We start from the raw sequence: 70,309 nt of genomic DNA, 5'->3' as shown, positions 1-70,309 counted from the left end.
ATAATGCTAAATCAAACCAAATTAAGCCTCCTGAACTCGCAACACATTGTATCATAAAGCACGGAAACAGACCCTTCCATCCAACTCATCCATGTTGACCAGGTTTCCCAACCTAAACTAATCCTATTTGCCTGTGTTTGGCTCATATCCCTTTAACTTTTTCCCGTTCATGAAACTGTCCAAATGTTTTCTAAATATTGTAACTGTACCTGCATCTACCACCTCCTTGGGCAGTTCATGCCACATATAAAACACCCTTTGTGTGAAAAGGTTGCCCCTCAGATCCCTTTTAAATCTTACTCATCTCACCTTAAAAATATGCCCTCTAGCTTTGCTCCTCCACCCCCCACCCAATTAAAATTCTTTAAGGTCACCCCTCAACCTCCCAGGTTCCAGTGAAAAATGTCCCAGCCTTTCCTTATAACTCAAATCCCCCAGTCCTGGCAACACAAGAGTGTTCCAGGATGTGGGAGTTGCTGCCAGGGTAGTAGGCACACACTCCAGGGATCAGAGATCACTTGACCATTAACTGGATGGAACCCCTTCCTACTAATGAATTCTGCAGCTTTGTGATGCAGTCTTTTCAGTCCCAATTGTGGCTGCACCTACGGGAAGCTGGCTATGCTTCTGAATCAGACTGCCTGGGCTGTAGCACTAAATTCAATGAAATGAACCAATCTGGTCTTGCCCAGATGACACCGGTCACTGTCTTGAGGTGGCGCAGAGGTGGTGGCAAGCGAATGTCAGATGCTGAGAGGGGTGCATGTGGCTGCTGCCCATGGATCATGCCCTGAGATGGTGTCTGGCGCTGAGCAACATGGAGGCTGGTTGCAGCCAGCAGTGAGCTGAAGTTGCTAGGTACCCTGTCTGGCCTCCATCTTAGGAATTCTCAACAGCTAGCTTATTTGGCATGTTCAGTAAGCTGTGATATTAACGAGGTGAAATGTGCCATTAAAAAGCCATTTAACAAGCCAGAAGCCCTTTCAGTTACCAACTCTCCACTGTCTAGTGCAAAACTCAATTTGCTGCTTGACAAATGTGTAGAAGATGCAATGAGATGCTGTTGATGTCAAGATAGACCTCATTGGACTCCTCATCTGACTCTGACACAAACTCATAGTAGCCCATATCACTGAGACCCTTATTAGATTCTGTGCTTCCCACACTTCAAAAATAATCAATGTTTATTAACCAATTTGGGATATTCTGTGATTTTGAAAGGTTCCATGTAAATGCAAGTTTTTCTTTTTCTTATCACTACAAACAAAACTGTCTAATTTGACATTTCAGCACTTGGTCAATTTATCACTGGTTGAATAATCTCCCGTGAGTTAGCATTCAGAACATTCTTTGAATATGGTGAATTCACTCCAGTTTTAACTAAAGCAAAATAACAACAATGATTAATTGACAAGAGTCTTTTCAATAGACTGAATGTAAATTGTAGCTAGCTGATTAATCGATTGGTTATTGCAGCTTGAGTTTTTATGTGCTTGGGAATGAGACTATTCTTGGGCAGTATTGGGGAACATAGCACTGTCATCAATCACACAGTACTTGATAAAGGATTCCATTCTATTGTGCTAAGCCAGTCTTATTTCTAATTACATTCAGTGATCATTAATGATGATGCTGCTTAAACAGTATAAGTACTGAAATTAAACCTTTCAAGTGACAAAGGAAAAGGGTACAGCCACTGGAGGCATTTGAATTGTTGAAATGTAATTGCGGTTCAGTCTTGCTGCACAGCATCATAGTTTCAGATACATTTTCAAATATCTATCTTATTTGTTCATCAGATGTGGGTATTGCTAGTGAGGTCAACATTTATTGGCCGTCCCTGAATGAGTCACTTGTTCAGCCATTTCAAAAGGGAATTAGGCGTCAATCATATTGTTGTGGGTCTGGACACCCATGCAGACCAAACAAACACAATAAATTTCCTTCCCTAAAGACATTAGCGAACCAAATCAGTTTTTAATGACAGCCAATAGTAGTCACATGGTCACCATTGCAGATTTTTATTGAATTCAAATAACACCATCTGCCATGGTAGGATTTGAACATAGAATATTAGTTTAGGTTTCTGGATTATTAGTCCAATGACATTACTATTACACCATGACAATTTATGTGTAGTACATAGTGAAGGCATTTAATAGGAGTATTATTGCACAAAATCTGTCATATAGTTACATAAGGAGATAGTAGGATGGATTACCAAAATGCTATGGTCAAAGAGATAAGCTTTCGAAATATTTGAAAGGAGAACAAACAGACCGGGTTTGGAAATCCAAAATATTGGCGCCTTGGAGCAGTACAGATAGTGCAGCTGGATGAAGTAAATTCCTGAGATTGGGAGGGACTGTACTATGGAAGGGACTGGAAACAAGAATGACAATTTGAAAAAGAACATTCCTTTGTAAGTAAAAGTGTCTATAATACTGTAGTCTGCTCACCTTGACAATGTTTTTTAAAATTATGTTGCAAAAATGTGTAGTAATATCTATGTTCTGCCAATGGTACATGCATCAGTGAGTCACAAAATTTTGGGTTTGAGTTCCACTTAAGGATTGAGTACAAAAATTAAACAGATGCTTGAGTGCAGTCGTGCAATGCCGAGAGACCCATCCTTCAGCTGAGATGTTAAACCAAGGCTCTTTCTGCTTGCTCATGTCGATATAAAAGATCTCATGACACTATTTTGACCAAGGGAATGTACTGGCCAATACCTGTCCCTCAAACAAACATATCACATCACAAGACCTTATCAAAGACACAATGGCACTCCCTCAGTATTACAATGTCAGGTATTTAATTTCATGATCACAGCTTTGGCTCAAGCCTTGGAATGGGACTTAAGCCACTGAGCCAATTTCCAACTCTCTAACATAGGGAATGCCAAGATTAATTATAGGATCCTCACCCATTGCTCCAGGCTAAGATAAGGTAATACAGCACAGAATAGGGATGTAAGAATGTTTGGCTGGTAAGGATGGCTCAGTCTGCCTACATTTCCAATGCCCTCTACTGCCCAGGACAAGGGCAGCAGATGCATGGGAACACCCCTTCTGCAAGTTCGTGATTTCCTGAATTTCAGAACTGTCTGAAGCTGAATATTTAGAGTCATAGAGATGTACAGCACAGAAACAGACCCTTTGGTCCTATTCATCCACGCCAAACAGATATCCTAACCTAATCGTGTCCCATTTGTCAACACTTGGCCCATATCCCTCTAAACCCTTCCTGTTCATAAAGTCATAGAGATTTACAGCATGGAAACAGACCCTTTGGTCCAACCTGTCCACGCCGACCAGATATCCCAACCCAATCTATTCCCACCTGCCAGCGCCCAGCCCATATACCTCCAAACCCTTCCAATTCATATATCCATCCAAATGCCTCTTAAATGTTGTAATTGTACCAGCCCCCACCACATCCTCTGGCAGCTCATTCCATACACGTACCACCCTCTGCATGAAAAAGTCGCCCCTTAGGTCTCTTTTATATCTTTCCCCTCTCACCCTAAACCTATGCCATCTAGTTCTGGACTCCCCAGCCCCAGGGAAAAGACTTCGCCTATTTATCCTATCCATGCCCCTCATAATTTTGTAAACCTCTATAAGGTTACCCATCAGCCTCCAATGCTCCAGGGAAAACAGCCCCAGCCTGTTCAGCCTCTACCTGTAGCTCAGATCCTCCAACCCTGGCAACATCCTTGTAAATCTTTTCTGAACCCTTTCAAGTTTCACAACATCTTTCCGATAGGAAGGAGACCAGAATTAAATGCAATATTCCAACAGTGGCCTAACCAATGTCCTGTACAGTCGCAACATGACCTCCCAACTCCTCTACTCAATACTCTGACCAATAAAGGAAAGCATACCAAACGCTTTCTTCACTATCCTATCTACCTTCGACTCCACTTTCAAGGAGCTATGAACCTGCACTCCAAGGTCTCTTTGTTCAGCAACACTCCCTAGGACTTTACCATTCAGTGTATAAGTCCTGCTAAGGTTTGCTTTCCCAAAATGCATTTACCTTGCATTTATCTGAATTAAACGCCATCTGCCACTTCTCAGCCCATTGGCCCATCTGGTCCAGATCCTGTTGTAATCTGAGGTGACCCTCTTCGCTGTCGACTACACCTCCAATTTTGATGTCATCTGCAAACTTACTGACTGTACCTCTCTTATGCTCGCATCCAAATCTTTATGTAAATGACAGAAAGTAGAGGGCCCAGTGCCGATCCTTGTGGCACTCCACTGGTCACAGGCCTCCAGTCTGAAAAACAACCCTCCACCACCACCCTCTGTCTTCTACCTTTGAGCCAGTTCTGTATCCAAATGGCTAAGTTCTCCCTGTATTCCATGAGATCTAACCTTGCTAATCAGCTCCCATGGGGAACCTTGTCGAACACCTAACTGAAGTCCATACAGATCAAATCTACTGCTCTGCCCTCATCAATCTTCTTTGTTACTTCTTCAAAAAACTCAATCAAGTTTGTGAGACATGATTTCTCATGCACAAAGCCATGTTGACTATCCCTAATTAGTCCTTGCCTTTCCAAATACATGTACATCCTGTCCCTCAGGATTCCCTCCAACAACCTGCCCACCACTGATGTCAGGCTCACTGGTCTATAGTTCCCTGGCTTGTCTTTACCGCTCTTCTTAAACAGTGGCACCACATTTGCCAACCTCCAGTCTTCCGGCACCTCACCCGTAACTATCGATGATACAAATATCTCAGCAAGAGGCCCAGCAATCACTCCTCTAGCTTCCCACAGAGTTCTTGGGTACACCTGATCAGGTCCTGGGGATTTATCCACCTTTATGAGTTTCAAGATATCCAGCACTTCCTCCTCTAATCTGGACATTTTGCAAGATGTCACCATCTATTTCATGTACCCATCCAGATGCCTTTTAAATGTTGTAATTGTCTCAGCCTCCACTACTTCCTCTGGCAGCTCATTCCATATATGCAAGACCCTCTGTGTGAAAAAGTTGCCCCTTAGGTCCCTTTTAAATTTTCCCCTCTCGTCCTCAACCTATGCCCCGTAGTTCTGGACTCTCCCACTCCAGGGAAAATACCTTGTCTATTTACTCTAATCATGCCCCTCATGATTTTATAAACCTCTACAAGGTCACCCCTCAGCCTCTGATGCACCAGGGAAAACAGCTCCAGCCTATTAAGCTTCTCCCTGAGCTCAAACCCTCCAACCCTGGCAACATCCTTTTAAATCTTTTCGGAATCGTTTCAAGTTTCACAACATCCTTTTGATCGGACTTCCAAAGTCATGCGATATACTGCCATCACCTTACTAGCTTTTGTGTCCATTTTCAAAAGTATGGCTTCAAAATTTGTCATATCCTCCTGCCTACGCATTAGATACTCAGATCAAAGATCTCCCACCTGTCAGTGGATAGATGCATGTAGGGCGAATGCAGATGAGAAAGGCCAACACCATCTTTTCTGCATCATTTCTGGTCAGGGGCTGGTTTTTGGGTCTCGGTGCTCAAATGTTGTCAAAGGTGGCTGCAAGACATCAGGAAAAGAGGCGAGTGTCAGCCTTTGTAACATCAGAACAGGTTCTGCTCTCTTCAGTTTTAAGTTGATCTATAGCTGGCACTGTTTCTCTCCCAACCGAGCAAACAGGTTGTCAACATCCTCCAGGTCTTAACCTCTGGCTGAGATCAGAAACTCATGAAGGAGCAAAATACTACAGATCCTGGAATTCTGATACAAGCACGGAGTGTACTGGAGAAACTCAGCAGCATCTGTGAAGAGAGAAGCAGAGTTTCAAGTCCAGTATGACTTTTCTTCAGAAACTCACTGTCTGTTATGCCATTGAAAACAAGTTAACTGAGGAATTGGTTCTTGTGTGGAATGAACTTCCAGAGGAAGTGTGGATGCAGATCCTGCTGTAATGTTTAAAAGACATTTAGATAATACATGAATAGCAAATGTTTGAGCCAAGCGCAGGCAGGTGGGACTCGTTTAGTTTGGAATTCTGACCAGCATGGACTGGTTGGACCAATGGCTCTGTTTCTGTGCTGTATAACTGTGACTCTAAGAATAATATAATTAATCTGAACAAAAGCCATGTGTTATAATGAGCAATTGCTCACAGCGATCATAAACCTGTTACTTAATTCCCTGTTCCTTTGTGCACCTGGCATCACAGGTGCCTGGAAGACTGCAGCTGACAGAACTGTTGGCTCTGATGGCAGGGTGGGAATGTGAGTGTGGGAGGGGGCAATAGAGGCTTGTACCGTCAGGGGTCGGGGGGGGGGGAGAGGGGGGAGTGCTGTCCTTAAAAGTGGAACCGCAAATTAAAGGGGTGGTGACAACCAATGCATGATCAAATGCATCAAATGGTAGAAGCTGCTGTGGTCAATATAGACTTACAAAAGTGAACTGACAGATATCAACACTCCTATATGTTGATATGAGCTGAGGTGTGAGATAAACAGAGCCCAGTTGAATGAAGGCAACACTTGTGCTTTTCCCAACTTGTCTCCCAGTGGTGCCATTTTGTTTTGGTATACTTGTGGTGGACTTACCATGGCACCCCACTCAAGTGGCAATTATAACCATCATGAGAGGCTTGCTTTTCAAATCAAGCTTGAAACTATTTTATCCCATTTCCCCACACAGAAACAGCTTCCAGGGAATAGTCACTGGATGATAATCAGGATCCAAGCACTCTTTCCACACAACTCTCCCCCCTCCCCTGATACTATTCTAAAGGAGCTGAAGTCAGTTTTCCATGGACTGCTGCACAGAGGTCAGCATCAATCAAGGATGAAAACTAAGACCATCCTGAACTGAAGATAAAATAGAGAAGTTGTGTGGGCAGGAGAAGCATAAGCCACATCAATTGGCTCTCTTGTTACATCAACTATATATCCTTCAAAAAAATGCTCAGGAGAGATGCATTATCAGCTGCTGATTCCCTGTTACACCTTAACAATATTGCCAGATGTTAGAGCTCACAGTGAGCTCAGACACGTCTCAGTTACACCACTAGGTGGAGCATCTCACCATAGGATGCAAGGTATAGTTATGTTTTAACCAACTATTTAGAGATATTATTGCACACTTCTGGACCAGGTGGGACTTGAATCCTGGATCAGAGATAGGACACCACCACAGGAACAACTTAAGGACAAAAGATACTTGCAGTCCTGAAGAGAGGTTACATCTGATGAAGAGCATCTCCAAATTGTGATCTGAACCTTGACCGCTCCACCTCCTGATGTTACCTGGCTTGCTGTGTTCTTCCAGCCTCCTGCTTGTCTACCTTGGATTCTAGCATCTGCAGTTTTTTATTTGCCTCTTGCATCATATCAGCAGGCTGGAGGCTGGTTGTACGTTCTTCTGATGGGAGGTAATCTGTCATTTTAACTGGAAATCCTAAAAGTGATAAAGGAGAAGATAAAGGAAATGAGACTGGACTGTCTTCAATGTGGATCTATGTTAACTCTCCAGAATCTGCAATTGAACCCTGGAAGCTGTTAAATTATGCTGACTAGGTGGTTCCTAGGGTTAGTCCGAGTGAACTCATCACAGTTAGAGCAGAGATGTGACTCAGTTCATCCTCCTAAATCGTTAGCTATCAATTGGGGCCTCTGTCCCAACCCTGATCCTTAACAAGAGACTCTGAGCTGTGATGTGAACATACATTCAATTTTGTATCAAATAAGGGGTGACATTGCAAACTTTTCACTACACTCATTTGAGTGTAGGTGACAAAAAAAAGCTAATTCAAATTCAACATATGTCTGCCCATCCTGGATTTGAGATGGGTGCAGGTAACTAGATTGTTTGTTTGGCAAGCAGCCACATCCACAGCTCTGTGTAGCTCCTTGTCAGGGCAGGCCTGACCCGCCTATAGTTACTGATCAGCTCGGCTCCAGTGGGTTTCTCACGGGCCTGACACCAGACATTCCGAAGGCACTCACTCTCCACAGAATTCGGTTGTGACAGGAGACTCTCAGGAGGAATGTGCCAGGGAAGTCCTCTGTGAAGAGGTCAGCTATAGCTGCTGAGTCATGGGAGACCCAGAGCTTGTGACTGACCCAACTGGTGAAAGCTCATACTGGAAGGCACTGGACAGATGTTGGGCATGTTCCGAGGTGAAGTCAGACAGAGTGAGAAACCTCCAAACTAGCCACATGTCCAACTCTTCAAGCATCACCTGACCCACACACCTGCCAATCTCGCTTTGCAGCCATTTCAAACCCCACCAAACCACATGGGAAGCACCACTGTTCCAAGGAGGAGTCATATCAGACTTGAAACGTTAACTCTGCTTCTCTCTCCAAAGATGCTGCCAGACCTGCTGAGTTTCACCAGCACTTTCTTCTCTGGTTCCTGAATGCAAGTGGATAATCCTTGAACCTTAGGGATTGCAAGAAGATGAGTCAGGTTTGTGTTCATTGAACACAAATGAGGGAAATGTGGCCCCTACAATTACAACATTTAAAAGGCACCTGGGTAAGTATATGAATAGGAAGGGTTTAGAGGGATATGGGCCAAGGGCTGGCAAATGGGACTCCATTCATTTTGGATATCTGGCCAACATAGATCAGTTTAACTCAAGGGTCTGTTTCCATGCTATGACTTGATGATTTATGACTCCTCATTCGACTGAGGCATTCAATGTTCAATGGAAAGGGCCACAGAACATCAGTAAGGCCACTGCCTATGCTGCTACTGACAGTAAGTTCCCTGCTCAGGACAAAGAAACTGAGGGGTATTGTTGTCTCAATCACGATGCCTCAAAGCATCATGAAGTGTATCTTGACGATGTCCTTTGTGTGGCCGAGCTTGGTGAGTCCACCTTCAATATGATCAGCTAGGATTTCTGTGTATGGCCATCTCAATAGGTAAGTGAAAACACACCGTTCCCTCAAGATCGGTTGGACCAAATGTTGGTGCCTGAAAGCTGACCAATGACTTGAAGAGAGACCCAATGGAGAAAATTACCTGGGAACATACAACAATATCAACATGCTAATACTACAGTGGAAACAGAATAACTCACCAATGAGTAAATGCACCAATTTGTGTTTGCACCATCATTTCAAAAGCTTCAAAGCGTTTTCTCAATGTTTACCTTACTATCTGTGGGGATGTTTATCAGATAATGCAATGCCTTTGCAAACTGATGCTGACCTAAATAAATATTAATTTTCAGTGGTACAGAAATAGTAGATTACAAACTACCTACGTTTAAAACCACTTATTTACATGCTCGATAGAATATTTTCTGATGTCTGCAAAGCTTTCTAATTTTGCGTGGTGCAGTTCGGAAAATTCTCACCCTTGGGTTGGAAGGTTGATTTTTTTGTAGCTCCACCATGGCTCCGTCGGTCTAACCTGGCCGGATATTTCGGTGCGATACTCAGGAAGTACTGTGTAGTTGGAGATCCTGCCTTTTGAATGAGACATTAAACTGTAAATCTCCACAGCCTGTTCAAATGGGGGAAGACCTCCAATTATGCAGTTTGGCAAAGAGCTCCATCATGCTTTGGTTAGTTGAGGGAAGACCAGGATGGTCTGTCCTGGAGCTCTGACCAAAAATCTTATCCTCAACTAATCCTGGCAGGACCGATTATCTCTACAGTGTGGTGCTGGAAAAGCACAGCAGGTCAGGCAGCATTCGAGGGACAGGAAAATCGGTGTTTCGGGCAAAAGCCCTTCATCAGGAATTAATAAGCAGGACTGATTACCTCCTTTTAGTAACCCCTTTTAGAAACCTGTAGAAAAGGTACAGGGTTCCTAAGGACAGAAGTGCTTTATAAATAAACATGGTGTTGTGTTTCCTGTACAAAAGTAACCACACAATAAATAGACTGGTTACCCCGCTGAAGCAGGGCAGGTTCCTTCTGGGAGGGAGGGAAAGGTGCAGACTTTGTTAGCAATGCATCAAAATGTCCCGTTAGGAGGATACAGTTGGACCTTTTGTCTCCTCTTCTGCTGAGGTTTCCAACTCTCACGGGAAAATTATGCTCTTCATAGTTTGCTCATTGTTCACGGGCAAATCTAAACTTGGAATCAGCAAGCCCGTACGCCCATTCAAAGCTTTAGGCGAAAGCTGAGTCACCTTCCCCTACCAACCATGTAGACTCTAGGACGACAGAAAAGCAACCAGAAGCCAGTTTATTCGGCCTTAAACTAGTTCAACACTTGGAAATGGACGTACGGCTGGTACCGGAGCACTATTTTGAGGTATATAAATCAGACCAGTTTGTATAATTCGCAGGTTTTCCCGGTTTTTCCTTCAGCTCGGTTGAAATATCGCTGTGAGCAGTGCTTTAGCACATTCTGGTGTCATCAGGCGTCATGGAAATGCAAATGTTATTAGCTCGGTTAACACACGATAGTTTGAATGGACTAAATACCCTCCCACCTTACAGTTTGTGGCGCATTTGCCCAACTCTATCCCGTGCAAACCAATTTCAATTTCGCACCCACTCCTTCTGAACAGCAGGGGTCACTGCTGTCTCGCTCTAAGTATCGGTGTGATCCATACAACAGAGGAACTGTGTAACAAAGTGAAACGTGAGCAGTGTGAACATTTCCACAGACATTATTCCCCAACTTACTGGAAGTCATTCGTCTTCCTGCTTCGGAAAGAGAAGTAAATAGAACCATATTGAAAAGGGTGAACTGTACATTTCCAGTGCAATGCATTTGCTGCAGAGCGATAGGATTGTTGTCCATTAATAAAGTGGCTTACGTGGGTGTGGAGTCAGGGACAAGCGTGAGAGTCAGAGGCTGGCAGGCATGTATATTTGTACAGAACTACATAACCCAATGGTGCAGCATGCATTAGATTCCCAGATTTAAAAAAAACCCCAGTAATTTAGTGGGAATTCTACCAACTAGATAATCCTCAGCGTTTCACAGGAAATATGCCATGTTACTCACTTCGGGACAAAAACAGTTTGAATTTTTCGAGAACATGATTGGCACATTTTCAGCTCATAAATATGTATTTTCAATCATATACTTGACAACATTAAAAGAAAATGAAGCCTTGAATATTGGAAATGGACTGTCATATTTTGGCTGGACTATCCTTGAATTAATTGGAAGGGATAGATATTTGATCGAAACGCACAACTTAGTTCCGATAGCACTGACGCTTCTCCTTTGGCAGTCCAACTCTTGTGCTGAGTGTAAAGACGCTGCACTCCTATTTACATTGACCTATATTTCTATTTGCGCCGCTGGTTCCTCTCATCCCTCTCGTCACTTTGTTCACGCTGCACAGAGGAAAAGCAGAACTGGTTCGACCAGTTCTGAATGTGCCAGTGCAGTCAGAGCAGCGTATTGACATGGTCAGAGTCGAAAAAGGGGGAAAAAAAAACATAGATGCGTGAAACGTCGACTCTCCAGCTCCTCGGATGCTGCCCGACCTGCTGTGCTTTTCTAGCGCCACCCTTTTGGACTCTGACTCCCCAGCATCTGCAGTCCTCACTTTCTCCAACTGACATGGCCAGTCTCAGGCCTTGCCTCTATTTCTCTGTGTTAAAAGGCAGTGTTGTGGATTCACCCCAACCCAGCAGGTACCCCTAAACCACTACCCACAAGGAAAAAAAATAGTAAAACAGGTGACTGAAACATTATGGTCAGACTTACATACGTTAAAGAGGATGTTCATTTCCAATATTAATGTTTATTTAGTAAGTCTTTCCCTCTGGATGATACTGTATCGAAGCAAGCCATTTGGCCCTGCAGATCCTCTGAAGAGCATCCCACTCAAACCCTTACCCTATCACTCTGATTTCCCATGACTATTCCACGTAGCCTGCACATCCCTGGACATTCCTGATGAAGGGCTTTTTGCCCGAAATGTTGATTTTCCCACTCTTCAGATGCTGCCTGACCTGCTGTGCTTTTCCAGCACCACTCTGATCTTGACTCTAGTCTCCAGCATCTGGAGTACCACGTCTGCCTAACCCATCCGACCTGCACATCCTTGGATTCTGGGAGGGAACCCACGCAGACACGGGGGGAGTACATACAAACTCCATGCAGACAGTTACCCGAGATTGGTACTGTGAGGCAGCAGTGATAACCACTGAGCTACCGTGCCACTCAGTAAACAGTATATCGGTACACAAAATATCAGTAAACATTTAGAGGATACCTTTATGACTTCCAGTAGACTTTTAAAACTACTCCCATATTTTAAGTAGAAGCTGATGTGCTGCTCTGTTATGGATTTCAGCTGTAGGTCACCTGAAATGTGCCCAAATTATATTGTTTCCCTGTTAACCTACAGTCATCTTTCTGAAAACTGAGGGCCTCTCAGGTGACTGGAAGGAGCCTCTGATACCATTCAAAGACTTTCAGAGAATATGTGTCTCCTGGCTAACACTTACCCCTCAACCAGCATCATAGAAAGCAGCTTATCTGGTCAGTTATGTCACCTATTGTCCTTGAAACCAAAATTTATATTGGTGTTGAACTTTTGTTTTTTTTTGCCTCAACATAACATCTTAAAATGTCTCATGGATTGGTTGTTGGTGAGTTTTCACAGCAAGGGTGACTTTGCAATTGACTTTGATCACAGCTTCATGTGATGTCCACATGCATTCTGGTCCTAGCAGTGTCTCCCGGCAATGCCGAAGGGTGACTGTCTGCTAACCTTCCGCAGGCCAAAGCCAGCTCGAGAAAACTAATCCCTTACAGAGCGCTCTTGCAGAGCTACACGGATGGATCACATAGGGATCTGAGTGGTGTGGACTTTGGTAAAGTTTGTGGCAGAATTGGATGCAAAGTCCAGCAAGGCCTACCTTGATGCCAGCAGCATCTCTCTGCGTACTTGATGCTTTTCACAAGTGGTATGGTGAGTTTCTCACAATGCCGGGTGAGTTGCCAATGAAGGATGATTGTTGCTTTTAAAAATATTTTGCTAATGGCCCAACTCTCCTTATTAACCTTCATCTATCTTGCCAAATGTGCCAAATCAGTTGGACACTGAGAAACGTCAACACGGAGACCAGAGTGAGTAACCTAGCGGATTCAGCTCACTGGTTGCTCTGAAGGACCTCTGTGCTGTGTACAACCAAACAGCATCTCAGGGCATGATCCATTCGCACTACTTGCATGCACCCACCTTGTCCACAGACATTGGCAGCCAGCATTTGCCAAGCCCTCATCACCTCTGTGATACATTGTCAAGGTGCACTGGAAGGATAGACTTGCATTGCAGGGGACATCAGTTGCCAGTATTGAATGGACAGACAGGCACCCAGCTCACAGATTGGACCGGACGACACAGAACCTTAGAGTCATAGAAATGTACAGCACAGAAACAGACCCTTCAGTCCAACACATCCATGCTGACCAGATATCCTAACCTAATCTAGTCCCATTTGCCAGAACCCGGCCCATATCCCTCTAAACCCTTCCTATTCCTATACTCATGCAGATGCCTTTTAAATGCTGTAATTGTACCAGTCTCCACCAATTCCTCTGGCAGCTCATTCCTCGTGTGAAAAAGTTACCTCTTAGGTCCTTTTTAAATCTTTCCCCTCTCACCCTAAACCTGTGCCCTCTAGTTCGGGGCTCCCCAACCCAGGGAAAAGACCTTGTCTATTTATCCTACCTATGCCCCTTATGATTTTCTAAACCTCTATAATGTCACCCCTCAGCATCTGACGCCCGAGCCTATTCAGCCTCTTCCTATAGCTTAAACTCTCCAACCCTGACAACATTCTTGTAAATCTTTTCTGAACACTTTTATGTTTCACAACATCCTTCCTATAGGAGGGAGACCAGAATTGCACACAATATTCCAATGCTGCCCACTTGCTCTTTTCATGTTTGTTCATGTAGCATCTACCTGCTTCCGTGCTTGCCTCACCAAGTAGTGTAACCACACAACCAGCTTGTCTTGCTGGTCAGCAGTCCTCAGTGACTGGAAAATAAGCCTTGCTGTATGGCAGTGTTTTATGTCAATTCTACACAAGGTGCAGTAAAAAGGTAGTCATGTCTCATTGTTGTAGGGACTAATCCTCACTGAACACCATCCGGGCTCCCATCAGTCAGTGAATCCCAGTGCGGTAAGTCCAGGACAGCCTCTGATTCCAGATTCACAGATTTTAAGGGTTTAAAGAACATTAGACATAGAGCTATACACCATATAGAACACAGACCTTCAGGGTCCCTGGTCCCTGGCCATCCTATTGCACAGGCCCCCTGTTTGTTAAACCTTCTTCTTGACCCCCTGTAGACTGTGTGATGAACAGACTCACACAATACCGTTAGTTAGTGAATTCCAGGATTTTCAATGTGGGTAAGAATTAATTGCAGGCAAACAAAATATCTATTTGCAGCAATATTCAAGATGGCAGCACTTGCAATTGAACCTTTTGGAACCTTTCAAAGATTCCATTTATGAATTGTTTTGAAAAGTTCAATCTTTGCATTGCAACCTCTGTTTAAAGATCAGGTTGTTTAAATCAGTGCTTTGTTGGGGAGATCCCAATGGATGCACACAGCGAATACTAGCAGTGCTATTGCTATTGGTAACTGCTTAGGCCATTGTAAGCATTTAAAACAATCACTCTGGTTCCCCAGTGGGACTGCAGTGCCCTTTTAAAGAAATGAATACGTTAAACACAGCTACATTTTGCAGGTCTGGATGTTTAACCTGTTCTTGTCTGGGACAGACAATAAAAAGCTCCATCAAAAGTTGTTTCAGGATGTGTGTGCTTTAGTAGAGGGTTGGTTAGCTTTGTTGGCTGGACAGCTGGTTTTTAATGGAGAGTAACATCAACAACATGGATTTAATTCCTGCACTGGCTGTGGTTATCAGGAAGGGCACTGTTTCTCAACTTCCCCGCTCACTTGAGACATGGTGACCTTTGGGTTAAACCATGACCAATCATCTCTCTCTACTGAGAGAGTAGGATTATGGCAAGTTCGCTTCCTGTTGAACCTCCTCATCTTGCCCTTCTTTTGCGAAGGTGCAACTCTCGCTGGGAGAAAGGTGCCAACAGCCTTCCTGTACTGGCCCAGAAGGAAAAACCAGTAAAACTGGTGAATGAGACATGCCTGTCCAATTCAACTTATGTACTTCAAAATGGAGCTTTAGTATGGCTAGTAAATTAATTTCCTTCTATTACTGGTTCTTAATGTTTTTATCTCTTTGGGATTCCCTTCATGTATGAATCCAAAGCATCACCAGTTATTAGGCTGAATGTTTTTGGGCAGTATAGGATTTTGGAGACCATCATGCCTAGTGTTCACACATTGAGGAGAATGCTGATTTTATTTCCTTCTTCATTTGGAGACATCACAACACTTACCAAGTAGTATCACCAACTGAGAACCTTAAGTAGTCAATTAATAATAACTACTGATGAGCCTGTCACAAATCCTACATATCACAAACCAGGGACTAAGGTAGGAAAAGGATTCCTTATTCTTAGAGTCATAGTGTCATAGAGGTGTACAGCACGGAAACAGACCCTTCGGTCCAACTTGTCCATGCCGACCAGATATCCCAACCCAATCTAATCCCAACTGCCAGCACCTGGCCCATATCCCTCCAAACCCTTCCTATTCATATACCCATCCAGATACGTTTTAAATGTTGCAATTGTACCAGCCTCCACCACTTCCTCTGGCAGCCCATCTATACACGTACCAGCTCTGCGTGAAAAATTTACCCCTTAGGTCTCTTTTATATCTTTCCCCTCTCACCTCTAGTTCTGGTTTCCCCCACCCAGGGAAGAGACTTTGTCTATTTATTCTATCCATGTCCTTCACGATTTTATAAACCTCAATAAGGTCACCCCTCAGCCTCCGATACTCCAGGGAAAACAGCACTAGCCTATTCAACCTCTCGCTATAGATCAAATCCTCCAACCTTGGCAACATCCTTGTAAATCTTTTCTGAACCTTTCAAGTTTCACAACATCTTTCCAATAGGAAGGAGATCAGAATTGCACGCAATATTCCAACAGTGGCCTGACCAATGTCCTGTACAGCTGCACCATGACCTCCCAACTCCTGTACTCAATACTCTGACCAATAAAGGAAGGCATACCAAACAAAGGAACTCACTGCCTGATTGAGAAGTGCGTGCCCCGTAGCCAGTCGTGCCATCTGTCCTCACTGCCCCCATTCTGTCAAACCTTTCCTGCCATCGCACCACTGGCCTCTGCCCTTCCACGATTCCAGGCTCCTGAGGATGCCATTCTTAAATTAGTCACCATTCATCCATTGGCCCTGCTGGGCAAAATGGCTGCCGGCCTTTGATTGGGTGACAACTCTCAGTGGATGGGGCGCCTGGCTCCTGGGGCCTGAACTTGTGAATTTGGTGGCACTTACCCAAAGGATGTATGACAAGTCCCTCACTTGTTATCCAACTGGCACCATGACGTCTGTCATTTTCATAAACATTGCAACATCACCCCACTCTGTTAGCTCAGTCCAGACTGGCAATGGAAGCTAGCTGATACATCAGCTGATATATTTGCTCACTAGGTGTTTGGGGAGATGATCTATATCTCAAGGTCCTATTAAATACAGGACAGTAAGTCCCTGATGTTTTGCCTGCCGTTGCTCAGTGGCGGTTCATTGCCCTTGAAGCAAAAACTCACACTCCAGAATCTTGATGTCAAATCTAACACTGCAGGGTGGGGCTAAGGGAATACTGCACCATCATAAAGGGTGCATGACATCCACAAAATCAGCCTGTCTGGTAATTGTCACAGTGCTATTTGTGAAAGTTTGCTACATGCAAATTGGGTACCAAGATTGCCACTCTACAAAAGTGATTGCACTTCGTAAGTGTTGAACTGGCTGTAAACATATTTGGGACATCTAAGTTTGTTAAAAGTGTGACATAAATGCAAGATATTCTTTTTCATATTGAAATATATACCAGTGTCCCTTCATCATATTAGGTTTGATCCAGGAGACTGTGTGAAGTCATATTCAACCTCACATCAATCAGGGTAGCGAATAGGGGAGAGTAATCTATGTCGCACTCAATCTACTGTTGCTTAGATAGGTGCAGTTCCAATAACAGTTGAGAAGCTCAATACAATCTGGGACAAGGAAACCTCGTGACTGGCACCCATTCTCCACCTACAACATTCACCACCTCCACCACGGACATAAAATGGCAGCAGTGCGGACCATCCAGACGCTGCAGTGCAGCAACTCAACAAGGCTGCTTTGACAACACCTTCCAAAACTGCAATCTCGACCATCTGGAAGGAGAGGGGTCATGGATGCATTGGGACACCTACGTCTGCAAACTTCCCTCTCAAGCTGCACAACATCCTGACGAGGATCGCTATCTCCATTCCTTACTGTTGCTGAGTTAAGATCCTGGGACTCCCTCCCTAACAGCTGGTGTGTGTAACTGCAAGAAAGTTCTTCAAAACAGCAACTCACCACCAACTCCTCCATTGCCAATAGGGATGGCCAATAACTGCTGGCTCAGCGAGAAATTGATTTTAAAATGCAGAAGAATCCTTGGTAACAATTATTGCGTTAGCCATTTTAAATCAAAGAGAGTAAAAGCTGCTCCTCATTTCTGTCCTGAGGGTATTATGTGCAACATGCCACAATGAGGAATTTTGTCTCTGTTTAGAGTCATAGAAGTATAGAAATCCTTCATTCCCAATGAAGGGCACATGCCTGAAACGTCTATTCTCCTGCTCCTCGGATGCTGCCTGACCTGCTGTGCTTTCCCAGCAACACACTCTCAACTCTGATCTCCAGCATCTGCAATCCTCACTTTTTCCTCACAGAAATATACAGCATGGAAACAGACCCTTTGGTCTAATTCGATATCCAATATAAATCTAGTCCCATTTGACAGCATGTGTCCCATATCCCTCTAAGCCCGTCCTATTCATATACTCATCCAGATGCCTTTTAAATGTTGTAATTGTACCAGCCCCCACCACTTCCTCTGACAGCTCATTCCATCCACACACCACTCTCTGCATGAAAAGGTTGCCCCTTATGTCCCTTTTATATCTTTTCCCTCTCACCTTAAACCTCCGCCCTTTAGTTTTGAGACTCCCCCAACCCAACCTTGACGATTTACCCGTTTCCAAGCCTCTCATGATTTTATAAACCTCTATAAGGTCACCCCTCAGCTTCTGACGCTCCAGGGAAAACAGCTCCCAGTCTATTTAGCCTCTCCCTCTGGCTCCAACCCTGGCAACATCTTTGTTAATCATTTCTGAACCCTTTCAAGTTTCACAACATACTTCCTATGGCAGGGAGACCAGAATTATGCACAATACTCCAAAAGTGGCCTAATCAATGTCCTATACAGCCGCTACATGACCTCCCAACTTTTATACTCAATATACTGATCAATAAAGGCAAGCATACCAAATGCCTTCTTCACTATCCAGTTATCAGTGACTCCACTTTCAACGAACTATGAAGCTGCACTCCAAGGTCTCTTTTTCAGCAACACTACCCAGGACCTTACCATTAAGTGTATAAATCCTGCTCTGATTTGCCTTTCCAAAATGCAGCACCTCACATTTTTCTAAATTAAACTCCATCTGCTATTCCTTGGCCCATTGGCCCATCTGATCAAGATCCCATTGCACTCTGAGGTAACCTTCTTTGCTGTCCACTACACCTCCAATTTTGGTGTCATCTGCAAACTTACTAACCATACCTTCTATGTGCACATTCAAATCATTTATATAAATGATGAAAAGCAGTGGACCCAGTACTGATCCTTGTGGCACACTGTTGGTGACAGGGGCTAGTCTGAAAAATGACCTTCCACCACCACCCTCTATCTTCTACCTTTGAGCAAGTTCTATATCCAACTAGCTAGTTCTTCCTGTATTCCATGTGATCTAATGTTGACACATGAGGCCTTGCTGAACTCCAAATAGATCACATCCACTGCTCTGCCTTCATCAATCCTCTTCATTACTTCTTCAAAACACGGTCTGTTTCCATGCTGTACATCTCTATGACTCTATGACTCTAAGTTAGTGAGACATAATTTCCCACACAATGCCATGTTGACTATCCCTAATCGGTCATGGAATCATAGAGATGTACAGCATGGAAACAGATCCTTTGGTCCAACTAGTCCATGATGACCAGATATCCTAAATTAATCTAATCCTATTTGCCAGCACTTGGCCCATATCCATCTAAACCCTTCCTATTCATGTATCCATCCAGATGGCTTTTAAATATTGTAATTGTATCAGCCTCCACCACTTCCTCTGGCAGCTCATTCCATATATGCACTACCCTTTGCATGAAAATGTTACCCCTTATGTCCCTTTTATTTCTTTCCTCTCTCACCCTAAATGTATGCCCTCTAGTTCTGGACTCCCCTAACGCAGGAAAAAGACCTTGTCCATTTACCCTATCTATGCCCCACATAATTTTATACACTTCTATAAGGTCACCCCTCAGCCTCAGATGCTGTAGGGAAAATAGCCCCTTGCCTTTCCAAATTCATGTAAATCCATTCCCTCAGGATTCTCTCCAACAACTTGCCCAGCAACAATGTCAGGCTCACTGGTCTATAGTTCCCTAGCTATTCCTTACCATCTTTCTTAAATAGTGGCACCACGTTAGCCAGCCTCCAGTTTGCGAGCAGCTCACCTGATACAAATATCTCAGCAAGGGGCCTAGCAATCACTTCCCTAGCTTCCAACAGATTTTGAGGGTCAGATCAGATCAGATCCTGAGGATTTATCCACCTTTTTAAGACATCCAACACCATGTCTTCTGTAATAAGGACATTTTTCAAGATACTGCTATTTATTTCCCCATGTTCTCTAGTTTCCTTATCCTTCTCCACAGTAAGCTCTAATGCAACACACTCACTTAGTATCTCCCCCTTTCCTGCGGTTCCACCAAAGGCTGCCTTGCTGATCTTTGAGGGACCCTATTCTCTCCCTAGTTACCCTTCTGTCTTTAATGAATTTGTAGAATCCCTTTGGATTCTCCTTAATGCTATCTGTCAAAGCTATTTCATATCCCCTTTTTACCTTGCTGATTTCCCTCTTATGTATACTCAACCTGTCTTTTTACCTTCTAAAGATTCACTCCATCTCTGCTGTCTATATCTTACATATGATTCCTTCTTTTTCTTGACCAAAATCTCAATTTCTCTTGTCATCCAGCATTCCCCACACCTACTAGCCTTGCCCTTCACCCAAACAGGAATATCTGGACTCTCATCATCTTATTTTTGAAGGCTTCCCATTTTCCTGCCATCCCTTTACCTGCTAACATCTGCCCCCAATCAACTTTTGAAAGTTCTTGCCTAATATTGTCAAAATTGGTTTTCTTCCAATTTAGAACTTTAACTTTTAGATCCAGTCTATCCTTTTCCATCACTACATTAATACTAATAGAATTATGGTCACTGAACCCAAAGTGCTCCACCACTGACACTCAGTCACCTGCCCAAGTTTTGCACTTTCTCTAGTAAGTATATCCACGTACTGAATCTGAAAATTTTCTTGTGTACACTTAACAAATTCCTCTGCACTCAGGCCCTTAATACTATGGCAATCCCAGTCTATGTTTTGGAAAACTAAAATCCCCTACCATAGCCACCCTATTTTTCTCAAACGTTATTGAGATCTCCTTACAAATTTGTTTCTCAATTTCCTGCTGGCTCTTGGGAGGGTCTATCACACAATCCCAATAAGGTGATCATCCCTGTCTTATTTCTCAATTCCACCCAAATAACTTCCCTGGACATATTCCGAGGAATACCTCCCTAAGTACAGCTGTAACGTTGTCCCTAATCAAAAAGGCCACTCCCCTTCCTCACTTGCGCTCCCCCCCCCCCCCCCACCCTTCTCCACCCCGCTCCATCTTTCCTGTATCCTGGAACATTAAGCTGCCAGTCCTGTCTATCCCTGAGTCATGTTTCTGTAATTGCTATGATATCCCAGTCCCAGGTTCCTAACCATGTCCTGAGTTCATCTGCCTTCCCTGTTAGGCCTCTAGCATTGAAATAAGTGCAGTTTAATTTATCAGTCCTACTTGTTTTCTGCCTTGTTCCTGCCTGCCCTGACTGTTTGACTCACTCCTTTTCCCAACTGTACCAGTCTCAGATTGATCTCTTTCCTTACTAGCTCTTTGGCTCCCATGTCCCCACTCCCCTACTAGTTTAAATCGTCTCGAGCAGCTCTAGCAAATGTATCAGCCAGTATATGAGTCCCCTTCCAATTCAGGTGCAATCCTTTTTTTTATACAGGTTATCTCTACTCCAGAAGAGATTCCAATGATCCACATATGTGACTCCTTCTCCCCTGCACCAGCTCCTCAGCTCTATCCCCCAGCTCTATTCATCTGCTCTATCCCTCATTCCTACCCTCAAGAACGCATGGCACTAGGAATAATCCAGATATTATTACTCTTGAGGACCCCCTTTTTAAATTCCTGCCTAACTTCCTATATTCTCTCCTCAGAATCTCTTCCTTTTCTCTTCCTATGTCATTAGTTACAATCTGTACAACAACTTCCTGTTGGTTCCTCTCCCCCTTGAAATTGTATCTAAGTAAACATGTGGAGAATTTTTTGCCAACCAAACCTTCATGTCCGTACTTGTAGCATTTACACAAATTTAGCCTTCATGGAGAAACAATTTTTCATATATTTCTCTGGATTTCAGCTTGGTGTGGCATTCCATTCTTCTGGTAACCTGCTTGATGGAAAATTATATCATAATGGTATATCTCAGGCCCCTGGACATAGAACTTTGGATGATAGAACATCTGTGTCTTTTGGAATCTGCTAATAGGATTCTGAATTCTTTATATTGCAGAGTCAGGATCTATGTGTGATAAGTTCCCATCACATCCCATCACACATATGTGAACAAACAAAACTTTGGTTAGGCCATTGTGTGTAGTTCTGGTAGCCACACTACAGGAAGGACGTGATTACACTGGACGGGGTGCAGAGGAGATTTACAAGGAAGTTGCCCCTGTGATGGAGCATTTTAGCTAAGAAGAGAGGATGATAAGCTCAGGGTGTTTTCTTTATAGCAGAGAAGGCTGAGGGGAGACCTGATTAAGGTGTGTGATATTTTGAGCGACACAGACATGATGGATAGGCAGCACTTTAAGTGAAGTATTGAATAACGAGGAAGCATAATTTTAAGGTGAAGGCAGGAGGTTTAGGCAGAATTTGAGGAAAACATTTCTCATCCAGAAGGTCGTGGCAATATGGAATGCACTGCCTTGGAGAGCAGTAAGGCGGGAAACTTGACAACCTTTAAAAAGCATGTGGAGGAGCATTTGAGGCTATGAGCCAAGTGCTGGATATTAGTATAAATAGGTCAGTATTTACTCAATGGGCTGAAGAGACTCTTCTATGCTGTATGACTCAATGATGTATATTGGCCAAGATTTGGCAAAATGAACTAGAGGGCAAATGGAGGGCAAGCTTTTGATGAAGCAAACTGTTAAGATCTGAATGGAATCTGTAAGGAGGGTGCAATCAGATTGTACAGGAAATGTTGAAGGGGAATTGGACATCTTGTCAAAGAGAACTAAGTTGCAGAATAAAGAGGGAAGCAGCAGGTGTAAGATTAAATTGCCCAGAAAGATAGAACAGATGTGATGGACTGAATGGCCTTTATATGTGGCTGTATGAAATGTTTTTAAGGTTTTGAAATGATCGACACTTTTGACAAATCTGCATAAAGTAGGATAGACATAAATATATGCCTCTAATCGTCCCATGTGGGTGGTTTGTAAAATAAGTATTGGATTGAATTAACTGACTTCATCTGAGGCTGCAGTTAGGTCTCTCAAACATTTCTTGATTTGGACAGCCATGGGCCCAATCGCTGATCCAATAACATGGCTTGGAATTGGTTTTTTAAATTCTTACATGAGATCTGGGCATCACTGGCAAAGCCAGCATTTGTTACCCATTCCTAACAGCACTTGAAATGCTTAGTTTTCTAGACCATTTCAGAGGACAGTTAAGAGTCAACCATTAATTCTGTAGATCTGGAGTCACATGAAGGCTAGACCATGTAAGGATGCCAGAGGTAATACATTTATTTCCATTGGGACCTAATAGTAGACTGCTTCTTTCCCAAAAGGATATAAATGATACCAACCACTGGTGGCTTGTGTTTGGGATAGACTGTTGCCACAATCCTCCTCTCTCTGCCAAGTCTAAGGGTCTATCAAATTAGCAAGGGGTAGAAAACAAACCTCTAATAAATCTTAAAGAGTAGATGTACGTGGCTTACACAACCAGATGTAATTTATTGCACAATGGTAATTGGTCATAGCTACATGGGGTAGTTAGGAATCAATAAAGAGACTATGAGGAGCCAGAAATAACAGATGTGTTTCCATTAAGGCTTCATTTGAGGCTATCTTATCTCCACCCAATGACTGTGTTATGTTATTGGCTTCAATGTTAACTCTGTCAGAATGATTCAATATCTACATGCATTTTGGATGAGGACAGCCTCAAGCTCAACTCGACTCAAGCAGCCCCCAAGCTGACTCTCGCTATCGGGCTTACTCATAACTGAGGTCCTAGGCTGTAGGTTTACTGTGTGAATAGTTGATATTATGCCCTGCATTCAGGTCCTCCATGAGGTTAATGTTCATTTGTCGGACATTTGTTAATGTGCTTGTTTAAATTTAGTGTATGTTATTTCAGTGTAATTATTTGAAAACAATTTCATGACGAATCAAACTGTGTATATGATCACTTTACATTAGAATTCCTACTGTGAGGAAACAGGCCCTTTAGCCCAACAAGTCCACACTGACCCTCTGAAGAGTATCCCACCCAGACCCATTACCTTTATTTTCCCCTGACTAATGCACCTAACCTATACATTCCTGAACATTATGGGCAATTTAACTTGGCCAATTCACCTAACCTGCACATCTTTGGACTGTGGGAGGAAACCGGAGCAAACCCACACAGACACAGGGAGAATGTGCAAACTCCGCACGCTGGAATCAAACCCAGATCCCTGGCCCTGTGAGGCAGTAGTGCTAACCACTAAGCCACCATGCCACCCCTGATGAACATGTTAATCTATGTGCTGCCAGATGAAGTAAAACCACAATCTCAAATGTGTTTCTTTAAATCAGTGTTCATACCAGGGACCAGGCTGGATCCAAAACGTCCAGTCTTCAGCTATCAGTGTAGTGATGATGGGTGCCAAACTCTGAATAGAACCCAAAGCCAGACCAGGCACAATCTGGGATTAATGGTGAATTCAAGTTGATTTTAGACTTATTTGGTCAAATAAAATTATTGTAACTGGAAATTCAATGATCAACTTGTGGAGGTGTGAACTTTCACCTTTATCCCTTTATTTTGCTGAAATATTGCTTTGAAATTCTCCTGACAGCAGTTTGTATATGCCAACTCTGCAAAAGTCCTAAAAGGAATTAACATTCTGAGGCCAGGTTAACAGAGTGGAACTTATATCAACAGAAGCTTGTATTTTAAAGTAAGAAGAGGTTTAACACTAATTAGTTTCAATGTTTTACTGCTCCTTGAGTCCATGGTACTTTCTGTAAGAACTCGGCATTGATATCTTAGTCGATAGACCCATTCTCTCAAACTCTGTTAGAGCTTTTGTTTCGTCCCAGTCTCGATATATACAACAAACTTTTTATCAACCAGCACTCATGGGATGAGGAACTTGCTAGTTGATTAAATATTCCAGGTAATGAAGAGGTTTGCATAATCAATGTAAAAACACACACTAAGTAATAGAAATATAATGCAAGGGATATCTACATCATTGTTATACTTTATTTAGAGAATAACTCACCTAAATAATAATGCAACTCTGTCTTAAATAAAACTTGTGAGCAGAGAATCTTCTCATTCGCTCAACTGACTCCTCGAACAACATGGTAGATAGCAGTATTTGAGGAGAAATTGACTCAAAATTGAATCAACTGTTGATATTCCCTGTGGCCATTCGATTGAACAACAAATATGTACATTGAGGTAAATAAATTTAAAATTATAATAATTGAATAGAATAAACAGTAAATTTCATGATATTTGAAGTATATAATTGTTGTCAGTTTATTGGGAGTGCCAGTTCATAAGTGGCTGGTTAAAACAAAGTTTGCTGTAATGATGTGACATCAACATCACCATGATGTCGTTATATGTCATCATTTTGTGTACTCTGCTGATGTTTCATTATGCTACATATGGAAATTCAGAGAAATCTGTTAGGCCAATTTTACACCCACAGTTAGAAAGATTTAAGAAAAATGACTTGTATTGATATCACATTATTTAACTTGATATGAGAGAGCAAGGTGTTTCACATAGGCACTTTAATAGAAAGTATAAAACGGAGCCTTAGAAGATGATGTTCGGGCAAATGACCAAAGCCTTCATGAACAGAGTTTTTACGGAGTGCCTGAAAGGAACATAGTGAGATAGAGAAGTGGAAAGGTGGAGAGAAAGAATTAGTGCCTATGCAGTTGAAGGCACAACTACGCATATTGGAGCAATTGAAACTGGCAATGTTGAAGAAACTGCAATCAACTTCTTCAATTCACAAATTGGCATAAGAATTATCCTAAAGCATTAAGAGCAAACTGTATTTAACTTTAAAAATCATATCAGAATTATTTCAAGCCTCCAGACTCACTTATACTCTCCCTCATCTGAAAATGATCCTTGGTCCTAACTTATTGTGTGCAATTCCATGAAATATTGATTAATAATAATTGATAAAGCCTTTCTCTATCTCAGGATGTGTTAATATACTTTACAGTTAATAGAGTTATTTTTGTAGTAGAGTTTTCATTGTGGTTTAGGGAACTTATTTACACATAGCAAGGTCATATTAACAAGATAGATGAACAATCAGATAATTTAGTGATGGTGCTTGCTCTTCAATTAATGCTGAGTGTTTGATCATGTTCCCATGTGCGTTCATCAGATATTGATACAAGGTCAGGCCAGACTTCATTGTCTCTATCAATGTATTTTTATTGTTACACTGTGCATGATTTTCAGGTTTAGGGGCAGTAAGTTCCAAGCTGTACAAGATCGAACTTATTTAAGGGAGCTTTTAACACACAGCCACTGAGGGCCTTGTGACACCACAGAGGTCCATTTATGTAATCACCAAACCGTATTGCTTTATTTCCCTATAAGTACTTTTCCACTTTCCAATCAGAAGTATTTTCTTTAACATTTTCTTTAACATTTAACTAAAGACATTCTCATTAAGAGTAGACATGTTTTCAACTCCATCATCTCCATTCAAAGTCCATTTTTCACAGATTCAAATGCTGGGAAGATCTAACAATTGTCTCTGACATGGTCATTCAAAATGGTGCAGGAGGACAATGACAGGAAGGCTGAACTGTGACTGCACTTTGGGGAGCTGCAGCAAAAAGAATAAGATTAGTAACAATATCCCGCAGGGGACAGCGCTGAAAGGGTTGATAGTCAGTGGGCTGCTGCTTCAGGATGAAGACAGACAGATGCTCATCAGGAAGGTACCATTCTCACTTGACACCAGTTACTTTCAGGATATCATCTAGTGAAGAGACAATCTGATAATGAAAAACTATTGAAAGGTGAAAGTATATCAGTGAAGGGCAGATAAGATATTTCACCATTTGATTGTAATAGCTGGACAGGAGCACCTTGGGACTCATTCAAGGATGGCAAAGGATCAATGAAAATCTTGCCAGAGATTTCTGCTTTCCCTGGAAAACTAACAGTCAGTTCTGGCTGCACTGTATCTGGGGCCATCTCAAAGGAGTCTGGATGAAAAGACCAAGGAAGGAGAACTTAAGAATTGCAATATAATAGCTCCCCAGTCTGTTACCCATCCACCACCTCCAATATTTACCTCCTTCTCCAGCGACCCTCAGTGGCAGCGACACTCAGTACCATTTACATGACTGTATCAACTCACCCAGGCTTCTTCAACAGAAACTTCCAAACCCCCAGTCTCTACCAACTGGAATTGAGGATGAGGGCAGGAGGTGCATGAGGATATTGTCACTTCTACGCTCTTGTTTAAGCCTCGCAGCATCCTATTATGGATTGGATTCACTTTTCCTTCACTGTCACTGGGTCAAACTCCTAGAACTCCTTTCCCAACAGCAGTTTGCATTCCAATGTCACATGGACTATCACTGTCAATGATTGTGGCTCACCATCATTTTCTCAAGGGCAATTAGGAAAGTGCAACAAAAACTGGGCTAGTGACACCCACATCCTGTTAATGAATAAAAAGGAAAGGACAAAGCACTGTCATGTAAGCATCCATTTTGAATTTACTTCAAACAACTGTTTGTGTACTTTTGCAGAGTGTGTGTGAACCTACATGAGGTTGCAATTATTGCTAAGGTGGAATGCGCAAGTTGGAAATGCAGGGTGTTGCATCATTTGGAGAATGGACTCTCCCTGCACTCAATATCAATCAGGGAAAGAACAACTGCACCAATCAAGATGTATAAGTGGAGGTCAGATTCTTTGTACATTCAGTTGAAAGCATTGGCTTTCTAGTTGAAAGCTGGTATGCTTGCAAAGAGTCAACTGTTCAGGAGTGGAAACTTTTTTCCGCCCACCTGCTGACTGTAGCACCAAGGGTGAATTCCTGTGGTTTACATGCCTCAAACATTCAGCTGTTCAATTATAATGTAAAGAAAGGAGACCTAGCCTTCACAACTGTAAGTAAAGGTAATTTCATTCAACAGATTCATCTCACTATTGCCTACTTCTGACAATAATGGCTAGGGGTAAATAAAGGTATTATTGCATGGCTTTCAGGTTGCATACCTATAAACGCGACTGAAAGGGGGCAGCCTGGCTCCTGCAGAGAGGAGGAGAATTGAAACATCCTTTCAGATATGTAAGCCATCAGCTGTGGTGAAAGTCTGCTCAAAGCTGTGTTCTGGCAGAGAGAGCTTCTCACCACAAAACAGATGTCTTGCTGATAATGGATGTTGTATGTGCACGATGAGGGCCTTCTCTATGCTTGCGCATTTTGCTGTGCATCAGATGTGGTTTGAGCAGCAATTATAAACATGACTACCTAACGAATCAAGTATTCAAGTAAAGGGTTAGCAAAGCAAGAGTTATGAGGTCATAAAATTCTAGGGGCAATAGCTCGTCATTTAAAAAAATTTACAGAGAATGAGGTAAATTTGTCAACATAAATTGAGATGTGAATTCCTAAAATATTCCTCCCAACTAACCTTAAAAAGGTGAGGCAATTGGAGCAAATTTTCACTTGGAGCTATATGCTGTTATGGCATGTAACACTCATTTTCACCAGCAAGGTGGGATCTCACACTCTTACATTTGGCAGGCTTACGCATGGTAAGTGTTGTCAGCTTTCATCTGTATTTGTAGTGAGGGTTCCCCAATGAGGACAGAGCTGTCAGTCTGCCCATCAAAAGCATTAACAGTCTGTCTCCTGGGATGAGATTGTTAATAGAACTTTCACGGCATTCCTCAAAGGACTAGCTAGCAATACTGGAACCTATATTGGACTATTTTATCTTCAAAAAGTGTTTTAGCTATGATTTTTGTTACTGTTCTTGTCCAGATTGACTCTATCTGTTGTATACCATGTTACCGCCTCACCTATGCCCCTACCTTAAACTTTCCAGTCAGGTATATAGTTTGATAAATCACAACCTGCATAGACTTAAGGTTAGAAGTCACACAACACCAGGTCATAGTCCGATAGGTTTATTTGAAATCACAAGCTTTTGGAGTGCTGCTTCTACGTCAGGTGTCATTTGCCTTCTGACTTTGTCCACCCCAGTCCAACACATGTACCTCCACATCATGTGTGGACATAAAACAAAGTTTAGTTTTGCAGCTACATCAGCAGATGCTGGTACATGATATCCACTTGCTTAATAAAAGCAAAACACTGCTAATGCTGTTAATTTGAAACAAACATGGAGAATGCTGGAGAAACACAGCAGGTCTGGAGCATCTGTGGAGAGAGAAACAGAGTTACCATTTTGAGTCCACTATGATTCTTCATCAAACAGATCTGGATTCTTCATTGTTTAACCACAAGGTCCATTCACACCTACCTTTCAATAGTCCCGATCTCTAGTTTTGTCATTGTTTTGCAATTGTTTCTTGTTGTACAATAACAAAGATTAAATTAGAAACATATTTTGAACATTTTTAGGAGCCAAAATGTTACTTGTTATAAACTTGACTAGTACTCCTGTCAATGATAGTGTGGTTGCAAGGATTTGAGCTCATAAACTAAGGTAATATTGCAATTATTGCAAGTATATACTCCACAGCTAGTGCTTCCAAATAAACCTGTTGGACTATAACCTGATGTTGTGTGATTTTTGACACTGTTAAAGGTGTTGATCTTCCAGTGAAACATTAACTGGCATCTCATTTGCCTATTCTATTTCTTCAAAAGTATGTTAATGATCACACCACACTATTTCAGAAAGAATAGGGATTCATTTTCACATAAGGGGTAGGCCATTTAGGACAGAGATGAGGAGAAACTTCTTCACCCAGAGAGTGGTGGCTGTGTGGAATGCTCTCCTGCAGAAGGCAGTGGAGGCCCAGTCTCTGGATTCGTTTAAGAAAGAGTTGGATAGAGCTCTCAAGGATAGTGGAATAAAGGGTTATGGAGATAAGGCAGGAACAGGATACTGATTGAGGATGATCAGCCATGATCATAATGAACAGGGTGAAATGGATTCTGACAAGTGTGAATGAAGGAGCTGTTTACATCCTGCCTTTCAACTGCTATACGAAAGATGTTGTAAAACTTGAAAGGGTGCAGAAAAGATTTGCAAGGGTGTTGCCAGGGTTGGAGAGTTTGAGCTATAGGGAGAGGCTGAATATGCTGGAGTTATTTTCCCTGGAACTTTGGAGGCTGAGGGTTGACCTTATAGAGGTTTATAAAATTATGAGGGGCATGGATAGGATGAATAGCCAAGGGTCTTTTCCCAGGGTAAAGGAGTTCAAATCTAGAGGGCATAGGTTTAACGTGAGAGGGGAAAGATATAAAAGGGACTCAAGGTTTAACTTTATCATGCGCAGAATGCTGCATGTATGGAATGAGCTGGCAGGGGAAGTGGTGGAGGCGGATTGAATTATAACATTTAAAAGGCATCTGGATGGGTATATGAATCGGAAGAGCTTAGAAAGGAATGGGCCAAATGCTGGCAAATGGGATTAGATTAATCTAGGTTATCTAGTCGGCATGCATGAGTTGGACTGAGGGTTTGTTTCTGTGCTGTACATCTTTATGAATCTATAACTTCATGACATTGAGTTATAAAATGCAGATGAGCTTTAAAAGAAAAAAGAAACACACAGTTTTGTGAGTGTCAGTGATAGTACATCCATATTGACTACTATCTTTCTAAGTTTTAGTGACGTAAGGGTCATCAGAGGCTCAACTAAATCTTATTGATCTACTTTGATATACACTATTTTTATGTGAAGATTGATAACTGAAGAAGAATGATAGATTACCCAATATAAGTATGATTGTCATTCCTTAAATAAATCACATTCAGCAGTTATCAAGATCTTTCTCTGCCTATTCTTGTGTCATGACAGTGGTAAAATATAAATGATCAATTGTCAACTTCCATCAATTAATTTTAAAAGCTGAGTGCTTCATGGAGTAAAATGATTATTAATAATGGAAGGATCATGTACCAAAAGTGGACGCAGTGATTACCTGAGCAAAGATTGTGGCAAATTCAGAAAACCAGTATAGAATACATTGAATTATCTGGGCTAAACCAAACTAGCATGGGTTTCCTCTGGGTGCTCCAGTTTCCTCCCACTGTCCAGAAGTATACAGGTTAGGTGGATTACCCTGTGTGCTAAATTGCCCTGTAGTGTTCAGGTTAGGTGGGTTAGCCATGGTAAATATAGAGTTATGGAGATAGGGGAGAAGGTTGGTCTAAGTGGAAAGTTCTTTGGAGGGTTGGTACAGAATTGATAGGATGAACAGCCTCTTTCTGCACTGTAGAGATTCTCTGATTTTTAAAAAATTGTCATAATATTTAAAGACTTTGAATCAGTCAACTGGTCAGGTGCCAAGAAATTTTCATCTCCTGTTTTGATTTACACTTGAAAAAGAAATTTCACATATTGTACACTGGCCTGAAAAGACAATGGAACCAATCGTGGGAACACACAAAGGGATCATATTTCACCAGCTGATTTTCAAAATGGCAGAGAGAGAGATAGAGAGAGGGTTTGGGGGAGGGGGAGGATGGGTGTACATAGAAAGAGAGAGAGAGAGAGAGAGAGAGAAAACCAGGAAGTAATGAGGGATTGTGAGAAGGGAAAACAGAAATTACGGGTGATTTGAACATGCATATTGATTGTATTAATCAACTCGGCAAGGGTAACCTGGAAGAGAGGTTCCTTGACACCAGTTTATAGTCCAATGGTTTATTTGAAATCACACAAACTTTCAGAGTGCAGCTCCTTTTTTCATAACCATCTATAAGGTCGACCCTCAACCTCCTATGCTCCAGTGAAAAATGTTCCAGTCTTTCCAGTCTACTTTTATATCTCAAACCTTCCATTCCTGCCAACATCCTGGTTAATCTTTTATGAACTTTCTCCAGTTTAATAGATTATTCCTGTAATAGGGCAACCAGAACTGCAGACAGTACTCCAGAAGCGGACTCACCAACATCCTGTACAACCTCAACATGAAATCCCAATTCCTATATTCAAAGGTCTTTGCAATAAAGGCAAGCATGCTAAATGCCTTCTTAATCACACTGTCTACCTGTGATGCAAATTTTAAAGAATTATATACGTGGACCCCTAGGTCCCTGTGTTCTAAAACACGACCCAAGGCCCTACCATTAATTGTATAAGTCCTGTTCTTGTTTGTATTACCAAAATGTCAGTACTGAGGGAGTGTTGCACTGTTTCAGACGGTCAGTACTGAGGGAATGCCATATTGTCGGAGGGTCAGTGCTGAGGGAGCGCTGTGCTGTCAGAAGATCAGTGCTGAGTGAGTACCACACTGTGAGAGGGTCAGTGCTGAGGGAGTGCTGCACTGTCAGAGGATTAATCCTGGCATTTATTGCAAAAGACCGGATTACAAAAATAAAAACGTGTAGTTACATCTATAACCACTCTGAGGGAGTGCCACACTCTTAGAGGGTCAGTGCTGTGGGAATACCATACTGTTTTAGAGGGTCAGTGCTGAGGGAGCGTTACACTGTCAGAGGGTCAGTGCTGAGGGAGTGCATTGGTAAGACCGTACCTGGAATATTGTGTCCAGTTCTGGTCTCCTTACTTGAGGAGGGATGTGTTGGCACTGGAGACCCTTCAAAGCAGGTTAATCAGGTTGATTCCAGGGATGAAAAGGGCTGTCGTACAAGGAGCTGTTGAAAAGCTTGGGTTTGTACTCGCTGGAATTCAGAAGAATGAAGGGGAATCTGATCGAGGTACATAAAATGCTGAAGAGGATTGACAAAGTGGACATTGAATGGATGCTTCCCTTTGTAGGACAGTTGCAAACAAGAGGTCACAGAGTTAGAGTGAGAAGAGAAAGGCTCAAAACTGAGATGAGGAGAAACTACTTCTGTCAGAGTGTTGTGAATCTGTGGAACTCACTGCCCCATTGGGGGCACAGTCAATCTGTTATAGACTAGGCCTGACCACTCAAAACATTTTCAAGAAGGTAGCCCCGACTGTAACTTTGTTATTTGTTTCATGCAAGTGTACAGTGGATATTCCTGGAGTGAATTAGCTGGTCTGACTGCCAAGTTTTAAACAAACAGAATTTATTTATGGAATGAAACTAAACAAACCAAAAATAGAATACCCGAACGAGTTATCCTATCTAAAAACCCAACAGACTATCCTGACTTAATGATGCTGTTCCAAAATACTTGCACCAGTCTCAATAGCAAACCCCCTAGCACAAAGAATAAAAATGACATAAAAAAGCTCACGGGTTACGAAGTCAGAAGGGCAGAAAGAGGGAGAGAACTTCCAGTTTCAACTGTGATCCTGACTCAACTAACCTCCAAACTGAACTGACCTGCGCAGCTGGAGAGCTGGCTGCGCCCCCTTGATTATACCTTTTTTTAAGACATGAAAATCTTAGGCTGGAGGCATTATCTGTTCGGAGTAAACAAAAACGGTCCCAATAAACCTTTCAAACCCAGCCTAGTTGGAGCCTGGCCAATTACCCCCTCTCTGAAAAACAAACTCAAGGACACAGTAACCTTGTAAAAGGACCAGCTTTGTGACAAATCAACAGATTCAAGAAAGAAAAGCACATGTTTCTGATGAAAAGCAAGATAGTGGGCTCTGGGAAGCAAGCAGGAAAGTGAAGTTGAGGCCAAGATAAGATCAGCCATGTTAAATGGTGGAGCAGGCTCTTAGGGCTGAACTCCCTACTCCCGCTCTTAATTCCTATATTCCTTTGTTAGAGATGGGTATCCAGAACAAGACTTGGAAAAGTGTCTCTCTCATTTCATTTTCATCACCTCAAAAATCAGCACTAGTAATAAATCAAATCGGAGAAAGATTCACTTATTGAGAACCCAAGGATCTTGCTGAGGATACAAGATATCAACTAAACTGCTTGGTCTCAGATATAGCTACAACACTGCAAAGAGTTTAATAAACTTTTAAACTGCATAATTGTTTTCTTCTATGTATATATATCTCTCATATATACTAGAGTCGATCTTCCCTGCACCTGCAACACTATGTTCTGCATTCTGTTCTATTAGATTAGATTACTTACAGTGTGGAAACAGGCCCTTCGGCCCAACAAGTCCACACCGACCCACCTAAGCACAACCTACCCAGACCGATTCTGCAACATTTACCCCTTCACTTAACATTATGGGCAATTTAGCATGGCCAATTCACCTAACCTGCACATCTTTGGACTGTGGGAGGAAACCCAATCAGACACAGGGAGAATGTTCAAACTCCACACAGTCAGTCGCCTGAGGCGGGAATTGAACCCAGGTCTCTGGCACTGTGAGGCAGCAGTGCTAACCACTGTGCCACCGTGCTGGGACAGTAGCAACGTTGGTATGCTTTCTTGACTGGAGCATTGATGTGGGTGGACTAGAACAAATTGTTGGTGACATTAATTTCTAGGAACTTGAAGCTCTTGACTAACTCCACCTTAGCACCATTGATACAGACCGAGGAACATCTTCCACTCTACTTCCTGAAATCAATGACCAACCCCTTCGTGACACTTTACTTTTGGTTCCAGTTCAGCCCCATCCTCCTGCTCTTTGAGCATCTGGTGCAGAGCATTTGGGCAAATCAGAGGACCACCTCGGGAGGTCTTCTCTTGGGCCTGGCCAGGCTGATTATTAACAGATCCCAGCAGCAGACTGTGAGGGGGAGGTTGTCATTTCTGGTGGCTGCTTGCCTCTTTTCCACAGTTCGGTTTGGAGAAGTGAACAGGAGCACACAATGTCCATCAATGCTCTCGTCACTTTTAGGGAGAACAAAAATGCAAGGTATTATTTGTTTGGTTAGCACGTAAAACAATACTTTTCACTGTATCTCGGTACATGTAACAATAACAATCAAAATCAAATTAAATATTATATTTCTACAGTATCTATTGTCCCCCTTTTTAAAATTTTATTTAAAATTTATTGGATGTTTGCATCACCAACTAGGTCAGCATTTATTGCCCATTCCAATTGGCTCATTAGGAAGTTAAAATCCAACCACGTTGTTGTGGGCCTGGAGTCATATGTAGGCCAGACTAAGTTAGGTCCTTGACAGACCTTGGTGAACCAGATGGATGTTTGCAACAATCAACAGAGTTACATGGTTACTATGAGATCATCCATTTCATTCCAGATTTTTATTAAATTCAAATTTCACTGTCTGCCATGGTAAAATGTGAGTGCATGTTATGAGAGTAATCTAGGCTTCTAGATTACTGACCCTGGTGGGATATTTGATTTTATGATTTTTATTGCAGCTAGTAAGTAATAAAATTTCTTTCATTCATGCAAGAAACACTTGTAAATGACTCTTTTGATTAATGCAATGTTTTAACGGAAGCATGCTGAAAAGAATGAAAAATTGTTGTGGCTGATCGAGAGAGATAAAAACAGGGAGGCTAAGTCAGCACTCTAACTGTTTGTAACACTGCTTTCTCTCTGTAATACAGAGAACATCGATCATCCGAAAGACCCAGGTGGGGAGTATTTTGTGCAGATAATCGAATGTTCGGATAAGTGAATGCTGGATAACACAATTTTGCTAAGCATCAGGACCTTGCTATCTTGTTCGGATAATCGAAAATTCAGATTATCGAATGCCAGATAATTGAAGTTCCTCTGTACTCTCAATAGCAATGTTAGAGCTTAAAATTAAAGTATGGAATTGTTGGTATCCTTCTGTCTGTGAAGCTAGATTCATTGCACTTTTCTCACTGAGAACTGGGTTACGGAGACAGCCAAACCATACTGAATCTCTCCGACAGCACCCTGACTGACAGTCTACTTGTCTGATTTGAATTTGAACAAGTAAATTTAATAGTTCCTGCTGCATCTCCCTGCCAACCATGGCCCCACAAATCAGCATCATCTTTTACAAAATCAGGAATTGCTGATAAACTCAGCAGGTCTGGCAGCATCTGTGGAGAGAAAGCAGAGTTAACGTTTTGGGTCCAGTGACCCTTCTTCAGAAAATCATCTCCTTGTGCTGTATTTACTTTTCCTTTCTAAAATGTTTTTGGGGTCCTAGTCCACAGAGTACAAGACAAAACGTTTGACTTCATGAGCTGAATTTTGTTTTGGCTAAGTTTGAGTTGTGATGAGTTTTTTTTTTCACACGTTTGCATTAACCTGATTCACTATCATAATTACAAATCTAGCTAACTGAAGGGAAAAGTAGCATTTAAGAAGGAGTTAAATCTGGGGCAAAGCCCATTGGTCATCACTAACTTTGTGAGCTGTGAGGAAATGAATGAACAACTTCCGATTTATTTAATGTGGCTTTAAGAAATGGCCTTGTGGTGACATTCTTGAAGACTTTGTCAATAGTCATGTGAATAAAAATATTTTGTTCAAAGTTCAGATCTCCACTATAATGAAGAAATTATGCCACCAGGGATAACAAAGAAAAGCCCATGTGAGGCATCAGGAAACTAGTCATTCAATAATAAAAGTCAGATTTACTTAGTCACGATTCTTGACGTTTTCAATTACAAGAATGCCTCAGATGAATGAAAACAGTAATTTAAGGGTAAGCTGGTTACGTGAGAATGGATTAGTGGTGCTGGAAGAGCACAGCAGTTCAGGCAGCATCCAAGTAGCTGGTTACGTGAGAATGTTTAGTTTTTGAATACAAAGTAGCAGCAATCTGAGCCCAATCCTGCAGGGTTTAGATCATGAAAGGAGGTGACATTTACAGATCAGGCTTCCCCAACAGGCAACCTGATCTGTGGACCACAATATGCCCTCCCACCTCCCCCCAAAATGGTCCTGTCAGTCTGGCCACTGGGTTTCCAATTACAGGAAGGACAACTGGAAGATTCTGCAAAGATGTGTTCCTCCACTTAGACCCCGATCTGGTCTGGTGTTTGCTGCTGATCAGTTCATGAGTCAGCTGATCAGCAGCACCCCATGTGGGAGAGACATGGCTGCTGTTTGGACGAGCAGCGAGCTGTGTAAAATGGGAGTAATTTCATTCGGCCCACAGCTGAATGGGGAGCAAGACTGTGGGGATGGGATGACTGCCGGCTTGTGTAGTAAGTGGGTAAGAGGTCCAAAGTCAGGACCTGAATACAAGGAATCGGGAGCGAATTGGAGGCGAGAGTAGGATCCCTCTTCCTTGTGCCTGGTCAAGAGCTAGCAGTTTAGAGTTTCTCTGAATAGTTGGAGATGTTTGTTCTGGACATTGCAGACAGAGGGAAATTGACCTGGCATTTCCTGGATGTTTTGATGGATAGGATGATGCAGAGGCGGGACATCTTGTTTGCCCAGGACTGGCAGAAGAGACCAGGGCACCAGATCCCACCAACCTGGTCTGAGGGTGCCATCCAGGTCATGTGATCTTAATATTCCAGAAGAATGCCAATAACTTTCTCCACTCTTCCAGGGTAAGTGCCATCATCTGCTACCTTACACTCACTCAATCGTTGCTAATGCCTCCTACCAAGCCTCATGCTCTACCACTCTCACCAATGCATGCAACACCTTTCCTCACGTGCACGCACCCCTCCAATTGCCCCAAAATTAACAAAACTGAATGGCCTCTGTGCTGCTCACTTACTCACTTTGGACACCCCATCATCATTTGCACCCACACTAACAGCAGTGTCACCTACTTTTGTCTCAGACAATCTCTCCCATTCTCTCATTCCAAGAGAAAGTAGCCCATAATAGTGCTGAAAAAGCCAGGATAGGTGATGGGGTGGAAGACATTGGGTACCTTACCCCTATGAAAGAGAAGTTGGGCCTGCACTAGCGAGGATTGGAACTGGTCCTTTGGAGATGCTGGAGCATCCATATCCTGGCAACAAAAACAGAAGCATTGTTCATTGTTGTACTACTCTCCCATTACTCTCACTGTGAATGTATTACTAAAATACCACAACCTCTAACCCTTGGTCATGATGCTTTTTCTCTTCTGTTTCCAGCGGATACCAGTGGTTCTATTCTTGAGTCTGTTTGCAAGTTGATTTGTACACAAGTCAGAACACAATGCAGGACAGTATAAAGTAGTCATTCATAAATGTCCATACGTTGAATGTTTTAAATTGTGTGCCTGCATGGAATTGTAATTCGGACACTCATAAATTAGAGATTCCCTTTGTACCTTCCTCGCTTGTCAGCATCATGGACATAAAAAAGGCTCGAATTTTGCATAAAATGTCCTCAAATTAAAAAGATTTTTGCAAAGTTGTGACACCAAATTCTCTCCAAAGCTAAAGTCTGGTTTATGACAGGGCTACCTCTTTACTTCAAAATAAACTTGATATCTGTCATTCAATGCATTAGCACGATTATTCATGTAGAATGACCAGATGCTAGTTTCTGTCTTCTTAAAATTATCAAATTGCATAAAACACTAAAAGAGTTTTTGAGATGCTAAGGCATTAAATAAATCATGATTATTCTTATCGTTATTTTAATCTTACCTGCCACAAGCAATGAGAAAACCTGGCTAACATTAATATGCTCACTAAGACCAATGCTGTATCTCAGATACTATCTTCACATTGTAGAGATGACCTCATTTCTTGATAAGCAGTAGCAGATATTGCATAGTTTATTTGGCAAAACAGGATGCAGCTCATCTTCCATCTTTTAATGGAGGGCCAGCTTAGATTTTTAAACTACAAACTGGAGTGGGCCTTGATGTCATGATCAAAAACAAGAAGGCTATCAACTCCGTCAAGCTGAAATGTCCAGGATGAAAGCAACATCCTTATTAGCCTCATACTTATTGGTATTTGGAAGCCACAGGAATGTCAGAAAGAAGAAGAAAATATAACTTGTGATTACTGTACACCACATACATTTCTATAAGCTATTGTCATCATGGTATTCAAAGTCATCTATCTAGTTTCTACACTGAGGATTCAGGACTTCAGTATAATAGTTAGTTTCCACGTTTGTTGGTACATTGAACAAAATTATGCCTGAACAAAGTCAAAAGTTACAGGACATTTCCAATCATTCACCTTATGAAAACAATCTCATACAGGGTGTAATTTTAAAGATCCAACATACAAACATTTCCTTTATCTATGGACAGCTGCTTTATATTGTTCTGCATTGTGTTCTGACTTGAGTACAAATTGACTTGTGAATGGATTCAAGGACAGAGCCTGCCTGTACAGACTTTATAAGACTTCTAACCATATCAACTCAGAGCTTTAGGGAACATCTCTGGGACACCCGCACCAATCAACCACACTGTCCTGTGGCCCAACATTTCAACTCCCCCTCCCACTCTGCTGAGGACATGGAGGTCCTGGGCCTCCTTCACTGCCACTCCATCACTACCAGACGCCTGGAGGAAGAACGCCACATCTTCCGCCTTGGAACACTTCAACCCCAGGGCATCAATGTGGACTTCAACAGTTTCCTCATTTCCCCTTCCCCCACCTCACCCTAGTTCCAAACTTCCAGCTCAGCACTGTCCCCATGAATTGTCCTACCTGCCTATCTTCTTTTCCACCTATCCACTCCGTCCTCCTCCCTGACCTATCACCTTCACCCCCTCCCCCACTCACCTATTGTACTCTATGCTACTTTCTCCCCATCCCCACCCTCCTCTAGCTTATCTCTCCACGCTTCAGGCTCTCTGCCTTTATTCCTGATGAAGGGCTTTTGCCCAAAACATCAATTTTACTGCTCCTCGGATACTGCCTGAACTGTTGTGCTCTTCCAGCACCACTAATCCATATCAACTCATGTGTACCATGACATATCATTAGTAATATGACAGCACAAATATGAAGATGTGACAGTCCAGTAGGACAATGCCATTGACCCAAGCTTTTCCTCAAAGTGTAAAATGACTCTTGACTGTCCATTGCATTCCACAAACCAAAAGTTGCATTATGATTTATTTTTCGAGTTACCATTTTCATTTTTGAGTGTGAGTTGCTCTAGTTTGTTAATACTTTTATTAAAAACACATATTTTTGTCTTCAAACAAATACCTGACTCCTAATTGGATTACACCACTTCTGAGTCCCGAAAAAACAAGAATGCAATACTAATTTGGATGAAAGATGTCAGGACCATAGGGTACATAACACTTATATAAGCCATAAAAACACAGACATGTAGGTGTTATGGATCTCAGTTCTCATTGTGAAACAAAAACTTGTTTTCCCAAAAGCAGAATAATAAACATTAAAAAAAACTTTGCCAGTTGTGACCATTATTACTTTGAGGAATATTTGCAAAACAGTTGCTTTCCTTTGATCTTCTTCAAATGCATAAGGATGGCTTACAGCTGGAAACCCCCATATGAAATTTCCATGCGTGTTTATGTATTTGCAGGCCTGTGAGTTCACACTAAGCTGTGTGAAGTTGTGATGTTTGGCAGGTTCGCAGCAGTGCTTGGGAAAATTCTCAGGATATGTCAGACTCTGGAGAATGTTTCAGTTTGCAAGCAGGCGTTTTACAAAATCGATCGCATTTCTTTTGCCATCAGCTTGTCGAAATGTAATTTGCAGAGCCCTGTAAGTTCAGGGGCTCTGTTGGGTTGAACAGAGCTTATATTCTGAACTGACTACTCTGTGTTAAATCTTGCCAGTTAACTTAATTGTCCTTTCGCTGACACTCATTTGTGTAGTTCAGAACATAATTGCTCTTGGAGAATATGATCTATACTTTTATTTACAATATCACGAGAAAGCCTCAAAACCAATGAACTCATAAATTAATGCTCTGGGGTTCAAAACCTAGGGGCAGGTTTATCATTGCTGGTGAGTCAAATGGGGGACAGAAGCTAGCACGGAGAACAGACAGTCATTTAATGTGATTTTCCCAGAACTAACCTATTACTGATCAAAGTGTGTTTTTGCCATCTACTTGAGAATAGATGGCATGATCTCGAATCTAGCTGGAAAATAGGGAACCCTCCAGCTTGGAAGTTGTATCGAGAGGTGGTATCCAATGTGGTAAAGGAGAACATTTCAAATAGGGGTGCCATCTCCCCAAACATTTTCAAATTTGATAATGGTCTCCCCTGCTGGGTTGCTCTTGTTGGAGGGGAGCACCTCCCACAGGTGACCCTTGGTACTGCTAAATTAAGGTGGCAGTGAGAGTAGCTAATCCTGCCTGCATTGTTCTTTGCTTCCTGTGGGGTCTGGAGGCAGACTGGAAAATCTCAGCTGGCCTCAACATCAACCTTCAATAGGCACTTAAGCAGCTCAACTGACTACCAATTAACAGTGGGCAGGCTGCCCTCACTCTCTTCCTTTTGCAAACAGGAAAATGGATGGAATGGAAATGGTACTGTTTCTGAAGAGAGCATTAAGCTCTCCTCAATGTGATGAAATCACAAGGACTTGGGTGGGACAAAGGGAGAATAGATTATGAATTTGTAGGAAGACTCCAAAGTCTCCTCATCGTCCGAGTAACAATATCTAACTTGCTAATAATTACTTATACCTAATATCTATCTCAAAATAAGCTATATTTTTTTAAAAGAAAAGAGCCTCTGCTCTTGAAGGCTAAGCATTTATTCTCTACCATTATAAATGAAGTAGGACCTTAGACCAAGTGAAGGAAAGAGGATGGTCATGACAGAAACATAACTGGATATAGCCTGTGAACTAGCACAGAGGCTGTTGGGGTTGAAGCTCTATGGCCCAACTACCATGCTTTGGCCACTGGCATTGGCTAAAAATCCAGATGCTAGTTTCTAAAGTGCTTATCACAATGCAAAAAAAATTCACCAGGAGTTAGTGGAGTCCAGTATTGTTCTAAGTAATGCTAACTTTTATTAATATGGCACCATTTCGTTTGAAGCCCTTGGCACTTTTTTCCTGACCTCCCTCCTATGTATCAATAGGCTTTGAAAATACAAAGCTCACACTTAACATTGACGGAAAGTAAACTTATATATGTAGACCTTATTAAAAGATTGAAGTGAGAGTAATTCTGCAATACATGTTTGCAAAGTAAGAAATTCTAAATAAAATTAGTTTGGTGACATTATCAGAAATATCTTTTTGAAGCCTTTTCATTCAAATAGGAACTCAATCTCCTGTTAGTTGTCTCTTGTAAATTATAGAATTGTTCTATGTTTATGCCAAAAGCATTTTTTTCTGCTTAAGTTTGTTTGAAGTACCTTGAATGGTTTATTGCCAAACTAAATTATAAAGCCAGGTTCATTGAAACTGATGAAGGGTACTTCTAAAATATTAAAACATAAAACTAAAACAGTCATTGAAGGTCCCTCATTGTGTAATGTTGATTGCTACAGAGCAGATAGTGCCAGCTTTCATTCTCATTCTGTGGTCTCAATTCACATTGACATCAACATTCCTGAACTAAAGAAATGTAAAAGTCTGCCACGGTTATCACTCCTGATTACTCCCAAATAATCCATGTGCTATGGCACTGAGCTAGTAGATGAGGACTCTGACCCAATCCTACAATTTACTAACTGAGAGTCTAAATTGCTACCACTAAACAACAGACATAAAATGTGTCAGTCCTTTGGTTGAAGTTATTGTACAAGGCAATAGGTCTGAAGGAGTTATCTTGGAAGCTTTGGAATATCTCTGCCAATGTTATCTAAATGACTGTTCTTGTGAGGATCTGGTCAGTTTGTTGTTAGTCATTTCTATAGTCCACGCTGTGCAGCATTTACCTAATTATTATCTCAGAGATAATAAGGTCCCTAACCTTGTGTCAATATAATCAACCAGTCTTAAGGTAATATAACCAATTATCTTACTATAACATAAGAAACTATTTCTTGTTGCTCAAGTATGTACCTCTTCTGCCAAAGATGTAGTGTATTGTAGTGTAGTTCCCCCATTAATACTAATAAACCCTACCAGAAGAAAGATAAGTGGCAGCAAATCTTCCAAAAGAAAATCCTATCACAAATAGGTGCCAGTTGTGGGCATCTCCAAAAACACAGATGGTTATTCTTTTAAGAGTGAGGCACATAATGAATGTCAACAGACAATTTGACAGGTGAAACTCTTCCTGGTGGAACATGATCTCCCCAGCAGAACTTTCAAAAGGGGCCTTTGGAGAATGAGCAAGAATGAAAACTTTCGCTGATCTTTCTCTTCCCTTCCCTTCCATCATCGAAGTGAATTGTAAACCTCCAGCTGGTGCCCCAGCTGAGATTAACTCATGTAACTCAGACCGATCAGATGTGTAAAAGATAACATCAAGGTGTGTCAGTACATTGACTCAATTAAAGGAATAGCTGTCCCTCCCAACCATTTTTTCATTTGAGAGTGGGAATTCTGTGGAGAGAATTTAGAGCTCCCTGGTTTCCACTTCTTTGTGCACACAGAACATTATAGGTTAATTTTGACCATGAAAACTATTTCTGGATGGTAAGCTAGAGGAGATCCTTGTTAGGAAGGAAGATGTGTTGGGCATTTTGAAAAACTTGAGGATAGACAAGTCCCCCGGGCCTGACGGGATTTATCCTAGGATTATGTGGGAAGCAAGAGAGGAAATTGCAGAACCGTTGGCAATGATCTATTTGTCTTCACTGTCAATGGGGATGGTGCCAGGGGACTGGAGAGTGGCGAATGTTGTGCCCCTGTTCAAAAAGGGAATAGGGATAACCCCGGGAATTACAGGCCAGTTAGTCTTACTTTGGTGGTAGGCAAAGTAATGGAAAGGGTACTGAGGGATAGGATTTATAAGTATCTGGAAATACACTGCTTGATTAGGGACAGCCAGCACGGATTTGTGAGGGGTAGGTCTTGCCTTACAAGTCTTATTGAATTCTTTGAGGAGGTGACCAAGCATGTGGATGAGGGTAGAGCAGTGGATGTAGTGGACATGGATTTTAGTAAGGCATTTGATAAGGTTCCCCATGGTAGGCTTATGCGGAAAGTCAGGAGGCATGGGATAGTGGGAAGTTTGTCCAGTTGGATAGAGAACTGGCTAACCGGTCGAAGTCAGAGAGTGGTGGTCGATGGTAAATATTCAGCCTGGAGCCCAGTTACAAGTGAAGTTCCGCAGGGATCAGTTCTGGATCCTCTGCTGTTTGTAATTTTTATTAATGACTTGGAAGAGAGAGTCGAAGGGTGGGTCAGTAAATTTGCAGACGATACGAAGATTGGTGGAGTTGTGGATAGTGAGGAGGGCTGTTGTTGGCTGCAAAGGGACTTAGATACGATGCAAAGCTGGGCTGAGGAGTGGCAGATGGAGTTCAACCTTGTCAAGTGTGAGGTTGTCCATTTTGGAAGGACAAATAAGAATGTGGAATACAGGGTTAACGGTAGGGTTCTTAGTAAGGTGGAGGAGTAGAGGGATCTTGGGGTCTATGTGCATAGAAATTTGAAAGTTGCCACTCAGGTGGATAGAGCTTGTAAGAAGACCTATGGTGTATTAGCATTCATTAGCAGAGGGATTGAATTCAAGAGTCGTGAGGTGATGTTGCAGCTGTACAGGACCTTGGTAAGGCCACATTTGGAGTACTGTGTGCAGTTCTGGTCGCCTCATTTTAGGAAAGATGTGGAAGCTTTGGAGTGCAGAGAAGATTTACCAGGATGTTGCCTGGAATGGAGAATAGGTCGTACGAGGATAGGTTGAGAGTGCTAGGCCTTTTCTCATTGGAACAGCGAAGGATGAGGGGTGACTTGATAGAGGTTTATAAGATGATCAGGGGAATAGATAGAGTAGACAGTCAGAGACTTTTTCCCCGGGTACAACAGAGTGTTACAAGGGGACATAAATTTAAGGTGAAGGGTGGAAGGTAGGGGGGGATGTCAGGGGTAGGTTCTTTACCCAGAGAGTGGTGGGGGCATGGAATGCGCTGCCCTTGGGAGTGGCAGAGTCAGAATCATTGGTGACCTTTAAGCAGCAATTGGATAGGTACATGGATAGGTGCTTAAGCTAGGACAAATGTTCGGCACAACATCATGGGCCAAAGGGCCTGTTCTGTGCTGTATTGTTCTATGTTCTATGTTCTATGTTCTATGATGTTATCTGAATGGCACCAGCTGTGAAAATCCCAGCAATACTGACTGCTGAGCAAATTTCTGATCTTCATTAAATTCTGGCTTTGATTATATAAAGTCAATCTATTTTCTGGACTTCTTTTTATACATCAAATTGAAATTTATTTTGGGAAAATTGCAGTGCACAGCTGTAACCCACGTGGAATTGAATGGACCTCCATTTGTTGTATATATTATTAATCCTTCTCTGTACTTGAACATGTGGGCTGGAAATTTTCATTTAACCCAGTTGCCTGGAAATGATAACTTTCCAGCCTTCACTTACTGAATACCAAAAAAGGCTCATGGATATATCTCTGGCTTTTTGTCCCTGTACTCATCTTATAGATTTTATCTTCACTTCAGCAACCTAGGGCCTTGGTCACTGTAGTTGCTGGGTCTCATTTGATTAGCACTGAGCCACGTGGACAAAGAAGCCACATATCCTTATACCCATTCTACTAGCTAAGAGAACCACTCAGGACACTCCATTTGCTCTTGCTGACCCAAGCTTGTGAGACATGCATTCAGCCAATGTTTCTGCTCATGATCATTAGCTAGTGACCAGTGTGTGTGTGTGTGTGTGTGTGTGTGTGTGGATGCTGGTGACTTGGAGGAGTGGAGGGAGTGGAGATAGCAGAGTGAGTGTGGTGTCCTTCATGACAGAACAGACTGGCATCGTTTGGTGTGCTGTCTCATCACAGGAAATGGGTGAGGCACTGGACAATGTTACCACCACCTACTGGAGTCCAGCATGAATCAGGAAAGGAGGGAAAAAAATTTGGGGTCAGGGTGGGTTACAAAAAAAAGGAATATTTAAAGATGTAAGATGAACGGCCAGAATGTGCTAACTTAGTCATTAATAGAATGAACTGTGAGTAGATCAGTTCCAAACATTGATTGAAAAAATGTAACAAGATCAATAACTAATTGCATTAACATTAGTCATGAATATATTTCAGTTACTTGTTCACTCTCCCCTGTTAGATTTCCAGAAACTCAGAACATGCTGCTTATTATATTGCCAGAAAGCAGGAAAATCCCCTTCCCCCACTCACTTCCCAGTCTCTCCTTCCACATGCCAATTTTTCTTAAAAGGGGAGGCAGCTCTGAAACTTTGATTATCATTTCAGTGTCCACCAGCACTGAATATATTGAACAGTGCATTCTTTAATCTAACCATTGATTAAAAGTTAAGGTCACTTACAGTTTATTCAGAAATTCTTCCTTGATAATTTAATTCAAGGTACTCTCATGAAAGGCATTTTATGGAAAATTATTTTTGATCAATCAGCTGGACACATGATTGGAACTTTTAGAAACAGAAACTTTTCATAACACCAAAAATGTAACTTGAAATTCAGCCAAAGATGGTTACCCTATTACTGCACTTTCCACAAAGATGGCTACCCCGTGACTGCACTTTCCATGTTTCCGTCCATTTGAATGCAGCTGACATGTCAACAAAATCCTTTGTAGGCAATTGCCTCCTGGGGAAAATGAATGGTCCACATATTTTGTTCCATTTGGAACCATCAAGGGATTCACCTGCTCTGTTCACCTGTTGGGAATGAACAATAATCTATTATCACTGAGGCAAAGGTCCTGAGAGAGCTTCCCATCAATTATCTAATCTTGAAATACACAGGCATAAAAATATTTGGATCTCTAGGCAGTTGGAGGGGAATGGAAATGTGATAGGCCATCCCATTGTATTTAATCGAACAGTTTTATGTGCAGAACTGGGATCAGTAGTTGAGATGATGAAATAGAAGGTTGAAGTGAAGTGCTTTCTGTCTATATATCTGCACGCTTTCCTGCAGTTGGACATACTTGAGAGTTACATTGATTTATTTTATTCAATTTTCAATCAGTTCATTCAAAATGGTTTTCACCCACACTATTGTTGGCATAGGGCAGAATTGTCCCTTCCCTGGATGTAATAAGAGAGACATATGATGGGGAAATAATTGGGTGATTAGGCCCCAGTGAAATACTTGCCCCTTTCTTGTGAATTAGGTGAGGGAGTCTTGTGGGAATATTCTTGACCCATAAACAATTAAAGTCCTTAAGTAATGAATAAATAGCTATTTATGGGCTTCAACCTTTTACTTCTTCATTTACCAGCCTTCCCGGTAGGCGAGGAATGTCTTTACTTTCCTGACTGGGAAACCTGGGTGACCGACCTGCCTGGTTCTGGGGACTCCAATCTTTCTGGCGGGGGTGGCCTCTGAAAGCTGTGGCCCTCCCCACTCCTTTTCCTACCTCTGGCCCACTCCCATTCCACCTCTCCACATGATCTGAACTCTGTAGCATGAAGAAGAAGAAGGAAAAATAATACTCATCTTCTTGCTGCTTGAGTAGGAGGCCTAAGTCTTAACTAATAGCTCCTCTCTAATTGGACAGTGGCTACTTTGATTGGCATCAAAGCCTGTGATAGGCCAAGAAATTCACCTAAACAATGCCTGATAGCTCTTAATGAGCTGAATGATGCGTGATAGGTTGGGTTATCTTGGCAAGGGAGCGGCTTGGTGATCACCACTTAACATGCCCGCCTGCTCACATGTGGTTGCAAAACTGAAAGATAAACATGGCCTTAAATAGTTACACAACATTCCCAGGAACAAACCTTTCAGCACAGCCTGGCTATGTCAGTTTTTAAGCTTCTTACAAGCCTTCTCCCCATCCTCATAGAAATAGAATCATTGCCAGCAGATTCCAGGCCAATTGAGACACTCCATGTCATTCAGGATTATTGATCTCTGATGGCTGGAAGTTTGAGAAGGGCAGCACAGTGGTTCAGTAGTTAGACTGCTGCCCCATAGCACCTGAAACTTGGGTTTGATTCCAAGCTTGGGTGTCTATCTGTGAATCGTATTCTCCCTGTGACTGCATGGGTTTCTGCTGAATGTGCCAGTTTCTTGTCACAGTCCAAAGATAAGCAAGTTAGGTGGACTGGCCATGCTAAATTGCCCTGTACTGTCCAGAGATGTGCAAGCTAGGTGGAATTAACCATAGTAAGTACGGGCTTATGGAGATGGGGTGGGGTCTGGGTGGGATGCTCTTTTGGAGGGTCAATTCAGGCTCGATGGGCTGAATGGTGTCTTTCTGCACTGTGGGGATTCTATGATACATGTGTGCGGATATTTTTGTTTTATTGCATTGCTCTTTCATTCTGGTGCCTGTGTTGAATTTTACAGGTTCACCTTAACACTGCTGATATTATCGTGTTCCGCTCTGGGGGTTGAATTAAAAGAAAACACATTTCACTTCTGAGACTTATGCTCCACAGACAAGCCTGCGGTGCCTGTTCCTGCAGGACAGGGACACAATTCCTACATAACACAGCACACACCAGTGACCTTGAGCACCTGAAAGGAGGACTATTGCAGCGCCTTGGCACAAACAAATGCATACGCATGTTACATTGGAATGCCATATGCATTTGTGCTTTGGCACATTCATATTCTGCCTGAAATGTTCTCCAGATGGGGACAATGCATTAGAAAGAAAACTGACCGTGCAGGTACCAGAAAGACGTACAGTGACATGGCTGTACTCACTGCTCAGACAACAGCCACAGATGGATGACAATTGTGTGCACCTCCTCAATCTAACCTGCTGGAGCACAGGGTCATTGAGAGAGAGGAGATAGAGAAGCAGGGAGTGTCCTGTGATGAAGATCCTCATCCTGCATAATGGTATCTCCCGGAAGCCTTGAAGAGAAGGAATACCTGGAAGGATGTTAAGGTGCCTCGTCCCCCCCCTCACCCAGCCATTGCTGCACTGCATCCATTGCTACAAGCAGTGAGCACATTCACAACAGAACTCTGTGTTCTGCCAGATTTGGGTCACGTCATTTCCAATGAGGGAGCCAAGAGTTTGCAGTCCAGAGACATAACCGCAGTCAGAACTTGGAAGGGCTTCTCCACCTTTTCTTCAAGTCTGTGTGTAATATCTGTACCAGATGTTCCAATGCCTCTCTGATCAGGTCATGAACAGCCAATTCTGGAGGCTCGATATCAGCACTGGGCTTTGGACGGACCAAGTCTCCAGCAGTCCCGAGAGACCTTGGCTCTCACATCCTTTGTCAGCTGTGAATATTTGTGTGAGATTAGAATAGTTAGGTGGTTGTTTTTGACCAGTGCAGACTCAATGTGCCAAAGGGTCTTTTTTCAGTGTTGTAGACCTCTGTGGGTGTATGAGATGTGCTCACCAGCTTGTGATTCCAAATCTAAAGTAGAACATACCTCGACCGAGGCGAGTGTACCTGCAGGAGTGGAGGGTGCATGTGAATGCTGTCTCTGAGGGTTCTGCACGATCATTCACAGAGATGATGGTCAAGACAGAGTTAAGGCAAGGCTATCTCCACATCTTACTTTTTGATTTGCTGCAAAGGTCTGCAGTGGAGAACAAAAACAATAAGCTAAACAAAACAAACAACTGCGGATGCTGGAAATCAGAAATTGCTGGAAAATCGCAGCAGTCTCGCAGCATCTGTGGAGAGAAAGCAGAATTAACTTTTCAGGTCCAGTGACCCCACTTCAGAAGTGATTGCAGCTAGGAAAAGGTTGGTGTACATCCTGAAGATCGGGTGGGGGGAGTGGGCAGGAGTAAATGAGAGTGAGAGATAGAGCCCAGAGAGAGGGAGCAATAATTGAACAGACAAAGGAATAGGTTAATGTTAGCCTGGGAAAATCAATAGCTGTTATGTGGACAATTAGTAGCTGACAATGGGATGGTTGTAGTAGGAGTCCATGTGATGACAAGGCCAGGTGTGTATGGATTGGAGTAAAGATATGAAATAAAGTGCTGAGGTCCTAAAATGATTGAACTTGATATTGAGTCCAGAAAGCCACAGAGTTCCCATGAGGAAAATGAGATGCAGTTTTTCCAGCTTATGTTGAGCTTCACTAGAGCACTGCAGGTATCCCTCTAGAGGTGGCTAATGGTCCTTTGAACGTGGATGTTATTGGGGTGTTAAGTGAGGACCAGGAGAACGCTGTCACTATTGTGGGAGGGAAGAGAAGGGATTAAGGCCAAAGTACAGGAAATAGATTAGAGACAGCTAAGGTCCAGGACCATCTTTTACCCAGCTACGATCTGTTCTGAAGAAGGATGACTGGATACAAAACATGTTTCCACAATTACTGAGTTTTTGCAGCAATTTCTGAAAAACAATTAGCTGATGGTTGTGCACAATCCCTTTTCTCAACAATATTTTCACATGTTAGTCCTTTGTTGTAATTTGTCATTAGCAAATTGGAGGCATGCTTACTGGATCACGGTGAGACTCCAGTGAGACTCAATATTGCTGCAATTCTGGCCCAGTCCTGCCCAGAAAAGCCTCCTCAAAGTGGCAGAGAGTTTTTCCATTGGGTGTCCCTTCTCCAGTTGTGTGGCATGTGATTATGAGCACTTTCCTCCTGCAGACAAACCAAATGATAGAATGTCACCCCAATGAGTACATAAATATGTTATGAGCATCTGTGTTTCTGACAGCTCCTGAGTGCTCCTCAGTAAGTGCTTGACATACACACTGCCCTGTAGACTGGTGCAATATTCCCAGCATGAAGGGACTCCCACAGATTCAGCCCTTATGTCCCAAGTTCTGCTGAAGCTTGTAACCCCCACCCCCCACCATCTGGCAGCTCTCTGCATTCACATATTTCAATGGGTTACTGCCCTTCTGTGACATGTAGTGCCACTTAGACCGTTGCAGAGAGCAGCAGAACCTCATTGACCATCAGCTCCATGACCATGCACAGCTTAATTGCACCCCCTCCCTGTGAATTCATGTGGTGAATCACCCCTTCCCCAAAGATGTCTGCTCATTCATGTCTGCTCCTGAGGCCCACAGCCTTGCTACTAATGGAAGATTCCACTCACTGTATTAAGAAGCACTGGACATCACTCTGCCTATCATCCATTTGCTGGACCTATGAAACATCAATTCCATTTGGTCCCATGACTTTCTTCTCCATTCCCATAGCCCCAGAAACTTTTCCTTGACAAGTATTTATCCAGTTTCATTTCAAATGTTATTATTAAAACTGCTTCCACGAGCCATTGACACAGTGCATCCTGGATCAGAACCTGCCATGGCAAAATAAAATCTCCTCACCTCCCCTCTGATTATTCTGCCAATTTCTTTAAATCTGTGTCTTCTGCTGAAACACCAACCTTCCTGCTACTGGAAACATGCACTTGGTCAAACACATGCACAATATTCAACACCTTGGATAATTCAACCCGTTTGCAATATGTGGGCCAAAATGAAAGATTAACACACACAGATGTGTCTGAAGGTTTTTCTTTTACATCCAATTTGTGGTAAAGCAATAGGTTCTTTTCTCAGATGCTCTGCTGATGCACTCTGGTGTTTAGGAATGGTGTGCCAATTAATTTACCGTTGGTAATCAAGATTGCAGAAAGTCTCTGCCTGTCATTGTTTTTTACCATGTGTAATTGACAAGGTTCTCACATTGTCCTTTAATTTTCCACCAGGCAGTAAGTTTACTTTGAAATGCAACTTATAGTCAGAAACAAAATGCAGAATCGCTTGTTATTATTTGATTAAAACCATGCCATGGAATGACGCTGGGCCAACAACTCTCCTGTCACTGTGTTTTCTGAGTGATGTATGGGAAATGTAATGCTGCAGGGTCTGGTTATGGAAGATGTAGTACAGAATTCTCTTACGAGTGCACAAACCTACAACATTGGTAGATAGAGAAGCCAGCTGGCCCATTAAGCCTGCCCCACTTTATAATGGCTGGAAGAGCTGAATGTTGCTTCCCATTCCCACAGCCATGTAGTCCTCTGGGAGAGGTACATGAAAACAGAGAGGAAACCCAGCTCCAAGCAGGGAACAAATGCTCTGGAAAAAATTCTTCTTAGATACTGTCAGGCAATCAAAATCAGTCCAGGGGTCAAGTGTTAAACGTAAAGACATTACCCTCTGTATGACATGATCTCTGGCCCAGTCACAAGTTGTTTCAGCTTTCTCTGGAAGAGATTCATCATTCACCACACTAGCTAATCATAGGTTCCAGACACTTCTGCTCTCCAGGAAAAGAACTGCCTAATGCCTCTTGCATATTTTAAAAAATTGTGTTCTGTGATCTTGGAATAATAAAGACACTCCTCAGCTCTATTCAAATGCTGTTGCCTCTAAGTCAAATAAACCGAGGTCTATCCTGAGAATCTGGATGCCTGAAAGATCTGTGACATTAATTCTATTTCTCACAATATTATTTCCAGTGTATTCTCTTTTCATTTCATGTTTCTGGAAGCATTTTGCAGTTGCATTTATAAATGATGTGCTGTATTTATAATCCGGTATTGTGTTGCGAATTATAGCTTTAATTTCATGCTTTGAATTATATCACTAGTTTTGGAATATGCAAGAGGCTAATTAATTCCTCACTGGAACCATATGATAACGCATCTATTTCTGGGACAGGTTGGGCATTGGACTCAGGCATTTGGAAAAAAGATTCATTTTTTCTGGTGATGTAATAAAAACCTATAATCAGGCTCAAACATTAAAGTGATAAAATAAATGCGATAAATATTTAAAAATTCTGTGTAAGAGGATTGTGGAATTTGGCAGAACATTACATTTTATGAGAATTGAAAGCTTGTCACGCAAACTCTTTTTGACATCAATTATTCTTTGGGTTGATATTTATGATTTTCAACTCACTTTAAAGGACCTCACTGTACCTTAGTCAGGTTGCCATTCTCCCATCAATGGACCAGGGTAGTATCAGTAATCTAATTTACCAAGGAGCATCCACAGCTATGTCTAATGTCATCATTGTCATCATTGGACCTCTTCAAACTTATATTTTCAAGCAGAAAGCATAGGATTGAAAGATGAAAGAGATATGCCTTACTTAATTTCATACTTAAACCTTTCAAGACCTCAAGACATTTCAAAATGTTTCACAGCCAGTGAAGTACATTTGGAAATGCAGTCATTGTGGCAGTCTGAGTTCAGAACAGCAATGAAGTAAATTATCAAAGAGATGTCAATCAAGAAAGGAGAACAAGAGTGGGAACCTGGCTGATATTTCCCGTTCATGCTTCCAGGAACATTGGCTCCAGAGATAGCGTTGTTATATTTTATTGTTTTATTGTGCAATATACATGTTTGAATTTCCTAAGATGGTTCACAGATGATACTAATTTCTAAGTTTAGAAGAGTTTTAAAATAACTGCCATCACAAAAGAATGGGATCTTATAAGAGCTCGAACAACGTTGGCTATGATGTGGAATGTGGGAGATTTGTGAAAGAGGTCAAGCAAGGTCGACAAGCAGAAGCAACACGTTGCATTTTCAAACAAATTTCCAGGTGCTGAGACAAGATTCTCGCCGGGTAAGCAGCAAGATGCTTATTAACAGGAGGATCATCATTTGCTGTCGGCCTCATTAACTACAAATCTCACCTCATTAATTTGCAACTTCCTATTCTACCGCCTACCGCAATGAAATGAGACATTGGCATTTCTTGGCATGAAAGCCAGTCCTGGCAACTTCAGCTTGCACTTGCTCTCAGGACTGCCACCTTGGACTACCAGCAACAACATCTCAGGGCGCCAGCTGCATTGACCCCCATCCAGCAACACTGGCATCCAAAGCCTGCCAGTCTCTCAGAATCCTCAATGCATCTCTCCGATTCAGTTGAGTATAGTTCTGCATTATGTACCCCTTCTGTTCAGAAGGACTTGGGGTGGATGGCAACTGGGATTGCAATGTTGCTGCAAGGATACTTTGTGTGTGGGGATTAGATCAGGCTGCTCAGTTGCTTTGTCAGCACTCACTCACGGTGAGCCTATCTGGATGACCACAGCATCTCGGCCTTGCTTTGCTCCTCTCTGCCTTGTTGTGCTGGGCCCCCCCCCCTCAGCCAGAGTTACTGGGCTAAGATTACTTCTGCATTGCCATGCATTTTTATGCAGCCATAAAGCCAGGAAGCTTGTAGTTGTCAACAACCGTCAGTCAAGTCAAGCATGACAGCCTTCGGTCAGGGGGTCTCATTGCAGTAAGTCAAGGTGGCTTCCAATACTACTCCAGATGCTTGGACACAGCCAGTTGGTCACTCAGGGCAGTCAGGGTCATGACTCCTTTCCTCAAAGAACTGAATGTCAGGCAGCCCATCACCTGTCTTTGCACTTTCTGCTGTACTGTGGGCTGACACAATCTGATTGCCATTGTACTCATATTTCATTCCATCACAATTGAGATCCACACTTCTAGCCTGGAATTCTGACCTCTGACTCCTTCAGAAAGGCAGACCATAGCAGAAATTAACACAGGGTAGTTGGTTGGGGAAGAGGTGGGGTTGGGATTGGGGAAGTTCAAACCATGACTGCTTTTGCATCGGTCAGTATGCTGTGCTCTGGGTCTCAAAGAATTAGTAGAACAGCCTGACAGTTTGACAGCAGCAGTAAGGCAAATGCGAGGGTAGGATGGCAGTTTTAAGGGGTTAAAATGGCAGGTGTGTAGGATGCCAAGGTGGGTACGATGCCAGATAGTGTGTCATATGGGTATTGTGCCAAGTGGATAGGGTGCTAGTAAGGTGGAGTGCCAAATAAACAAGGTGCCAGGTAGTGTGTCAGGGAAATCTGGTAAGTCAGTGTCGGGGTGTATGGTCGGGTGTTCTGCAGCTCTTACCAGCAGCAGGAGGAAGGACATCGGAGTTGATGCATAACCAAGGAGTTAGGGCGCTAGACCAAGGTGGTGGCTGGTCCCAGTAACTGTGGAATCATTGACTTGGGTGGGGGCTCAGGTTGAGAGGGTTCTTGTTAGGGATGCAGGCATGTTAGGGTTTTGAGTAGGTTTAGTTTGGGGAGAGAATGGTTAGTTTGAGGATCAGTTACTGAGGGGTATAACTTGGCTTTTAATCATCTAATGTACCTGAATAACAATTAATATGATGGAGACATAACCATCCAAATTCACCAACAATAAGGTTTCCAGATGCCACGGAAATCTCCATTGGAATCTTCAATTGCATGAACAATTCCCACCGAGGCAGCTGTGTCCCGATTACCCGTCTGTGCTTTTATACTGACTACCTAGCTATCAGAATATCCAGGCCATGATTGGAAGTGCCAGTCTTGTCATTATCACCAGCTTCTTGGCTCTTTCTAACCCTCTCAACTACTTATTCTAAGTTACTGGTTATCAGGCTGGTCAAGAGTCAGTTTCACTTACAAACTCAAGGCTATTAAAGGTCATGCAGCTTTCTACATTTTTCTAAGAAAGTAGTAAAAAAAACCCGGTTATTCTGAAATGAAAATAGATTTGCAGACATGTCATCACTTGTGATAAACACCAGGCAGGAATTTGTGACCACAATGTCCTTGATGATGCAATCATTTTCTAACCTATACAAAACACTGTAAATTGATCTCAACAGGACCTTCAGACAGAGGGCAACAAATTTCTTGAAGCTTTGCCATGAATAGATAGTGATAGCAGGGAGTTAGGAATAGAAGGCTTGATGAGGAAAGATGAGAAGATTCTTGAGTAAGGGATAAGTACCAATTTATACTGGCAAGGCTGCATGGTTTTTTTTCAGTTCTGCATCTGGCAAGTTGGATCAATTATTGTCTTAGCGATAGGAGACAGAGGGTATTGGGAAAAGGCAGTTTGTGTTACTGAAGGCTGGTATCCAAAGGCATCCCAAGGGATCAGCGCTGGGTCTTTTTGTTCAATATATGTTTTGACAGTAGAGGAGAAAATGTGGGGTGGATCATAAGTAAGTTTGCAGATGGTGCAATGATTGGCTGGGTGGTTGGTGTGGAAGAAGGTCTTCAATTGCAGAAGGATGCAGATGGATTGGTCAGATGGGCAGATGGAATTTAACTCTGATAGTGATGCACTGGATGAAATCAGACAGGAGAGTACTCGATGAATGGCAGGACACTAGGAAGTTCAGAGGAAGAGAAGGATCTAAGTGTGCTTGTCCATAAATTGCTGAAGGTAGAAGGGCAGGTAAATAGGATGTTTAGGAAGGCCTAGAATATAAGAGCACAGAGGTTATGTTGGAGATGTACAGGGCCTTGGTTGGGATACTCTATCCAAGTCTGGTCACTGCTCTTTACGATGGATGTGATTTGCACTGGAAGGGATGTAAAGGAGATTCATCAGGATGTTGACTGAGATGAAACATTTCAGCTATGTGGAGAGGCCAGATAAGCTCGGGTTGCTTTCTTTAGAGCAGAAGAGGTTGAGACAAGACCTGATTGAAGTGTATAAGATTATGAGGGGCATGGACATGGTGGATAGAAGGCAGCTGTTCTCTTTTGTTGAAGGGTAATAAGAAAGAGCTTAATTTTAAAGGGAAAGTCAGGAGGTTTAGAGGAGAGTTGAAGAAAAGTTTTTTTCTGGCCAGAGGGTGGTGGGAATCTGAAATGCACTGCCTGTGAAAGCAGTTGAGGGGGAAACTTTACAACCTTTAAAAAGTGTTTGAATGGACACTTAAACTGTCTTAATGTTCAAGGCAATGCTGGAAAGTAGGAATTGCAATGATTTACAGTAGTTTTGTCTATGCAGACTCGATGGGCTGATGGGACTCTTTACTGTATGATTCTGTGATTTTATGATTCTATATCCGATGTGTTACAAGGTTAGACTTGTCGCTGGACCCCATGTAAAAATGATGACTACATGACGAAGCAGGTGTGATTATGTATTGAATTTCGTCGGAGTCATGGGAGCAGCCTAGTGAAGGGGAATGTTGAAATGGGTGGAAAGGCAGGGTGGAAAACTTATTGCCTTCCTGACTTGGTCAAATGTACTTGAGCCTGAATGATTAGGGATGCCCCTTTTCTGAAAAAAAGGGACACAAAAATAAATAAAATTCACACGTGATGTAATTGCTACTCTTTTGGCATGAATACGACCCAGAGGCACAAACCTGTAATTTTTAAAGGATCAACAGCATTTAGTAATAGAGAAAAGAAGTGATAACTAATAACAATTTAAATGGACCCAAGAAAGACCTACACTCCATACAGATTCTTACACTGACATTTTAGGCAGCATGAAAATTTGCAAACGTCAGATGGAAAGTCAACATTTATGGACAGGCAATCCACTGATATTCTTTTAGAACTTTAGTTATTTAAAGAAAGAATTAATATTCATTTTGTGGATCAACACATAACTGACAAAGAATGACTTGCCAATAAGCTTCTTCCTGCTTTGGCCACTAAGGTGTTAAAAACCTCTCTAGTATTTATAATGACGACTGCAAAGATTGTTACAAAGTGTTCAGATTTAAAAGGTCAACTCAAATCTTGAGTCAATATCAGGCTACTCAAGCTTGAGTTCACATTATACTGCTAAACAGTGATGTGAAATGATTAACCATAGGCAGATATTAACATAAAATAATAGAATGTTATTTCATCAATGATAACTTATCCAAAAGGCTTCTGGAGCTGATCATTGGCTCTAGACCCATTATGTATTTAGATAAAACACTTCTGCACAAAGCCAAATAATATACCATTATTTGCTTCATGAGGAGAAGAATGCAGGTTTGAAGTGACTGCAGCAGACAGGCACTGTCTGCAAGTCCTTGACTTTGGAATAATGATTGCAGCCGTCAACAATAATAGAACACTCCAATCCTTAAGGGACTGTGGTTAGTCTCATCCACTAAGACAGTGTCTAGTATTTTGTGTCATGCAGAAGTTGTGTTCCACAAGAGGGACTAAAAAGTGTAAAAGTTCAATTACTTGGAAAAACCCAAAGTATAACATGATGCTCCACAGTAGCATATGTTGAACTGTCAACCAAGGAACAATAGAAAAGCAGCTTCCAAAGTTATGTCTGTAATCAGCATTATGTCAATGAGGTCTCAGTGGTAACTTCAATGCCATAGCCCAGTCAGACAGTAACATATAGTCAACTTGCCACAAAATGGTTGGTACTAGAAATGCTGAAGCCGTTGCCTCCATTCAAGTAACATACCCCAAAAGGAATAGACAGAATTAGAATTCCTCCAGTGTGGAAATAGGCCCTTCGACCCAACAAGTCCACACTGACCCTCTGAAGAGTAACACACCCAAACCCATTCCTTACATTTACCCCTGACTAACACATCTAACCTACACATCTCTGAATACTGTAGGCTATTTAGCATAGCCAATTGACCTAATCTGCACATTTTAAGATTGTGGGAAGGAAATCCACGCAGACAAAGGGAGGATGTGCAAACTCCACACAGACAGTCGCCCAAGGCTGGATTTGAACCCAGGTCCCTGGCATTGTGAGGCAACAGTGCTAACCACTGAGCACTATGCCACCCTTAACTGTGATTTTCAAGGACTTGCAGATAGTGCCAGTCTGCCACCGTCACTTCAAACCTGCAACCTTCTCCTAATGAAGCAAATAATGGTATATTCTTTCGCTTTGTCCAGAAGCATTTTATCTAAAGATATGAGCCAATGATCACCATGCTGACAGCATGTGATATATGTCAAAATTAGTACTGGTGTAAGTGCAAATATCATCCTCTTATGAGTGTTACATGAGGTGCACTCAGAAAACTGGCACTGGGTGGTGCAGTCCACACAGGATAAGCTAACTGTTCACAATATGTCTGATATCCCGTGCACTGACATCTTAAATCACATGACTCCTTGGGATGTTTAAAACCCTTTGTATTATTGAAACAGATGAACCTTCCATCTTTAGACTGCCAGCATGCATGGATTGACATATTTCGATGATCCATGATGGTAACCAGTTGTAACAGCTCCAAAGGATCATCATTAGTGAGTGGCATGAACGCAACAAAACATTCCTCAAACTAGTAGCTTCTTTCTGGTCATTCAGTGATCAGTGTAAAATCCCCCAGAATGCAACCTTCAAAGGTAAGAAAGTCATAATTCTACAAGCTCTACAGCAAAAAGTGCTGGACTACAAGGCCACATGCATGTGGAAAAAATTAAGAGATTTAGAGCCTAAATCCATGTATTGGCCCAACAATAATAGGGACTATGAAAACTCACCAAATTGTCAAGTGTGGAATGTGTTAATTCCATCGATCTCAAAATTGAGAAAACCTCATATTCCACACAAGATTCCTTCTAATATATGTTTCATGGTTGCAACTGATATTCTCTAACCATGGACACAATTTTGGTGACTGACTATTTTATCAAATTTTCTTTTGTGCAACAAACCAAAAATATCACCAACACATTAGTTGTTACCTGCCATATTCAGCATGTTTGGTGTACCTCAACAAATTGCATCTGACAACGGCTGCAGTACATTAGTGCACCCTTCCAATATATGGAAACCGGTTGTTCAACATTATTACTTATTCTCCGCACGAGCCTCAAACAACCTCATGAAATGTTCTGTTCTTACTGTAAAACCCATGTAAAATCTGCATCCTACTCCTCCAAGCAAAGGTTTATTCTCATCAACAGTTCTTGTGTGTGAGAGGCAGTGTGCACAAATTCTCTGTCCCACATTCTCACCATACAGTCCATTGTGGGAAAGAAGGGAGAAGTTGAGACAAGAGCAGGATCAATGAGTATGCAGCAGCTAGAACAACCTGAACCAGTACAAATAAAATGCCTTTGTGATTTTAATATGGGCATGTGGTTTTATGGAGTGATATTAGGTCGTTGTAATCAGCCTAGGTAATGTGATATTGTAATGAGACATGGTCAAGTCTTGTGAAGAAATAGATAACAAATGTGGACGGTTTATCGTCAACCACTTGTCGCACAGGATGATGGCTCAGATACTGAAGATACCACGTCAGACAACCACACATTTACAACAAATGATGCACATTCATCTCTGATGATGAGTAGCCTACTGTAAAATCATGATAAATGTATTAGAATAAACCATCAGGAAGTAGGCATTGTATCCTCTTGAGGTAAGAGCTGCTACAGGATACATGATAGGCACAGGAAATAAATCAATTACAATTTGACTGATAAGTTGATTTCCAGTGGCTGGGAAGGAAGGAAGATAAAGAGAATGCTTATGACCATTCAAAACAGGAGAACCCATAGAGGGAAAGATTGAGGCCAACTCTACAAAAGACAGGCTTAAGTTGGGATTTTGAGAAGGAGTATCAATGTGCCAGGCCTGAGCAGCCAGAGGACAGATGGGTAATATTACACACAAACATGAGTATTGTTTGGCTTATCTCACTGTGGTATTTTGTTAGTAAGTTGTTTTTAGTCCAGCAAAGCATTGTGATTGCTTCAATGAAAATTGGTGTCTTGGGGTTGTTACTCATGTGAAACCCACTTCCAGACAGATTAACAGTGCAAATATGTCTCAGTGTGATTTGGGCAAGTTGAGTGAGTGGACAAATGCATAACAGATGAAAAAATGTGAGGTTATCCACTTTGGGAGCAAAAACTGGAAATAGATTCTCTGAATGGTGACAGATTGGGAAAGGAGGAGGTGCAATTAGACCTGGGTGTCCTTCTACATCAGTCATTGAAAATAAGCATGAGGATGCAGCAGACAAAGAAAGCAAATGATATGTTGCTTTCATGGTGAGAGGATTTGAGTTTAGGAGCTGGGATTTCCTGTTGCTTTGGTTAGACGACACCTGGAGTACTGTTTGCCATTTTGGCCGCCTTATCTGTGGAAGGATGGTCTGGCCATGGAGGGAGTGTTAAAAAAAAATGTTTACCAGACTGATTCCTGGGATGGCAGGCCTGATGTATGAAGATAGACTGGATCAGATAAAACTGCATTCACTGGCGTTTAGAAGAATAAGGAAGCATCTCAGAGAAACCTGCAAAATTCAAACAGGACTAGAGGAGGCACATGAGGGAATGATGTTCCCGATGAGGAGGGAATTCAGATCCAGGGGTTGCAGGCTAAGGATATGGGGCCAGCCATTTAGGTCTGAAATGTAGAAACATTTTTTCACCTAGAAAGCCGTGAGCCTGTGAAATTCTCTGCCACAGAAAGTGGTTGAGGCCAAAACATAGAGAGATACAGTGCTTAGGCTTAAAGGGATCAAAAGACATGGGGTGAAAGTAGGAACAGGGTACTGTGTTTGATGATCAGCCATGATCATACTGAATGGCAGAGCAGGCTGGAGGGCTGAATGGCCTGCTTCTGCTCCTATTTTCTATGCTTCAGTCTTGTTGTGCTATATGTTCGCTAACGCATCATCTGATCATATCGAGGACTTAATCTTACATTGTTTTGCTAAGTGTCAGTTGCATGAATTTTTTGGGAGGGTTTTCACCATGAAACCTCATGAGATCTCTTGCCATACCTAACAAAACTCATCTGATTAACTACCCACCCAGACTCTTGCCCAATCATACTATGTGCTGTTCCAACTCACCGGGGCTGGAATATCCCAAAACTAACCAGCCCTCCGGTGCAGACTCCATCTTTAAAAGGCCTTGTGCACCTCGTCAAGTACTGTTAGTCCTCAGCTGTCCATGACAGATGGAGGAAATTTGGCACCTTGCTTGCAGACAGAGACTTGGTAGTCCTAACAGGACTAGGTGGCGCAGAGACAGAATGGCCTCTGCTCCCCCCCCCCCCCCCCCCCCCCCCACCCAGACTGGCAGATGAGGCCATGATACCAGACTATATAAGCCTGATCTAAGGTTGCCATCCAGACCAGTGCAGTCTCAGCCATCGCAGGCATCATGCACAGCAATGTAGGAGGGAGGTCAATGACCTTCTCCACTCTGCCAGTGCAAGTGTCACTAACTTCTCTCTGCTAGCTCACAGTCACTCCATTTCTGCACCTGCACCCACCTCCTCTCAAGTCTCAAACATCTCACTCAACACTTACCCTTCTTTCATTCCAGGAGAAAAATAGCCCACGCAAAAGCAGAAAGAGTCAGGGTGGATGGTGGGCTGCACAACGTTTGGCTCTTTATATGGTTAGTTTCCTGACTCTGACCAGTTCGAGTAGCTGACTGACCGTGTCCAAGCCCCTGCAATGCAGAGGCTGTCCTTGACTTGCTTACTGTGCCAGGGCTCCCGACCGAAGGCTTACCCCCTAATTTTGACTGAGGACCGTAGAAACCTTGACAAGCTTCTTGCCTTTGTGGCTGGGCTAAAAGGCAAAGCAGGAATCTGAACTTTGTATCTCTGACTGAGGGGACAAAGCACAAAAAGGCAAGGCAGTACAATGCTGAGCATCCAGTTGGTTTCAGTGTGAGTGGTGTGGGGAAGCAAACAGCCCAGAGATGCAGCCTGGTCCAGTCCATGAGCTGGGTGTCTGGTCCTGAGCACACAGTGTCCTTGCTACAGCAGTTCAATGAGAGTTATCGATGCAGACCAAGATGCAACACTGAAGTGCAGAGGCATTCTCTATGTGGATCAAAAATATGCCAAGACGATTCTTAGAGGTTGGTACATGTGGGATACCAATGTTTGTGGAAGTGGTCTGCTTGTGCTCAGTGCCCATGGCATGTGCCCTGGGATGTTGATGCCTGGTGTCCAAGGTGGTGGCAACTTGAAGCAAGCAATGAGCTAAAGTCATTACGTTCCTGCTCTGACTTCCATGTCGAGAATTCTCAGCTTCCAGTTTGTTTGCCATGTTTGGTAAGACAGGAAGCTGCATATTAAAGAGCTGAGATGTGCCATGGATACGGTGGTTAACAAGCAATAATCCCCTTAACAGGCAACTCACGGATGACTATTGAGAAACTCACTTGGATTAAAGATGTTGAAGTGGACCTCTCCAGACTTCTCACATGACACTGTCACAAATCTTGCCATTGCCCAGGTCATTCAGGTTCCTATAAGATTTTGACAATATATCTGTATGCATCTTTATGTAAGTTATTGGGAAAGGGTTCCCATTCTTTAAAGGGATTCGTGGAGATGTTGGCATATGGCACAAATTCCAGACCAGACAGGCCCTTATCTTTAAGACAGTGATATAACATCGTGACATGGGATGATCTGGTGTAAAGTTCCCTGCCTCAGCTTTGGTCACTCTGTCTGTGTAATGGAAAGCAGGGTCATCTGTTGTTTATGTGCAACATCATTAAGTACAGATCCCAGACCAGGTGTGTAAGGCTGTAATATTGTAGATATGCATATCGCTAGTGTTGTTTATACATTTCAAGACACCTTTGTTAACAAAAACCTGATGTGGACTAACATATTGAAAACTACAAAGTGCATTATCAGGCAAACCACTGGAGAGAGAATCAGAGTTAAAGGTTTCAGGTCACTGACCTTTTGTTCGAGCATTTGTATGTCCCTCAGTGACTGAGATGGGGAAGAAACTGTTCAACTGATCATTTCAGACAGAAAGGGTCTTGCCATCAGGACTCTCGGGCTGTAGCCATGAGTGGGAATTCCCACTCAGACTTCTTCTGCAGGTCTAGAATGAGGAGCAGCAAGGTTTCTTCCTTATCTCCTCCATATTTGAGATTGTAATCTCCCTTATTTCTGGTCCAGAGTCTTCTCTTGATGACATGTTTATCTTTGGTGTCAAGGCTGATTAGCCTGACATACCTGTTGAAGCACAGTGAAGGTGTACTGCTGGTGAGACCCAAGTCCCAACTTCAGGCTAGTCTTAGCAGTTGGATGGTATGGTCTTGGGTAATTGGCTCATTTCAGTGCTGAAAGTAGGTCCAAGGTTATTCCCACTTCATTGTTTCCAACTGCCAATGAGCTTTTAAAGACATGACCTCCATATAAGACGTACCAAAGTTAGGAAAATCTTCTTGAGATGATGGGAATTAGGGAGCTGGTGGTGAGTGGGATTGGTGAGTGTAGATGGATAGACTAGAATTTTCTGCCAGAAATGATTGATAAAGCAGAAACTACTTTTATTTTTAAACATCAGTTAAGTAGCTGCTCAAAAACATGAGACAATGATATTAAGAGTTAGCAGTTCATTTGTTAAAAAAGAAAAAGGTAGATATGAGTTAAATGCTATATCATTCTATGATTCTGTTCTATGAGTTCTAACCTGCTGATTTATGATTATTAAAATGTAATGGTTGATACTTCAGCACAAGGTTTATATGCTTTCAGTGGTTTCAGTGTCAGAGTCAACTTCAAAAGACATCTGAGCTGATTGCATCTGTCTGGTCACATCCTGTATTTTATGCCACGATACAGTAACGTACAAAACTGCCCTTCTTGTTTTATTGTACATGCTCAGTTTAATTGGAACAAAAACATTTGTTATTATTATTTATACACATGAAAGAGCTTATGGCTGTGACAAAAACTGGAATAAAAAGGTTTGTAGATCTTGGGAGGTTATCAGAATCCACCAAGTGAAACTGATACTTCCAAATGTGAAAGTCTCTTGTCTAATGTCTGTGAAAGTTTCTAAATGAAGTATAATTGCTCGTTCAGCCTTGACAATAATTGGTATGAAATGGAAAATCAATTACTAAAGCCATTACAATTTGGTGACCTCGTTAAAATTGTTTCAAGGTATTCCATTGGCTGTAATGGCACTTTGAATATCTTGAGGTCATAAATGGTGCCTTTAAATGCAAGTCTCACTTCTTTCTTTTTCTCCTTCTCCTTTCATCTCTCTGTTTTTCTTTCTCTTTCTTTCTTCCTCTTGTTTCCTCTGTCCCTCTTTCTCTCCCCTCTCTTTCCCTTTCTCTCCACCAATAACACAATGATAAAAACGTTCAATTTCAGCTCATCAAAATTGCCATTTGAATGTGGCACAGAGGCTAAGGATGTGGATTAAGAGGCACCTTCCTCCTACCCATTGGTTCTCATAGGTTTGAGAAATATGTGAAGACCAATTTAAGTTGGGATCTTCTCAAAATCCTGGTCCTCTGCTCCCAGCACATAGTGTGACATTTATGGGCACTTTTAGTTTGAAGGTATATTGTGATTAGAAAATAATCACAGATCATTCAGTGATAACATTGAAAAAACCCTTTAGAAAAAACATGAATGAATGAATGAATGGAGTAATGAATGAATGAATGAATCTAACGCTACTCTTTGGATCAGAAAGCAAAGGGATCAACAGAACCTTGTGTAAGAGGCACAAATGTTGAAGCTAGGTTGAGCTTCCTGAAGACAGATATTGAGAAGCCCTTTTGTAACTCATGTATGGTCATTAGGGGGTCAGCTTATCTGAACTAAACTTCCCTTTCCAATTAGGTTCACCGTGAGCGAACAATATGCGCCGTCAATTCCTGACTGAATTTAAAAGGTATGCAGCAAGTCAGGGAGGTAACTTGCTGGAGCTGGTCTGAGTAACCCCAACTTCATCTTCCTCGGGGACTGTTTATCTGTCAGGCGATGATTGGGATCAAATGGCAGTAGTCTAACTTGCATGAGAAACAGGATGACACAAAGATGGAGGTGGGAATGTAATGGCACATGTCAAAAACTTTGACCAAGGATGGAAGCCTGTCTGGCCAGGGTAGGCAGGCTGAAACAAGGAAGGCAGGCTGAACGGGGAAGGGATGGAGGCTGAAGTGGGGAAGGGAGGAGGGGGAAGGGAGAAGGGAGGCAGGCTGAACGGGGAAGGGAGACAGGCTGAAACAGGGAAGTTAGCTGAATGGGGATGGGAAACATGTTGAAAAAGGGATGGCATATTGGCTGAATGGGGAAATGAGGCAGGCTGAATGGGGAAGGAAGGCAGGCTGAAGGGGGAAAGGAGAGGGGGGGCAGATTTTTGACTTTAAGTGTCTATTTTGAGGGCTTGAATGATGTTCCCAACTGGCTCAATGTCTGCTGGGAGCCCTTTAAACTTGGCATCAGGACTTTGACCCCTTTAAGGTAATGGTGGGATGTCGACTTCCTCCTTGCCCCACTTCATGATTGGAGGAGCTCCCTGTGGATGTATTTGTAATAAGCTGACAACTGCATGATCATGCATCATCCCCTCTGAATCTTCTCGCCAGGTTATGTCTGATGGGCCTTTTCTGAGGCAGTCCCATTGAAGCAGGGTACTGTGCTCTCTCCTCCTTCCCCTCCCCCCACCATCTCTCTAAGACCAAGCAACAAAGCACAATGTGCCATTATTAAAGAATTAGGAAGAACAGATGAAATGCAACAACCATTTAGTTAGGTGAAAGGTAGCATCTTGAGGGAAGTACTTTTTAAAAATAAATAGTTTTTGTTAATGGGATGTGGGCATTGAGAACTATTTATTTATTGCTCATCCCTAATTACCCAAAGCCAGGTTGGGGAGTCATGCAAATGGATACGGGCAGCAGATATTACCTGAAAGTTCCCACCAAGCCATTCACCTTCATGACTTGGAAATATATTTGAGTGTGGTGCTGGAAAAGCACAGAAGGTCAGGCAGCATCTGAGGAGCAGGAAAATTGATGTTTCTGGCAAAATCCCTTCATCAGGAATGAGGGATATACATTGCCATTCTTTCACTGTCACTGGGTCAAAATCCTGGAATCCCTTCCTAATGGCATAGTGGGTCGACCCACACCAGACAAACTGCAATGGTTCAAAAAGACAGGTCACCAACACTTTTTCAAAGGCAACTAAGGACAGACAATAAATGCTGGTCCAGTCAGTGATGCCCACAACCCATGAGTAAAAAATAAAATATATCCTCTCTGCTAGGTAATGGTGAGAGTGTTTAACAAGGGCTAACGCAACATCTCTATCTATTATAAATGATACATCATTTGTGTTTCTTCAAAGAATTATAACTAGAAACTCAGTTTTAGTGAACCAAACATAAAGATCAAAAATCATTAGAAATAAATATGCTAAAGTTGGATTTTAAGTATACTTAAAAATGCTGTTAAACAAAACCATCTTGATTATTGTAGCTTCAAAACCTATTTTATTTCTGCAGTCAGCTCCAACTTCCCATAAGAACATAGGTATTGTAAGAAATATACAGTCTTTACTGTATTCCCAGTACTGATAATGAAATAGGTACCTGTCAACCGGTACCATTATAGTCCCTTAGTCATGCGAATTTGAATGGCAGGTCTTAATACATATACCGACAAACGCGAAAGAGGATGGATGAAGGGATGGGTAAACTGATATTCAGAAGAATAATGGATAGACAAGTGGAAAGATGAATGGATCAATTATTCGCTGCAGGGGAATCTGTATAACTAGTTTCCCATACAGTAAGCACACTGAGGAGGTGCCTTCCCTGCAAAGACTGGTGTCAACTCTGATTGATTTTTGTTTTTGATGAATGAGTTAAATCACTGTCTGGTGCATGTGAACAGTTCCATGAACTGCAGTGATTCTTAAAAAGAAAATGAAGAATGGTGTTGTCTCACAGATAAATGTAGACTTTATAAACCAATTGTCCCTATTTGAGCAGTGCTCTTTAAACACCAACAAAAGGTAAAGCTACTGAATGCTTTAACCTCAACCAAAATGCTTTCACCATTATAAGTATCTAAATTACATTTTGGCAGTCTAAGCAAATGCTTATTAAGGTTCAAAATGTCTCTCCGTTGTTAGATGGCTGGTTAAGGATTTAGTGAGTTTTTTTGTATTACAACTGAAGTCAGAAATTTAAAATAGAGTCATAGAGATGTACAGCACGGAAACAGACCCTTTGGTTCAACTTGTCCATGCCGACCAGATATCCCAACCCAATCTAGTCCCACCTGCCAGCACCCGGCCCATATCCCTGCAAACTCTTCCTATTCATATACCCATCCAGATGCCTCTTAAATGTTGCAATTGTACCAGCCTCCACCACATCCTCTGGCAGCTCATTCCATACACGTACCACCCTCTGCGTGAAAAAGTTGCCCAGTAGGTCTCTTTTATGTCTTTCCACTGTCACCCTAAACCCTTGCTGTCTAGTTCTGGACTCCCTCGATTTATTCTATCCATGCCCCTCATGATTTTATAAACCTCGATAATGTTATCCCTCAGCCTCTGATGCTCCAGGGAAAACAGCCCCAGCCTATTCAACCTCTCCCTATAGCTCAAATCCTCCAACCCTGGCAACATCCTTGTAAATCTTTTCTGAACGCTTTCAAGTTTCACAATATCCTTCTGATAGGAAGGAGACCAGAATTGTATGCAATATGTCAAAAGTGGCCTAACCAATGTCCTGTACAGCTGCAGCATGACCTCCCAGAAGCAAAGCAAAATATTGCAGAAGTTGGTAATTTGAAATAAAAACTGAAAATATGGGAGACACTCAGGCAACATCCTGAAAGCATTTCAGGTTGACAAGCTCTTAGTAGAAAAAAAAGGTAGCTTTTTTATTTTTCCAATTCCCCTCTCCAAAACTTTCTCACTACCAGTGTGTATTGAACATACAGTATAACACATGGCAGCAGTGGTGACCATTAGTCCATCACCTTTTAAGCTTTAAGCTATATAATAAAGATTATGAATTCTATCATCTGCTTTTGCACTTGTGCTCTTAAATATGGCAAACAGTGATGAACGAACAATGGCATTCATTTATTACACTTACAACTCACCAAAAACATCAGTGGTCACTTGCTTGGAAACTTGAAGTCATTAGATATTCATAACACTGCATCACACTCTACAGCTGATTTGGGAACTGCATGAAAAGGGCAAGCAATGGGAGGTCTCAAATAGGCAAATTGTACTGAACCTTTATTAAGGCATTCAGACTCTGTGACAAAATGGACTAGAAAGAATATTTAATTCAATGATAATTCAAGTAGAGAATGCAAAATAAATATAGAGAATGAAAGATGGGCTTAAAATAGAAAAGGTGAACGAAAGAAGCAGTGAAAACAAATTCCAATTTTTATTTTCAAAACATTCTTTCATGGGATGCTGGTATTATTTGCAAGACCAATATTTGTTATCTATCCCAATTTCTAAGTGATCCTTGAGCTGACTGGCTGACTATTGTTTTGCATAAGTCTGTTCAGAATCAATACATTATTTTGGGTCTGGAGTCACATATAGTCAGATGGAGTCTGGGGCACTTGTACCAACCAACCCCACCTCCCCATTGCTGAACAGTTCAACTCCTCCTCCCACACCACCAAAGACATGCAGGTCCTGGGCCTCCTCCATCGCAAAACCCTAATCACCTGATGCCTGGAGGAAGAACACCTGATCTTCCACCTAGGGACCCTGCAACCACACAAGATCAATGTGGATTTCACCAGTTTCCTCATTTCCCCTCCCCCCCACCTTATCCCAGTCACAAGCTTCCAACTTGGCATTGCTCTCCTGACCTGTCCATCACCTTTCCCATCAATCTGCTCCACCCTCCTCTCCAACCTATCACCTTCATCTATCTATTGCATTCTCAGCGATTTTCTCCCCAGCCCATCCCCCTCCCATTTATCTTTAAGCTCCCTGGCTCATAAGCGTCACTCCTGATGAAGGGCTAATGCCCGAAACGTCGATTCTCCTGTTCCTCAGATGCTGCCTGACCTGCTGTGCTTTTCCCGCACTACACTCCCGACTCTGATCTCCAGCATATGCAGCCCTCATTTTCTCCTGGAGTCACATAGACTAGCTAAGCATAGCAGATTTCCCATCGACATTAACAAATCAGATGGATTTTTCTAACAATTGATATAATTTCATGGTCATCTCACTGAAACCTTTTTTTAATGTTGGTTTTATATTCCCAATTTATTAACATATTTAAAAATCAGAAGGAATGAGACTTCACATTTGTGAAAGTTAATATTCACGGAATTTGTTTGGCAGTAATTACAACTAACAACACCATTAAAAATTTGCTTGCACTTGAATAGACAAGCCCTAATTTTTGTTTGCTTAGTGTGTATCTGTAATGTAAGTACAATAACCTCACAACTTTCTCCTGTTGTTCAATGGCAAGTCTCTCAAGGTTATTGGCATCGCACAACTTCTGAAGGAGCTGGACACTTAAGAGAGCAACTTCCTGATTTCAACATTTAATTGTACATCTGTGTATACCAGAAGTTGCTGGAATTACTGATAGAACCATTACCATTATTACTGCAAAATCTGGACCAATGAGTTTATGGTTTTTTTCCTGTATCTTTTATTCTTTCATGTCGTGTAGGCAAAGCAAGCACTTGTTGCCCTTGAACTGAATGATATGCTAAGCTATTTCAGAGTGTAGTTGAGAGTTAACAGCATTGGGGTGGGTCTGGAGTCACACGTCAGCCAGACCAGGTAAGGATGACAGCTACCTGCCTTAAGGGACATTAGTGAACTAGATGGACTTTTACAACAATCAACATAACTTTCACTGTCATCGTTACTGAGGCACATTTTAGTTCGAGATTCATTAGCTGAATTAAAATTCTGCCACCTGCTTCAATGGATTTTGAACCCATGCCCCAGACTATTAGCCTGGGATGTTTAATTACTAGCTTAGTGACATTACCACTGTGCCACCCATCTCTCTGTACGTTTTAGTGCCCTAGATCAAACTGCGCACCATTAAACACAAAGAATAGAAGAGCAATTACATTTTTTTGATTGTGCACTATTTTAAACTATTATCAAATCTGACAAGTTACCCTTAGAGTGCAGAGGTAACAGCCTTGTAGATATCCTAATGTTTTGTGTATACTGTATTGTTGATAATATTGTTTAAATGTCCTCACACAGCTGTAGTGAGTTGGCTTAGACAGTGCAAAGGATCTGTTTACTGTATTGTGTCAAATTATTTATGTTTGACCATT

General features: G+C 42.2%; 1 long non-coding RNA gene across 1 annotated transcript; it reads left to right on the top strand.

The window, feature by feature from the left end:
- The first annotated feature begins 10,016 nt into the window (after window positions 1-10,016).
- Window positions 10,017-48,261, top strand: LOC140494690 (uncharacterized). The gene is made up of 3 exons (XR_011964029.1): window positions 10,017-10,239; window positions 36,977-37,126; window positions 47,896-48,261. It is a non-coding gene; the product is annotated as an uncharacterized lncRNA (long non-coding RNA).
- Window positions 48,262-70,309: the final 22,048 nt, after the last annotated feature.

Source organism: Chiloscyllium punctatum, chromosome 24 (assembly GCF_047496795.1).
Source record: "Chiloscyllium punctatum isolate Juve2018m chromosome 24, sChiPun1.3, whole genome shotgun sequence".
NCBI lineage: Eukaryota > Metazoa > Chordata > Chondrichthyes > Orectolobiformes > Hemiscylliidae > Chiloscyllium > Chiloscyllium punctatum.
The sequence above is the reverse complement of the archived record's forward strand: the minus strand, read 5'-3'. Positions and strand labels throughout refer to the sequence as shown.